General features: G+C 38.7%; 6 protein-coding genes and 1 long non-coding RNA gene across 18 annotated transcripts; 3 read left to right on the top strand and 4 right to left on the bottom strand.

The window, feature by feature from the left end:
- Nucleotides 1–2,934: 2,934 nt before the first annotated feature.
- On the bottom strand, nt 2,935–5,131 carry LOC111271300 (uncharacterized). Its single transcript, XM_022852020.2, has 3 exons — nt 4,771–5,131; nt 3,852–3,980; nt 2,935–3,172 (listed from the first exon to the last, which is right to left on the bottom strand). Exons 1-3 carry the CDS (start codon nt 4,903–4,905, stop codon nt 3,065–3,067), a joined length of 372 nt encoding a protein of 123 aa, XP_022707755.1. The 5' UTR covers nt 4,906–5,131; the 3' UTR covers nt 2,935–3,064.
- A 7,954-nt stretch (nt 5,132–13,085) lies between these two features.
- LOC111271303 (uncharacterized) lies at nt 13,086–14,270 on the bottom strand. The gene is made up of 2 exons (XR_002686797.2): nt 13,979–14,270; nt 13,086–13,325 (listed from the first exon to the last, which is right to left on the bottom strand). It is a non-coding gene; the product is annotated as an uncharacterized LOC111271303 (long non-coding RNA).
- Nucleotides 14,271–22,847: 8,577 nt separating this feature from the next.
- LOC111271305 (oxysterol-binding protein-related protein 1) lies at nt 22,848–34,423 on the bottom strand. 4 transcript variants are annotated; one of them, XM_022852024.2, is made up of 13 exons: nt 33,923–34,423; nt 28,612–28,795; nt 28,094–28,216; nt 27,376–27,515; nt 26,888–26,995; nt 26,345–26,455; nt 26,043–26,212; nt 25,438–25,618; nt 25,010–25,147; nt 24,411–24,632; nt 23,949–24,170; nt 23,607–23,759; nt 22,848–23,482 (listed from the first exon to the last, which is right to left on the bottom strand). In XM_022852024.2, the coding sequence occupies exons 2-13, from the start codon at nt 28,709–28,711 to the stop codon at nt 23,450–23,452; spliced, it is 1,701 nt and encodes a 566-aa protein (XP_022707759.1). In that variant the 5' UTR covers nt 28,712–28,795; nt 33,923–34,423; the 3' UTR covers nt 22,848–23,449. The 4 variants fall into 4 exon arrangements, with proteins under 4 accessions (XP_022707759.1, XP_022707761.1, XP_022707760.1 ...); XM_022852026.2 differs by having other exon boundaries at nt 25,010–25,123; XM_022852025.2 differs by lacking the exon at nt 33,923–34,423 and adding an exon at nt 32,172–32,474.
- Nucleotides 34,424–34,636: 213 nt separating this feature from the next.
- Nucleotides 34,637–37,382, top strand: LOC111271306 (uncharacterized). The gene is made up of 5 exons (XM_022852028.2): nt 34,637–35,019; nt 35,559–35,764; nt 36,373–36,442; nt 36,889–37,013; nt 37,256–37,382. Exons 1-5 carry the CDS (start codon nt 34,795–34,797, stop codon nt 37,320–37,322), a joined length of 693 nt encoding a protein of 230 aa, XP_022707763.1. The 5' UTR covers nt 34,637–34,794; the 3' UTR covers nt 37,323–37,382.
- On the bottom strand, nt 36,436–41,349 carry LOC111271307 (uncharacterized). 4 transcript variants are annotated; one of them, XM_022852029.2, is made up of 6 exons: nt 41,198–41,349; nt 40,387–40,551; nt 39,480–39,686; nt 38,235–38,403; nt 37,728–37,793; nt 36,436–36,901 (listed from the first exon to the last, which is right to left on the bottom strand). In XM_022852029.2, exons 2-5 carry the CDS (start codon nt 40,511–40,513, stop codon nt 37,778–37,780), a joined length of 519 nt encoding a protein of 172 aa, XP_022707764.1. In that variant the 5' UTR covers nt 40,514–40,551; nt 41,198–41,349; the 3' UTR covers nt 36,436–36,901; nt 37,728–37,777. The 4 variants fall into 4 exon arrangements, with proteins under 4 accessions (XP_022707764.1, XP_022707767.1, XP_022707765.1 ...); XM_022852032.2 differs by having other exon boundaries at nt 40,390–40,551; XM_022852030.2 differs by having other exon boundaries at nt 40,387–40,543; nt 41,198–41,344.
- A 189-nt stretch (nt 41,350–41,538) lies between these two features.
- On the top strand, nt 41,539–43,878 carry ND-B14 (NADH dehydrogenase (ubiquinone) B14 subunit). The gene is made up of 3 exons (XM_022852033.2): nt 41,539–41,759; nt 42,969–43,084; nt 43,612–43,878. Exons 1-3 carry the CDS (start codon nt 41,636–41,638, stop codon nt 43,735–43,737), a joined length of 366 nt encoding a protein of 121 aa, XP_022707768.1. The 5' UTR covers nt 41,539–41,635; the 3' UTR covers nt 43,738–43,878.
- A 155-nt stretch (nt 43,879–44,033) lies between these two features.
- Nucleotides 44,034–70,339, top strand: Hsl (hormone-sensitive lipase). Of its 6 annotated transcripts, XM_022852023.2 has the most exons (15): nt 44,943–44,964; nt 45,657–45,723; nt 49,259–53,171; nt 60,387–60,564; nt 64,393–64,493; nt 64,784–64,894; nt 65,040–65,342; nt 65,637–65,813; nt 66,288–66,546; nt 66,690–66,908; nt 67,468–67,583; nt 67,915–68,022; nt 68,182–68,391; nt 68,620–68,750; nt 68,959–70,339. In XM_022852023.2, exons 3-15 carry the CDS (start codon nt 53,094–53,096, stop codon nt 69,062–69,064), a joined length of 2,097 nt encoding a protein of 698 aa, XP_022707758.1. In that variant the 5' UTR covers nt 44,943–44,964; nt 45,657–45,723; nt 49,259–53,093; the 3' UTR covers nt 69,065–70,339. The 6 variants fall into 6 exon arrangements, with proteins under 6 accessions (XP_086828988.1, XP_022707758.1, XP_086828986.1 ...); XM_086972862.1 differs by lacking the exon at nt 49,259–53,171 and having other exon boundaries at nt 44,034–44,964; XM_086972860.1 differs by lacking the exons at nt 44,943–44,964; nt 45,657–45,723 and adding an exon at nt 56,610–56,697 and having other exon boundaries at nt 46,401–53,171.
- The last annotated feature ends 200 nt before the right edge of the window (nt 70,340–70,539 follow it).

Raw genomic sequence — 70,539 nt, 5'->3', positions numbered from 1 at the left:
GTAGGTTCCTCCAACACGACCACGATTGCAAGCGACTCGGATTAATATAAGCTGTCCCATTTGGCGAGATGGAAGTTGCACCAGCTTCTAAAGGTCTCACGAATGGCATCTTGCGTGATATATCTTTCGTCGCCAGCCGAAAACCATCTCCTCTCCTAGCGTCGCCGCTTTCTCTGTGCTTGAACGTTCTCTTTGGCGGTTTCCCCCCAGGCAGATTATTTGCGATCGAGGACTGCCTTTCTAAAAGCCATACATATCATGAAGTAGGCTGCGTAGCTTTTGACAAAGCCCAGATGGCAGTTATTTGTGTTATGCCCTATCCGGTCGCACCTGTGGCAACGGCGGCTTTTGTCAATACGCTCCCTGACAAAGGGGTTGACCTTCTGGTGACTATGGCATGCGGGCAGAAAAACTCACCCTTTAACCTACGGCTAGAGTTTCCAGATTGCGTTCTTTTTGAGAAGAAGGATTTCCATTATTCTTGGGGAGGATGATGAAGCTTTGGCATCGTTACCTATGAAAGGACCCTCTAATCGGAGCTTTGTGTGTTGAGAATTTAATACTACCTTCAATTCGTTTGGGCACTTAAAAACGGCCTTAGGCCATTTCCTTGAAAATAGATTTACTCAGCCATCCATGATTTGCACCTTCAGAAAAGCTTTTTCGATTTGTCTTGCTAATACTGCAATCTGGAATTCTTAAGTTGCTCTTTCTTCATTTACTTATTTAGTTTACCATTGTCTATGACGTCCATGCTAATGTCATACGATCGCTTCTGTCTCTCTTCCTCCAGTTCTCTTTGTTTTTGAAGAAGGCCTTCGTTTTGTTTAAGGCACCTCCCTGATCGCCTTCAGTGCTTAAGATTGGATCTTTAAGGTCGTTAGCCTGTAGTGCCTCAGCGCTTCTATTACTCCTCAAGGCTTTCGTCTTGATATAAGATTTTGGGTGGTCCTACTGTCATTTCCTTCTCCAAAGTAGTCGTGGCCTAGCCTGAGTAGCTGCGCTTATTTGGAGCTTTTTCGGCTCCGTACGAATCGTTCATTTGTTGCCTTTTCAGCAATCATCTACTGCGTAACCTTTACAGCCTATGGTCCTTTGCTGTGGGAACCTTAATACTTTCTCTCTGCTACCAAATGTGTCCATATATCCAAGACCTATCGACAGATTGGATCGCGAAGCAGAATGGTTTTGACTAGGAGATACTACTGGATCACTACAGTGTGAGCTTAAACCATACACTTGTACACTGTTATGATACATTAAGTACTTACCCGTCATAAGACTTATTTTCCCACAATTTGCCTCAATCTCCAGTTTGAAGGCAAAGAATTTTACTTGAAAATTAAGCCAGTATATTCTAAAAATCGAATGTGAAACTTTCAAGATATAATCATTAGGATGATTCATTCTTCAGCACACGATCGTCAACTTCCAAGATCTCTAATAGTAATAATTGTGCTAATTCCTTGTATTAACGTTGTTTACAAGAATCCTGCTAATGGCATAGGGATGCCACGTTACACCGATTAGAATGGGGCATACTATTAAACCGTATGGTATTCAAAAGCTTAGATTACAAAAACACCTTTTTCGACAAAGCAAAGCTTCATGGTCCAATTTCCAGGCCGCAGTGATCCCTTTTTTGGGCGGAGATTCATAAAATGTATTAATGATATATATATTTTTTGACATGCTTGATAACGTCGATGCGTTCTTCTAACATTACATCGATTGGCTTTATTGAAATGTATTTAAACCATAAGGCTCAACTGAAATTGCAGGCACTTGAATATTCATGCCAGCGAGACGTCTTCTACAGTTTTAATTTTGACAAAGTTTATGGCGAACCCTCGGCTATGGTTTATGTCGATCTTCAAATGCGCTATCGACATCTCCTCTACGACGGAAATTGTTCCAAATCGACTGAACCACTTCCACCGTCACTGTTAGCACATCTTACTTAGTAAAAGGGGATATCTGAGAAATTTTTTGCACTCGTGAATTTCAAGAGCTTGTTATTGTAACCAGAACAATGGAGAGATACGAATGAAGTATAGTCAATGTAAAAGTCTCGAAAAGGCCCGGGCAGTTTTTCACAAACCCAAATATATTTCCAAATCGACACGGATTACCAACAGTCTGTTTTACAATCAGTTGGCCTTGCAGCGGGACATAGCACTCCAAGGTGACCAGCAATGGGTACACATAGGCTCGGTAGCTATCGAATGCTTCCTTTTTACTGGCGCGCGAGGAATTTTGGAACACCACTGTAAGGTAAAACTACACTAAAATACGATAATTATTGGCTCTCCTCATGAGCGTCTATCGCCACTGTATGTGTTTAAAAATGAGTGATAATTCTTCTGGATTTGATAGGATAAATATAATTCAACAGAACTGGCGGCCAGTTTCAACCGGAGTATAGGCAGTTGCTTCTCAATAAACAACTGAGCACGAAGCTCTTGTAGTAAGTCTTATAAAAAAATTATAAGTTCTAATTTAAAATGAGTGATTTGATTTCTATGCACCTCAGCAGAAATAATACATATATAGATTCCTCTACGATTTGAAGGCGTTACTCGTGCTTTCGCCGTATACTGAATTTTCCGGAAATACTATCAAAAATAGGCAGGGTGGCAAAGTGATTCCAGAAGCTGTTTCCTAACGAAACTAACCCCTATCCTATGTGATGTGCCTTGTACTTACCACCAATGATAGTACTATGTGTTTTAACAAGACTAGCATTGTGTTGGTGATGGATCGCTACGGTTCCTCTGAAGATTAAGCTGTGCCAACTGTTGTTTTGAAGCTTTATAAGCTCAAGGAATAAATAACAATACGGCAGAAGAATCCTTCTAAAAAGGTGCAATTATTTTGTAGAAGGTGTTTCAGAATAGGCAAAAAAAAATGCTCAGGAGTTTAAAAAAATCACGATTTTTGCTTTTCAAAACTCGATTGTATTTTAATTCGAGCCTGGTAAGGCTCAAGCTCTGTATTATTAGAAAGATCTGCAATCCCGAATAGACATACACGAATGACTCGGACTCTGGAAACTGCTAGCAGTTTACCTACTCTTAGCCAGTAGGTTTATAGCGGACAGTATGCACTTTTCGAACTCAGCGTATTTCTCCTCTCCCAGCGCTGCCTTCATCTCGATCTCAACCTTCTTTGCCTGAAAATGTTTAAAATATAAAGTAGAAAAAAGAAAGGAAAACAGCGGAACGAAGCAAGCAGAACGCAACACAACAGAAAAAAAAAGTCTATAGTTCCATTTTCATCGTCACTGTACCATTATTCTATTCCCAACTAATTTTTTCTGTTTCTTTAATCACGTTCTGTATAGATATCAACAATTAAGCTTATTGAACTGTTTCAGCTCATCTTCCGACCCGTTGCGTCCGACGACGTTACGGGGCATCTGCTATTGGTCAAACCATTCTGAATCGTTAGACCCTCAACGACCAATAGAGCCTCAGCATTTTCATATTAGCTCTCCGTATTTTGAGTTTTACGTCCGGTATCGCCATTAGACGTCTGTTCGGACGACTGGCGTGACCTATAAGTAAGCGATATGCCTGTGGCCAATGTGAATGCATTTTGTTTCCTACCGCTCGTTAGATAAAGGCAATCCACTCTAGGGACTACCACAGTGTCCTTTTCAGCCTGATGACCGATAATACTAGGTAAGAAAAAATTAATCAATCTATTAATAATATTTCTAAAGCCTTATCCGCACAATGATAAACTAAGCAACTGTGATTTTCCGTGCAAGCGTCATTACTGAAGATATTCTAGATTGCCAAGTTGACATAACGACCGTATTAGCAAGATGCTACATGCGTTAACTTTACCTTTTTCTCTATCAATTCTCTTTGTTTTTCAGGTGTTGCTTCCTTTAACTCAGCTAGCTCTGCTTCGCTGGCCCTATTTTGATTTTCGATATCTTTTATCGCTTTCCTTTCCTCATTAGATAATTTAACCTGAAAATATTGTAGTTTTAGAAATGATGTCAGCAGTTTGTTCCTATACCTTGGTCAAATGTTCGAAAGAACGATCTTCGCCTGAAACTCCTCTCTTGATCTGTAAAATCCGCCTGAGAAATTATCAATTAATGAAGTCATGATGTTAACAGCTTAGCGGTATTCAAAAATAGAATTTATTTATTGTAAGCATGAAGTTACGCTGGAAACATACGGTGCGTCCGATACCCTATGCTACGTTTCCCCATTTCGAAGGGTGAAGGATTCTAATCAGTGCCATGAAGACAGCCGACGGAAATTAGAACGGAAAATTCTATGATTTGTAACTAAAGACCGCTTCGGGAAGATAAAATTTACGGTCTACTACCTTAGATTTTAAAAGATGAGGTTATGAAGCAGTAATGATTTTGCGGACAGCATTGCGTGCCAGCTCCCAAATGATTTGAATTTCAGAAGAGCAGATGATTTACTCGGCATTGAGAAGGCAGGCGTTGAGTGGCCTTTGACGTTTATTGCGTGAATGTTTCGTCTTTTAACTTGACAACTTTTACTTTCTCTTAAATAATGCATAATCTATTATACCAAAAAAGAACTATGCCAGCTTAACAGCCATATTGCTGTTCATCCCGTAACCTGTCATTTGTCGTCTGATTTCTATGCAGTCTGAGTTGATCATCTACGACTGGCGTGTCGAAATCTGAGAAAAAGACTTGAGCCTACCGCCGACGCTACTCCACGCAATACCAGTTTCAGACACGTTTCTCAATCGGTCGGATCCCTATTTACGCACCTCTACGGCGCATTTCTGGGCCTGCTCCTCCAGCTTTTTCATTTGGTCATCTTCGGCAGAGACGATAGTTGCTGTAAGAGACACAGTGATCACTGCAACAAAGCATAGAAGATTCACTGAACACTTCACGTTCATATTTAAGCGACCGCTTTTACGAGTTACTGAAATTAGCACGGATTTCCCGATGGATAAAGTTTGAACTAATCTATGAGTTCACAGTCTTCTGCTCAGGTTCTAATCGAGCAACTAAATGACATTTCTTAGTTGACAGTTTCGAAATTGCGCGTGGCAAAGACAGAAACTGATTTTGCTATTTGTTATTCAAACCAAATAGGTCTAGTCACGAAAGTTGAGGACCATGTGTTTTTACGCCTTTTTATACATGGCTTGGTTTCCCTTTCCGCGGTTCCTCCCTGCAGATCATTTAACGTTGTCACTGAGTCCATCGTCGGACAAGTTGGCTAACCGCGATATATTGAATGTTTACAGATTAGCTCGTCGTGCCGTCAATAGGTGGTTACGCGTTTCGACAAAACATACAACTCTGATGTCAGTGGACCATATAACAGCACTGCCAATCAGAAAGCAACTTTAGGCGAAAAGCTAACATGATAAACCCGCCGTCAATGTGAGATGAAGCTATATTACTAACATAGAGGTGTACAAGCAGGTCGCGACAAGTCAAGCCAATCACATCGTACTCGTCGGTCAATCAATTGAATTAAAAAACTTCAGTCGCCAGTGGCTGTTTGGCGAAATAAAGGACTCCTAGCAGATCGACAGGCTTGTCAATAGATTGGTATAACCTTGAGAGTGAACAATTGATAGGAATTGGGGCTGGGGCGGGCCATATTGACATACTGGAGGGGAAGTGTCGCATGGAAACGCAGACGACAATGAGTTCAGGTATCGAAAGCGTTAAGAGTGTATAAACAGAGGTGGGTAATACTATATTGAAAGCGACGAATTTTAGGCGGAAGCCTGGTATAAACAGTCTAAACAGGGTCTATTTGAAGAAAGAGATCGGTAAATGACCCACAAAGCCAGGCGTGGCTATTACGTTCGGGTGTGCAACAGGGCGACGTCAACGCTTGCGGTATTTCTTCAGCATTTGCCGTTTCGAGTTTTTTAAAGGACGCCGCGCCCAGTGTGTTCTTTGAACGGAAGCGTCTCTCGTGTCGCATCTGTCGTGTCAGTCTACCCCTACTCGTGATTAGAAAACCATATTTAGGTCGAACGATTTGGAACCTGAGAAAGAGCTCAAGTGAGTAAACGACAGGTAGATTAGGGGTTCAGAGGCAATGCGAAGCACCAACCGCGAAATCTCCTTTTGGAGAATAAAAGTGAAGGCTCCCCGCAATTTGCCCTACTGGCGATATCTGCAACTGCAGATATCGCCAGTAATGGCAAAAATCGTCTCATTTGAAAGACACAATCGATGTTTTTTTATACGAATACTAGATACATAATTGTAAATCAGAAGTGCATAAAACTAATCCGGCTCTGGACATCGGCAGTTTACCTATTTCATTTCATGAATCTATTGGTATATTTTACCTTGATACTTTATGTGCCTTTAATTGTATGATGATGTAAATTATCCGCCCACAAAGTTTAACTTAAACGCCAAATTCTCTGTTTGACAGGAATACTTCTGAACAGAGCGTTTCCTTTCATAAATTTCATTCATTCATTCTACTAAACAGGTCAGGTAAACACGTCAATATCCAGAGGCAACCAGGCCTTGCATGATTACCTTGCCCTGAAAAGATACTTTGTCCAATTGCTGCCGATAACCGAGTTCTATCACTCTCCGGGGCATTAAGCGACCTATTCAATTCAAAGTGACATTAAAAGTAAATAAAGTACTTGAATAAAACGCCCATTACTTGACGATTGTACGACTGACCATTGTAGGCACGAACAGCGATGACAGACTGCGAAGAACTCTGAGGTGGTCTCCCCGTAATGCTATTTTACAGTCAGTAGAACAGGTTCCACCGGCAGAAATTAATAATTAGCCTATTCTGTGGAAAATTCTAGCAACGAAATAGTAAAAATGTGGAATAAACGCTCATAACGTAAATTAGAGGAGAAAGCCAATTGCTAAAATGAGTTATTATAGAACAATAAACACTTAAAAATCTATATATATTTAGTAAAATATTTGAATACTTGAACATTTGAACCATAGATATCTAGCCCTTTAGCAAACCTTATAATATTTTAGGTGTGTTTCAAAAAACGTACAACACAAAACAGTATTTAACTAGATGATTCCCACGAAACAAACACATGAAATGTTTGCTCGTCACCTTTTTTATGAGCCTGTTGCTTTCGTTAACGATTAGTGCTCACATCAAATACAAACGTCCTCAATTTTTTTAAGAAAATATGTTTTACGCTATAGGGAATTTCAATCGAACGGGTAGATAAAAATGTTCATCTTGTCTCAGTTAATAATGAAAAATTTATGTCCAATCAGAATCGTCAATGAAAACACAACTCAATTAAACACGTGTATAGAGATACATTCACAGGACACTGATATCACAAGCGATGATAACGTCCATAATTTTTTTCCTATCACAATTTCATATCAGTTACCATAAACTTACTATTAATAAAATATCACTTTGTCAATCAAGCTTTAGAATATTAATTATCATTCACTCGATCTAACCCACTCTCTTAAATCATACTTCGCGCCTACAAAAAAGGCGTCTACATTTTAGAACAAAAGTTATTTAAAGCAGTTATCGATGTCTAATTTTGTGTCTCGCACAACTCGTTAATAGCCAGGAGTGGAACGCACTTCGACAAGTTGAGAGGAGCAGCACTTCAAGAATTGTTGGCATGCTCTGCATTTCACCCCGGAACTAATGTCCCTCACAAATAACGTATGGACCTGCTCATCCCTCAATCCCCATGGTGCCTATTTGTATATATTTGGGTAGGGCCGCATGGTTGACTATCACAATGTCGTATGTTACCGCTGCTGCCGCCGCCCCTGAAAGCACGAAAAAACAAATCCAACTTAAATTTAATGGGGTTTTGTCTTTGCTAAACTTTCAGAGCCATCCATTTTGTGGATGGACTACGCGCAAATATATGACACGATGGTTACACCTCAGAGCACTGTCGATATTCTTAGATACCCAGAGAACGTCGAGTCTGAAGACGGCGGCTCTAGACGATAAATAAGCGACGGGTTCAGTCCCAGCGACATAAACGGAAACGCGTCTAGAGCGACGCAGCTGTTAAGGCGTATTAATGTTAGGGCAACGGGAGTATTTCGAGAAGAAAGCATATTGCGCTGTGGAGTGCTCGTACGCGCCCTCCATTCTAGGCGATTTCGTGGCCTTCTACTTGTTCACGGACGACAAAAGTTTGGATTTCTAAAAAATTCGATTCGAGCATAGAGCCGAAGCATGCCAAAAGAGCAGCGCATTTTCCGAACGACGTCCCTTTCAGCTTTCCTGGATTGTCTGTGTAGATCAGAATGCCACATCCATCCTCTGTAGGGGCCTCACTTACTCCCAGGGCATCAAAAATGAGGGCATTGGCAAGCTTAGGGTTATGAAAACCTACTCGTAAAGAAACAAAATAAGAGCTGTCTTGTTTGTGAATATATAGTTATTAGCCAATATCCACTCAAAAGTTAGTAACTTAATTACGATTTGCAAAAAGCAGGCCATTGTAGTTCAATAGTAAATCGCTTGCAGGGTTCGTTACTACCTACAATAAAGTTAATGATGGCTTTTTGATATGCTCTGTGTTCACGTAGTTGAAGGACTTTAAATAAGTAAGTGAGTTGGTCCGCAAACGTTCCTAGGTACAACGATATACTTGCGTTATCCCTTTAGCTGTCCTATTTAATAAAAGAATGACAAAGGCAAGCCAGAATAAATGATGCAACCCAGTAAGAATGTTCTAATCCGGTCAACTCGATTGTTTCCAAGGTGTCTGTACTGCAATTGCCCAGATTATTGGCAGAAGTTCTACTATTATTTGCATTGTCTAACCGTTGTTCGTTTTAAACGTACCGGTTTATATTTTTCCCGAAACCATGCTAAAGTTTCGACATCACTCAGTGGAAAATATTTATATATTATGAATCATGCCGGTTATTGATATTTTTCAAACAGTTACATGAATTCTACAGTTACTCAAGTCGAGTTTATGTGTATTTAAATAAGTACCCTTATATACCCTTATCACTCGTTAGCAAGACAAACACTTCATAGTCCCTAAATGAGCTGAGATTTTATCTGAAATCCTGTTGTTAAAAGGAATCCTTAAAAGTCGTGAATCAAAATACTTTTGGAGTAACCCTGGTTTTGTCTTGATATATATTTGCACTATTTCAATATAATATTGTTGTTCAAGTTACTTGTATACAACAAATTTAAGAAGTGCTTAAGGGATCTTTCTGGCACTGAACAACGAAGCAGATGAAAATCCGTTACTCTTTCTGTTTATAACAGTAAATCGGCACTTTACAGTCCCGTATAAGACTATTGTTGGGCCTACGTTTGTACGTATTTTTCTAGTTCTTATTGTTGGCTAACTAAAATATCACCATTTGAAAGAGGCCATGCGCTGACGCCGACTGAGTGTAGCACAAGAAAACAAAACAGGGAAGAAAACGCCTACACGGGAATATAGAATTCGTCAACGTAAGTATCCTTTTTAGATTTCGCTTTGAATATAGCCTAGCATTATTGAGTTTTCACAGGAAGAGTGAAGCTTTAGTTTTCGAAATTATTCTGCGCTGTTCTACAAATAAATATATACATGTGTGATCGACACTCATGTTTGTTTGTATATAGCAGCGGTATTCGACCGTCTTCGCTCAGCTGGAATAGAAATCTTCTCATCGCCTCTCCAGTCCATCGATTCAGCGCCGTCCCTGCTTGGTTTCAGCGTCGTTTTTAGTGTAATTTGTGGTCATTGCAGATTATGACATAGTTACTTTGGCGACCAAAACAAGCTGAATAGCATACATAACGTGCACTAGTTACAACAGTCAACAAAAGTCAGGAGCATATATATATATATATATATATATATATATATACGTACATAGGGTGTCTCAGAAATAGATACGCAGCTTTGCTCGCGCACGCCAAATGTCAGCGTTGTCTAAACAGAAAGAACGACTGCAGAGTGAATTGTTAGACATTTGTGTATTGTTCGATAAAGTAATATTATGCCCTTTTCGTCTGCGCGTCTCGTAGACGTTGAGCCGGGCAGGAAGTGTGATGTCGTGCTTTTACTAGTCGCATCGCGATAAATGTCTTCTTGTGCGAGCTTTTGTTGTGTACGAGAATAAACATAGGGGTTAGTTGATTAGGTGCAGCTGACAAGGGCATTTTTTCAGCCGTCCGTCTATTTGGAGTACGCAAGATTACGGAGTCGAGCGAACGAGTCAGTGCAGAATTTTCCGCCCTAGACAGTCCTGATTAGCTATTAAGTAACAGGCTGTTCGGCAAAATAAGATACTATTAAAAGAGGAATAAGTTTTGACCGCGGGACCATGTCGAGATGCTAAAATTTGTGTCGAACCGTGGCATTACCATCGAGCCTCATCTTCCCTAGATTCCCTAGCCCCAAGCCTATACGTATCTTTTAATTCGAATAATGACAATATTATATACGCATAGTGTATACATCCCGGGTCGCATAGTTGTATTCATGTTAACTGGGCATCTTTTTTCGTTGAGAATGCATGATCAATGTATCATAGGCTTACATATGAAAGGTGGAAGACTGGATTTCAGAGGAGTGTTAAACACGCCAATAAAACCTGTGGATCAAAACTCTCATTTGCATATCTAAAACCGTTTGTATATGTTTGTACTGTTGCCAATACATGCCGATAAAAAGAATGCTAATGACAAAAATCTTAATGTATACTATAATGGCGCAATAAAACTATCAGCGCTATATATTTCTAACTATATTGAGAGTACCTAAAAAGTTCCTAGATGGAAAACTTCACGCATGAGATGCATATTGTTTACAGAATAAACGTTATATCACGGTTACGAAGACCACCGACATATATTTCGCTGTACATGTATAATAAGCGTAAATTAAAAAAAGGTTAGATTCACTGCTAAACCCCGTGTCTGCCTACCAAAACAACGCTAATTTACCCATTGAGTTATAATATCTTAACCTATCCTACAGGATAAGCCCCATCTCTCGTTACTAGCTCGTCTAGCGACGTCCTCACATAGCACAGTCGATACACCCGTATCGCGAAAAACATTGACTTAACTTGCGCTGCCGCGTTTTCGTTAATTGGCTTGCACAGTGCCGATTACATAGAAGCCCTAGCTACGTAGAGCCTTGAGGGAAGTCCTACCACTGGGATCAAACACTGTCCTTGTAATCTACCTTCTGAACTTATCGGCTCTCTAGCATCAAACCTGTATCCTCGTCTGCGCTATTCTGGTCATGTCAGTCCTGGTCGACCCGGCAGTCCGAATAGATCGCACACTGAAGCCAGTCATTAAAGTTCTCTCGAATCTAACTCTTTTAAGCCACAGGCCAAGCTCACTGCTGTCAGCCGGCGTGTCGTTGACGTCGAGCTGAACCTGATTCGTCGACCAGCTAGCCAGAGTCAGTCATTTATCTCCGACTGTACTTTAGTCGAGAAGGAAAAACGCGATAAATGTAGGCTTGATGGTTATAAGATTACTCAAATGAATTATGCCGATGTTCAGGTTACTGCAACTTCATCAGATCTGACTGGCCGGCTGCAATTATCGTGTTGAATGAGCGGATCTCATTTATAGTAAACGTAAATTAAATGCTACGTCTTAGAAGCTGCCGTGCGATACAATAAGGTCAAGTGACTTTCTTTTTCTAGACGCCTTTTTTCAAATGAAAGCATTCAGCATTTTTCATTAGCAAATTGTGATCGGACTTGTTCTAATAGATCTGTGCCGTTATGGATTTTCAAGTAATGACGAGTTCTGCACTTGGAACTACAGACTTCAAATGAATAATACTAGATGCTGCAATCAAAGTAACTACGACATCAGAGGCAGCTAGACATGAGAGAAACAGTGTACCTAGTCAGACAACTGGTCAGCCAGCGCTCTCGATGAAGTGGCCGCCAAAGGCCGTAACTGATGTGTTTGTTCGTTTTCTCTGTCCATCTGTTTAGCTTTAGGGATCCTAAACCGAAAACTAACTTTCTCACTAGCCGGCTATCTACAACTTCTACAAGACGACGTTACCATCGCGATCCCAAGTAGAAGAAACACATGATCAAAACGAAGCTGCTGGTATCATAGAACAAACAGACCCCCGACGAGCGCCGTACTCTGTAACGTAATCCGTAACATGAGGGTTCGAAGAAATAAGAAGACAACAATGCGTAAATTGGCTAAGAGGGGTTCTCCTGCTTTCACCCTGCTCGGCTCAATAAAAGCCACCCTGTCGAATCGCACCGAGTATATCCTTTTCAAATGTATTATGTGCATCGTGCTATCTTGGCTTGGACGATGTCATGGCGTAAATTACACCAAACACGCGCAGCATCTGTGAGTTTTTCAAGGGATGCATGAAAATATATAGTGTTCAGATACGCACACAGCTGTATAACTCTCCCTTTTTATGGCTCTGGTACTGACTAAACGGGCAGCATCCGACACCTAGTATACAATTATATGGAAAACGAATAGTGACTTATTTTGAAATGAAAATGAGCGTAAAATGTACGTTAAAGGCAGTCAAACGCTGGCTGAAGTCGTACCAGTCCATTGACATTCTAAGAAAATTTGGATATTTTTCAATCAATTTTTTAGATCCCTTCCCTTCTCTAACATTTTTTGCATACATAATTTAAGTGCTTAGAAGGCTCTATTTGAATTAGGTAAATCTATATAAGTTGCGCTTATATAGATTTACCTAATTCAAATTCAGCGCTGCATTACGTTTTGAACGTCTGTGTGTATGTATATATACATCTATTGACTACATATGGATGTGTAACACACACAAGATGACTAGATTGGACAAAAATCCATTTCAGGTCTTCGCCGACTTTTTGAATTAGCGCTGTTTTACTCAGCAGTATCGATTAAATGATGAGTTTGGCATTATTTTGGGTGGCCTCCTATGGGTTGCAAACCCGTAGCAAAGACGTCGTGCACGGCTTCGTTATATTGGCCTTTGCGAATCTTTATAGTGTTTGAAAACTTGGATATTTTTTGCCATTAGGTAACTTTTGTGGAAAGTAAGCCAAATGATGGTCTGATGGAGCAAGCTCGATGTTACATAAGTGACGACACGGAAGCTCTCGGCAAAAAATTAAGTAATTTCATGTACGTTTATATAGCTACAATTCGAAATTACGACTATATTCAGTTCTTTTTTTTTATTTATAATAGCGCTCTCAGTTACTTTTTCCATGTAGGTAGGCCTTTAGAATCTCCTTTCTTTAGCTGAAGGATCCAAAACCTGCACCCACTAGAACTCTTGCCAAGGCAGGTCTTGCTGGGCTTCCAGCCCAGTTCCAGACAACTTCTCCAACGGACCTATGAAACAGCATGGCGACCATAACTTCTTATTCTTATTTATTTTTTAAATGTTATCTATTTATATGTTTTATTTGTTATTTTATTTTTTAATATTATTTGGTATTATATAAATATATTATTAATATATTTATTATAATATGTATATAAATATTTCTATATTACTATATAAATTTATGTATATGATTTTTTCCTGACTATTGATTTTTAGTAATAATTCTTCTTAACGCTAAAATTGAAGCTAGTATGGCGGGATGCTTTTTAAATAATAGTTATCATAGTAATACGTTCAAAAAGATGCGCCTTAGGCGTTTTCGGCCGGGACACTCAAAAAGATGAATCTTTCGAGTGAGGCTATGCTATCAAAGGCTCTATTATAGAGGCTTCAGCAATAGAGATGCACAAATATATCCCCTAAAGAAATGACGTATATTTGAAATGGTCGTGCATCACCAACGGAGTTACAGTTATCGAATCATCGTCATAATGATTGCAACCTATTTTTCTCAATATATATATATATATATATATATATAATATTATATATATATTATATATCTTCTTCTGGCAACAGGAGAAGAAAAACGTCTTCTCCTGTTGCCAACTCGATCTGCTCGCCAATCTGCAGACTGGTTAAATCTGTCTAGTTTTACCTCCAATATTGTTGTTGAGCATTGCGTCAAACCGCTGGCGCCTTCCAAAACTCAGATGACCACGTATCCTTAAATTTAATAAACAAACACGCTATCCACTACGTTATTACGCGGACCACAATTTTAAGTCTGATTGTATTTCACCTTACTCCATACGAAAAATTCTAAGGAAACCCTGTCCTACGTCTAATGGAAAATTATTACACTCAATTCCAAAACTGATACTCATAAACAGTGATATACATACTTAGTACTTATACATAAGTAGTAATCACTCTTGCAAGTCTCATTATTGTCTGGCCATATCGAGTGCGTTACCATTTTGCTCCTGAAGTGTGCTTGATCACCAGAATTAAGCAATACAAATTTGGTATTGTGATCTGCTCTAGGATGCTAATCAGATATAAATAGAACCGAAAAAACTTCCTTAACCCGCTCCAGTCAAATACCCATCGATAGATACTGACTTACACCTACATATGTTGTTCCCTTCACTTAAGACCTTATGCTTCTGAAGAGGAGGAATATACTAGTATGATCGTCGGCTTCCTGGTTGTACAAAATAATATTGTTTGAAAGCCAAAAGACATTATCTGTAGATGTTAGAGTGAAATATTTATTCGTATACCTATGTGGTCCGAACGCGGGTATTTTCAAATGTTAAATAAAACATCGACTATATTGGTGATAGGCGTACAAATTGTAACTTTGCAACGTCCGAAAACGATCTGTGTTTCATCAAAGGTACAGATCGTTAAATCTGCAACAACACTGATGATACAAACATCTGCCAAAAATCAAGCGCTGTTTTGTAACCCGTTGTCTTGTTGCTGTATAAATGACGAAAAAAAAATCGATCTGCTTCGTATTAATTGTCATAGTAGGCTTGGCTGTATACATACAATCCAAAAAACCTAGCGAGGGGTAATTTAGCGAAACAGACTCCATACAGTGAACAAACGAAGACCTATTTGGGATTTGATCTTGGTATTTTCCATTGCATTAACGGGCCGTCAACAATGCAACGAAATAGGTGATTCAGCCGCTCATTGCCAAGCTAAATCATTAGGAGATAATCTATCGCGCAAAGCTTGTCTGCCTCGACAGAAACGACCTATTAGGTAGTTTCTGTTTCTGTCCTCTAGCTGGTCGCCTAATGCCATTTTAAAGGTCGAAAAAAATTAAACGTGAGCTTTACTGAAGGCAAGCTATCTACTATATGGCTACAGCCCGTGAGAATAAAACGAGACGAGAAAAGAAGATGATAGGGAACGAAGACAGATCAACCACTGTCAGACAAACTGAAGTTCTAAGTAAAAGCTTTTTTCGGAGCTGTCCAAACCAGAAGTGCTCAGAGCTGGTTAAAACTTGCACCAAAACGCACGCGCAAACACGCTCTTCGCAGGACTTTAAAATAATGTCCTTATTTCCTCTCCCTTTACTAAAACCTGTAATAGTTCCAGTACAGCTGTATGAATCAGCTGCGCTATACGTGATCACTGCCGATAAAAATCAGACTGATGCATTCAAAAATAGCTTCATATTTAATTTTATTCACAAGAAAAATAAATGATAGCTCCTTTTGAAGGTGCGAACATGATAAATATACTTCATTTCTGACATTAAAATATGGAGCTTTGGAAAAACAATGGACAAGAATGTAACTTTCAGATATCTTATCTGCTACACACGACAAACTCCCGATCATAATATAGACATGGTACTCTCAGATATTTCGATAAGCTAGCAATGTTCACAGTTCAGCTTGTTTTTTTCGCAAATCGTTGGTAATATATGTATATGAGAACGTCGATTCTTAGAACACGAATGAAATTTTCCAGGGTATCAATGTTGAAAATAGGCTTAAGGTCTTGCGAAGCGTTAAGGAGACGGCAACGTTTCTCAAGACAATGGCTTCTGAATTCTATGCATACGAATGGAACTGTCTCGGGTTAGCTGTAAATACAGATCAATAAATTGATGAAGCCAATTATCAAAGAATATTCTGGATGAAAAAAACGTCAATAAAAAGTATTGACTTACGCGTCAGGTAAACCAGCCAAATCAAAAAGGGAATTTAGTCTTCTATTCAGAAGAGGTAGAGCTTCTAGGACAAGTTGTGCACTAGATACTAGGAAAAGCAGTTAACACATAACAGTGGTTATTTAGTCTAATTTTAGCAAGTCAATAAAGTGAACAGTGGATATACTTCGTATTATCACCTTGATAGATAATAAATATTTTGAAATTACAACTCTACGTACTTTTTAGTTCGTGCAGATTTTTCGAAGCTGTCGTTTTCTTGAACGTAAATCAAATACGCCTATATAATATAATAATCTTAGCAATACCCGAAAACCATTCCCAGAGCGTGTTACTTTAAGCTTTAAGTTTTTTTTTTTTGTTATGGCTGTAGAAAGGGTTCTCGTTTGTTAAAAAAAAAAGTTACTGTTGAACAGCGCCTACCGCGACCAATTTGATTTTGGTCCCTTGCCGACTTTAAAGCTGGAGTGCCTCCGAATTTCCGGCTTTCAAGTCTCTCCGGACATTACTGCGAACGCCATTAGATTAGCTGCTCAGACTCTTTATATGTCCCTCGAGCATGATTGCCAAGCTCGTAGCGCTGCTCGATCATAGAAGACATAACGCGCTTTTCCTAGACTGGTTCAGAAACTATTCGCGACATTCGCCTTGCCAACTTCAATGTATATTACGCCAAAGGGTTCGCGACCCTCACTCACGTTTCGCTTCATCGCTGTACAGATATCTTCTGTAGAAATAAATGCGCAAAAATATTTAGCTTGTATTTGTTGGTCGGAACATAAGATTAATTACCAGCTTCGCTATCGTGTTAACCATCGTAGAGGCACCATATGCACACACCGCATTAACTCTGACATCTTGCTGTTATATATGTATCTGAAAATAAGCTATCTCCAAGCACAAACATATGATCTTCGACTACACTAAAATAGTTGTTTGATACATGTACATTTGGAGACGTCCAATCTTCATTGGGATCGACAGGATTATCAAAGGTTCGCACTAGTAATCGCCGTTGCAAAATCGGTCGTTTTGCCTCGTCCATTCTTGTTCTGGCAACACCTATTTTTCTAACATCCCGTCTATACTCCTAAGTATTCGTCTTGCCAACAGCTTCAGCCTAGTTCAGTTTTTCCTATTACTGAACTTTTCTGGCTGATTTTTATTCATGCATGATAAGAACAGGAACGACGGTAACCCTATTCGTTCTTATCTCAGCAGAATCCTAAACATGCAGCTTTCATTCTTTCTTCTTCACCCATCCTGCATTTTGGCCGATCTTGTCAATCTTGCAGGGACCAGCAGATGTGACCCTTCGAATAGCATCCCTATCAGCAGGTCCACAGCTGTTCTGTCTGCCAAGTTCTTCAGAGTGAACGAGAACAAGCAAACTGAAGAACGTTCTTTTCGTCCTCATTAGCCTAGCTCCTCCATTATCCCGAACCCAATCCTCGACTCTGACCGGAACCGTTGCTTAGTTTCCAGCAAAAACAGCCTGCCATGGCTACCTCGATGGGTAGCCGCAAGCAAGTAAAGGCGCACCCCGAATCGCAGTCTTGGTATTACTATTCCGTTGTCCGTTGTGGCTGGTAGTATTATGTTTATTGACCACGTTTCATAAGCAGAGGCGGGGGGGGGAAGGAGATCGTTCGTCGATGGCTTCGACGTCCAGTACGAGGGATAAGAAAAGATAAAAATGGGGATTGAGTGCACATCATCAGGCCCGGCTTACGCTACTTAGGATCTTTCACATGTGAAAAACGGCAGACCGCAAGGCAGCAACAGACGTTTTCTACGCCGTCATCTTTGGAAAAAGGTAGGTTCACAATGGGCGCAGAACGTTTGTAGCAAATTACGCCACTAGTATTATGAATTTTGATATAGTTAGAATCATTTGAAAAGTCTAAATACTAGTTACGTATCTTATATTTGTAAGATGCTTTTGAAAAGCATTGCGCCTTTACCAGAAAGCCCAGAAGGGATTTCAAGTAGAAATATTTTGATACGAGATTACACCTGCAAGCTTGTTCGGTAATGGTATTGATAACAGTATTATTACAGCTCCAGGTCGAGGTATTCAAAGAATCAACATACTTGCGGTGCGGTTTGATGCAAAGCTGGGCAAATAGGATATTTTTTTATCGCTGCACAAGCGTAGCCTTAATCGACATGTTACTTATGTGGCTATCTGTTTAAGCCACTGCAGCTACACCAATCCTTAACATAGTTGACCACCACATGATTCAATTAGGTTAGATATTCATGTTCTCAGTATCCTATCATATACTTGAATTTCAAGATATCCAGACTTTTATCCACTTTGTACGTATGATTTCAAATAAAAATCATTATGAACTAGAGTTCTGTAAGAATAAAGTAAGACACAATGACATCATTCAGAAACGCTTTTTGTGACGTGCTAAAAAAAAAAAAGTCTAAGAATCCTCGCCTATAGGCTGAACTCTCGATTCTAATATTGACTTGACATAGGCAGTAGCTCTACAAGAGCTACCGTTCAAGCATATAAACTAAGATTTGTTGTTGCGTTTGCATTTGTTTCTTTTTGGTTAGTATAATACATAGCCCAAACCAAATAAGCCAAGCGCCCAAACCGATAAGAGAGGTAATACTGGGCTAAAAGAGAAAAATAATCGTTGCGTACATTGAGCCGCAATGTTTACTTCCCGAAACTTTTATGAGCCCCTTCCCTAAAATTTGAGTTGTACATCATAACAGCCAGCACCGGTCTATACGTTTGTATGAGATATATACGTATATATCACAAAGAATACAGTAACTGAATGTTAAGTAAACGTTAGAATCAACAAATATGACAATGGGCGAAAAATACCTTTGGCAGGCTTAAAAAACAGTACTTTTTAATTTTATTCTCTATCTCAAATAAATATAGTTGCTAGTTATATGTTTGCCAAAATTATAATGCTTCGTTTTTCTCTAATTTTAATCCATTATTTCCTGGATTATCGTTCAGGGATATATTTAACACGAATAGTGGGGAGTCGTATGCTTTAGAAAAAAAACTGTCCGTATATATTGCGACTATTCGAACTTCCATGCCTTTAGTTATTTTTACAGCTTTTTATGCGTAGACTTAACGGACTAAAAAAGTTCGAGAAAGATCAATTGTATGCTAAAATACCTGCAAAGTTTCCCCGTGTAGGCTAGCGCAGAGATTGATGAATGGCTTCTTTTAGTTGTTACCTTAATGATAGACGAGAATTTGTAAAAACCTCAAACCCTACGTTTTTCAAGTTCATAAGAGTAAAATTTATATATAAGATATATATTTTTTTCTTTCTGCCGGAAGGTCGAATCTAGCTAATTTTCAAGTTTTAAAAACTAGTTTACATTACTTCCTCGCCTGGAGATTTAGGTAGCCTAATATTTTTTTTTTTTTTCAATTTGAAATCCTACAAATAGCAGGATGACAATAAAAGGCAACTAGTTGGCACCACTACATCAACAAATGCAGTTATAAGTAACTATTTTTAAATATCTTTCTAAAGAAGTTATCTTAAAGATTTTAGTAGAGAATGTATTATTTCCTTTGCCCCTGTACGCAAATGACGCAAGACGCCGGCCCTACAGAATCCTTTTTCAAAACCGCTCCCAATTTTTATTCCGTGAGCAGCCATCGAGAACGCGACGTACTTTCAGTCTATCAGCCCTTTGGCAAGAAAATATACGTAGGCTGACCTAAAGAAGGCGTGCATCAGGGCAAAGGATAGCAATAGGATAGCAAAGGCTGTTCTACCGATGAAGTGGCAACCGATGAAGTAGTCTTTGCAGTAGACCACAGCAACTAAATAAGCTTAGAGTAGCTCCCAGAACGATATTCCGTAACTACGATTCGCGTAAAAAAGCCGGTTAGGTGAATGAACAAAAGTAAGCGAAATCATTTGAGTAACTAAGAGAATTTGCTTAGGCCTCTAGAGCCGATACCTGCTAGATATGTACCGTCTTGGTCAAATGGTAATGAAAGCAATACCATTTGACCAAGCAACTAAAAACAATAATAATCTAGTGGTATAAAATATGAAATCGTATTGATTAGAAAAATTGGGGCATTTTTGCAATCTGCGTTCGCTCTTCGTCGCTGTGTTGCGCAGTCATATCTTTCTATACCGTCGTCCCATTGATTCGAACACTGATTCTCGCTAGATTCCAAAGTGAATTACATAACTCCAGTTCGAAGGCAATAAGCTTAAGGCTTAAGCTAATTTTGGGGCAAAAACTCCCACAAAGCACTTCAACAATGGGAGCCATATTTGGACTTAACTTTAATTTGCTCCCACGCTGAAACATCTAGCAATGCGGAAACAGTTTGACGTCTGATAACCACACCTTGCTTATTCTAATGCAATGCGCTATTTTTTAAACGCGCATTTCCCTGGTAAAGCCATAATGTCATCACTGCAGATCTGTGCGAAAAATTGTGACGAATTATGTTTGCATCCCTCTAGTGAAGGTATCCTTACGCCCTCAAAGGAGTTCTGCGGAAACCAGATCAGACGAAAGTTCAACGGCGCAAGATGCAGACTATACGGCAAATGGATTAGGAGTTCTCGCAGTGTTTGTCGGCTAGCTAAAAATATAATTATTATGATCGATTTTCCTAATAGCTTGTTGTAATCTTGCTTGTTGTTGACAGTAGAGATATAAATTCATCGTTCTGCCAAGAGGCAGGAACGTATAATGCACGATTTTTCACCAATTCCACCAGATGTATAGCATCACCCCCTTGGTGTCACTTTGCCACAATTTATAAAGCGAATTTCTTCTATGTTTTTTTCTGTTTGTACATTATTGGTGCATGGAATCTATATTTCATTACGAGTGACCAACTACAACAAAAATTGCGTGATCTCGTTATATCCCTGCAGAATTTCGCAGCTGAAAATCGGGAAGATGCTTTTTTTAATCCGCGTGGCACCCAAATATCGAGTTTTTTTCTGTACCTAGTTTTCTTCAGATTGTTCAAGACTATATAATAGATGTTTAGTTCTTTGACAATGTCATGGCTACTCACGTGTCGGTCCTGCCCTACTTTTGCAACGATTCCATCAACTTTTCATGTAATTGGTCGACGACTACGGAGATCATTTTTTACATAGTAATTTCGAGGACCAAAGCGACAGAACCATCTTTGGGCTACAGTGTACCATGATTATGAAAAGTACAATTTTTTTTTATAGGCCCAGGCAGTATTTGTGCCTTTATCGCAATAAAATTGTAAAATCTAATGATTTTTTTCAGAAATTTCACTCATCTTCTCTATATCAAATCTGAATAAAGATAATCCAACAATATTAGCACACCCATTGTCTAATAGCAATTTTCAAACAATACCAACGCCAACGCAACACGAGTCACATTGTTTGAATTAGGTGACTCCAAGGACATCCAACTAATAAAACCGGTTAGTTTTTTTGCGGCGACCAAATATAGTAATGTTAGAGTTTTATTGAAGGTGTGTAAACAGTAGACCTTATTGTGTCCCTTCAATTAGTGGGCAAACAACGCAAGCAGAAATCCACTACTGGCCAGGTAGCAACTGTGACACGGCCGTCACTAGCGTAATAACGGCACAAAGATGTCAGTTTTTACCGCACTTATGACTGGTTATGTCGGATTTCATCCACCTAAACGTCATTCACCCTAGAAATATTCCTAAATCAATTATTAATTTACGTTTGATAAGAGCGTTACCTTCGTTAGGACTGATAATCCTTTATTTGCCCAAATGACGGTACTGTCTATAGCAACAATAGCATCTCTCCTGTATAGATTTATTAATAATCATAGTACTATGAAATAAACCTAATGACTTGTGCGCTGGAACAGTCATCATAAGTTTTCAGATCTATAATATCATTTTCTGCTTCGTCAGCTTGTGATATATCGTAGCTATGGTCGCGTTGTGATTAACTTGTATTTTTGAGGGGGAAATCATAGTGCTTGGTCATAGTATCAGAGTGCTAACATCCGTGTTTTTAGCACACCAGGCGTCCGCGGCACTAATGGAGTTCAAAGATTATCTGGATTAATTCTTACCAAAATTATCAATATTGTCAAGGTATAATTTAGATTATTTCATAGTTTGATAAATGAGATCAATATACTTCAATATACCTTTATTTTTTTATAAGGTCTTATGAACTCACCATTCTGCGGCGCGCATTTCGTGTGACCCACTAAGCAACTGCGTTCACATTTTTTATCCTAACAAGAACGCTTCAGCGCTAAAACAGCTCCAGTTATACGATGGATAGTCCACGTTCTTTGCCACATTATAAACTTAGTATTTCTTCATATGATTCACAAGTTACCGAAAATGACGACGCGCAGACCTTTTATCCACTTTGTAGACAGAGAACCTCACCGTTGAAGGTAAATGCAATGCAAGGATTAAAGTCGTAATGTCGCAGATAAAGGCTATATTGAACTTATTTCTATGCGTTCTTATATCGTTCGCTATATATAGATTTTATCTTTTATTTAGATTTTTTCTCAACTAATCGAAAGACAAGTTGCTCTATACATCAGGCTGATCTTGCTTAACGCTTCTGAAAAGTGTATCATAAACCTCAAAAACGTTCCTATTTTCCAAGTTAAAAGAGGTGAAGCCTTTCGAGTCTCAAGAATACTATCCATTGCAACGACAACACGGCGTTCGACCGCTATTTCGATGTAGTGAGCCTAATGCATGCCTATATATGCGTATTATCAAGAAAATCAAATCTATACTAAATCGCTTTCACATTTACAACTTGATTCTAATGCAGAAAAAAAATAATGAGAAAAATCACACAAATGATTAGAAATCGTTTATTAATCTTAGGTACATTTACGAAACTACGAAATTCTCTTAGCAGAACGGTGACTATGAAATCGAAAAAAGGTTTTGTCATACATTGTTAAAACATATTTTTTACGTTTTTTTTTTTGCTCTTTACGTACAATTCCCCTCTATTCATATTTCGACTAAGGGAACCAGCACTAAAATTATGGGTACAAGGTTGGCTAATGATCAACTCAAAGAAAGGTTACTTTAAATATGAGCGACTTGTTTATATATTAGGCGCGGAACAATACCTGTATCCACCTGTATACTAAATCAGAAACTACATAATTTCGATGCGGAAATAAGTGTACATATCATATTTTTAAAACTCTTCTGCTCCATTTTAATTGCATATATAACCAGTAATAAATGAAATTCGAGAAATGGTTATTTCACAAAAATATATTTTATGAGAGAGTTTCCTGTGCACCTTATGTACGGAACTAACGGTCCAACGGTTCTGCTCTCGTGAATCCTGTTTTTGGCCTTTGCTTTTTTTTGTGAACCTGCTGTCATGCACTACGAGTGTGCTATAATGCTCCTACGCTATCGGTCACAGGTGCCTATTGCTGTTCCGATTTCTGAATATAAAGCTTCTGAAAGCAGCAAATCGAAGATGCGTGTGTAAATTAATTGCTAAAATTAGCTTAAAATTGGGTTAGATAAAAGAGATATTTTGTAGAAGTGAAACTAATTATTTTAGTTTATTACTTGTCGTACCTTTTCTTCGTTTAAAGTTCCATCAGCAGAAATGTCCTGCTGTTCTTCTGACTTAAGAGAGGATGGCTCATACGCGTCGTCAACAAACGCTGCTAGAGTTTCTCGTAATATACGATTTTTTTCAATTTCTTGAGCAAAAAGTATAGTTTTTGTCTGCAACGGAACACATCAGAAAATGGGTTTTATGTTTAATTGCGACAGTCAAAGCATTACGCTTTAATCAAACAAATAATTCAAGATCAAAGAAAAATAGTGAGAAATTAACTCCCAGACCTAACTCAAGCTACAGGTTCTATCTAATATATGAGCATCAACGAATTGTATCTTTTACAAAATGCAAACCTCCTCATGCTGCTTCATAAGTAATAGGCAGGTTTCGAGGCACGACAGAAAATTGTGGCCAGATTCAGATACTCGAGCCAATTGGGCTCGAAGGAGGAGAGAGACGTTCTGTGCACGAACACTGAATTCTCCTTCTTTCGAGGACGTGGCCAGGAATGATGTATGTAATCGGGCGGCCTCCGCCACTTCACTGGCTAAGATGCTTTGCTGGGCCTGAGCCGTCTGGATCATCACAGTAACAGTGAATATAAAAATAGAACAACATTTGTTACACTGAATTATAACATGGCGAGCGCAAATAGACACACAATGAAGTTTGCAAACTACTGCAAGCTATTTAGTGCCAATAGTATCAATGCCTGCGTATCTTCTTTTATATCAGTGGTCAGCGTCTATTGGCTACCTTAATCATTAAAACACACTTATTCGAATTTATGCTAATTTATTAAATCGTATAATTACCATAAGGGCGTTCTGTACATATCCTAGGAGTGGAATTTGATCATTATTATCCAAAAAAGTTAATCCATTTCGGTCGTTTACAGCATGCATCGGTCCGAAGGTGGCGTGCTCCTTGAGAGCGCGGACCCAACGACCTCTCTCTAACGCCGTCGCTGCCGATAGGTTTTCCGAGGAGCCATTCGCACTCACCACAGTCAAGCAACGTTCATCACGAGAATCCGCCTGATAACAGACATTCGAAACTTTCGAATTCTTCCCAACCTTTATGTTTAATTTCTAGATAAGATTATCCTATAGACGATATAGCCTTTATTGTATTTTTCGATTTCAACGAGCTACACTGGTATTTCGTATATATATATATATATATATATATACGCATGTGCTCATTCTGATCTTGATGTTTATGTATTTACTATTAACCAAATTAGAAAAAGTATACCGGGAATCAATATTTGCTAAATAAACTAGAATCGGTAGGACCTAATAAGCTACAAAAAATACCCTAGACCATTTTAGCACCTAGAATTCACAACAAGTAAATAGCCACTTTATCGAAATGGGTGGTCTGCCAAAACGTTTCGAAGTAATCGACTAACCAAAACGACAGCACCTTCCAAATAATGAAATCTCTTTCGACGCGAGCCAATTGATGCGTCGGCACGATTCCGGAAGAATGAAAGAACTCCACGATCGACAACTGCCCAAACTGCCTGTGTCCCAAAAAAACGTTTCTTCTAAAAGAATTAGATTTATCAACGAGAAAAGCAATGACAGTTAACATGTTGCAGAGTGAACTAAACAATATATCGGATCATATAAGTTTTGCATAAAATCGAGATTTTACAGATTTACCAAATTGGCAGATCACATTAAAAACATATCCTAAAAAATTTGGAAATATAACAACATTAGATTTAAATGCGTGAGTATACTGCACGTTTACACCTACACGTGTTTAATTATAGGTATCAATTTTCGATCGATTTTTTTTTAACAAGATGACGATTGCGCAAATATATCTCACTCGAATGATGGGTCCTTCAAAACGAGACACTGAGTTCTTAATTTCACGGATAGGAGCCACTTTGAGTATTCTGGCCATCTGCTCAGACCGAGCTAAATCCGCGGGTATCAACCCTCGTCGATTTTGCAAATTGGGGTTAGCTCCGCACTGCAGAAGTAGAACTGCTACAGCCTGAAGATCTCTGAGTAAACAAAAGAGAAACATTGCCACAACGCAACACACTGTAATAATCATATAAATTCTACATCGTGAAATTGCATAAGCTACAGTAGACAAAGCCTAATTAGTGAAGAAGACATGTTGTAACTTATCAAGGCGATGTTGAATAGCTCATTTTTCTAGTCTATGATGGTTGTTTTAAATACATTGTAACACACCGTGTATCTACGGTGTTTCCAATCTGGAATAAAACGGGATAACATTATATGTTGGTAACAGCTAGAACTGACACGGGCATTTACTTACTATTATTAGTAAATTCTATTCTCGTGGACACCAGAGCTCATCATACATAGTAGATGAATTTTCATAAATTAAAAAAATCTCTGCACATAATCAGCTGTAGCGTGTTCTATTATACGTTAAGCTTATAATATGTGTATTACCTGTGAGCAGAGACATGCAGTGCGGAATTGCCAACGGCGTCAACGCAATTGACATCAGGTACATTAGTTTTCGAAAGCCGTGCGCGACGACTTCTGGGGCTCGACGTACTTAAATCGTAGCCAAGCATTCCAGAAGATGGCAGCACGGATCTCTTGCTACCACTGTTCAACTGTGAAGTAGCAAAAGAAAAAACTTAAGTTCAGTTTTTTGTCTTTTTCTTGTGTATTTTATGTGTTTATCAGTCTACCAAGGTAAAAAGTCATACATATAATAAACATTTGAGATAATTATTAAGACATACTAATTTTTGGATACCAGCAACATCTCCATCCTTTACTGCCTGGAAAAACTTTTCTTCTCTACGTTTCCTATCCGCGAGTTCCGCTGCCGTTAGCACGTTTTTAATGTAGAGCTAGAAAAAAAAAAAAAAACAGATTAATTAATCTCTAACAAAAAGTGAGTCCACTTCATTTGCTGTGTTGTTTACTCTACTATACGGATTTCGAATACTGTTCAGAATTGCAATCTATGGAAGATACACCTAAGCACTAATAGATGAGCATTAGCAATTTTTAGACGTAGAGGATACATTCAATATTAGCTAAACGATAAACCTCATGCATATATATATACACATTGGAGACTAGTCTCGAATCTCTTTCCACGTCCAAAATAGGGAAAGTTCAAAAATTGTCAAAAGTTAACAGCTCAAAGTAAAAAGAACGTAGTACGTGTTTGTCAGTTGCTTAATCAAAGTCATACCATTAGTTGTTACTCAGAAATAAACAATAGACTGGACGAGTGGGTACTAAGAGCATAATCTTTTAACAACAGGTCCACTTACTTCAGAGGCTACATCGTAGGCCGAATTTCCCTCAGCATTCACGACGAACACATCAGCACCGTAAGTCAAAAGCAACATCACTAACGGCTCTCTCCCCGTCAAAGCAGCCTAGAATATAGTCATATACACGAAACATTTTATCGAAGAAAACGCATAGTGACGACTTCAACTACCAGCGATCCTCATTACGTAATTGGCTGTTTCGTTTAGTGTTACATTCAATTCAACTTCAGTTACAAATAAGCAAGTTCGTTGTATTCAAATTTAGTTTATAGGCAATTGTGACTCTACCAGCCATGTCTATATAACGTTGTGTGTTACTAATAATAGATCTAGAACATTTATCTTATGTGTATTTCTTCTAGGCAGAAACCTCTAGAAACTAGATTGTTTTTAAATAGGTCTGTTATTCAGAAACAACAATTACTTCATTATTAGCAATGAATTAAAGCATACAACGATCGAAAGCCTAAAATGGTAAAATATACCTTGTGTAACGGCGTATCCCCTTCACCGTTAGAAGCCGACGGAGTGGCCCCCTTTTGTAGAAGGATCCTGGTGGCTTCAAGGTGGCCAAAATAGGCTGCAAGATGCAGTGGTGTCCATTGGTAATTCCATTTGTGTCGCCCTGTGCATAATAACAAGAACAGAAAAATCGGTCGATATACACACTGAAAAAAGTCAACAACCTTAATTCACTGCATCGCAGCTGCACGATCAACTCATCTTCAACCTTTTACTTAGAATATACAGATCTGAATAGCACGCTTGCCCGTTACTAGATACAGTGATCTTACAAGTGAAAATATGGCTGCGGACTCCAAACTATGTTTAAAAAAATATACAAATTTAAAAATCGTATCTTTATTGCCCGTTTAATCCCTTTCTTCTGTATAGTTACATATATATTTTTGCTATGTTCTTTGTATGTTGTACTTATGTACTTTTGTTATGTTATATGTGCTTCGAACTGTTATAAAAAACAACATTATACTTTTTACAAAACGTCTTTTTTAGCATTTAGCAACTTCTCCATACGATTTTAATGCTTTTAGTATTTTGTTCTTGTAAATCAACTATTTCAAAAGCAAAGGCAAGGCCAAGGCGTAGAAACCAGTAGTTATAACATTAAAATCATCTGTTCAAGTATCAAAAATATACGCGTAACGAAAATAAGTACAGTTTAGTTGCTCCTAAACGACCGACCTTTGCAGTTCAAATCTATGGACGAATGCTGCTCGGTAATTTTTTGAATGCGATACACATCTCCGGCTCTTGCAGCCTGGAGCAATTCTTCTTCTATGTCACTCAAGTCTCCACCATCGCTCTCTTGAAATGTTAAACAAACCAAAAATTTACAATACAATGTAGGCAATGAGCCGAGATGCGACGTTCGCTCATGTCAAATGACATCGCCTGGTGATGTCATTTGGCACGAACACCTATAAGGTTTCGGACATTTAGTATCTTATTCTTATTTCAAAGCGTATATATATACATAATCAAATGGCAAAGTTTTTTTTGGTTTTAGATCAAAGCATATACAAATTAGCCGACCCCAGAAAATATTTTGAAACGAAGATTCGGAAAACATCCACTAAGCCAAAGCTATTTTTTGCGTAAACACCTTACGGTAATTCTATCAATGAAACAATTAGCAGAATTATTAATTAATTAATAACTAAGAAAAACATCTGTCACGAACGGCACGATAACGTCCTAACCTGCAGTATCGAATTCAGCTCCATCTGAAAAATGTGGATCTTCGCCTGTCGTTTCGACCTCTGTACTGCTCGACGACTTGTCACTTCCCGTATCCGTCATCGCGAACTTTGTATAACGCTATACAATCGTTAATTTGACTTGGCGGAAGTATCGCCGACCGTAGCGCCAGCAAGCTCGTAACACCTAAAGCGAATAACGAACACAGACGATCTTGGTTATAGGTTGACAAAATATGCGCTATACTTATTAGTTAACAGTTATTCTATTGCCACAGTAAAAATCTAGTGCCATAAAGTCAAAATCTGACACATCAAAACGATTCCCCCAAATTCCATAGATGTTTTTACAAGGCTTATGGAACGGCCACATCTTTATAATGACTTTATGATAACTTTTCTAAATTAGTCTCGCGTCCTTCACACAAAATTAGTTTCATTTCAGAACCGATACTAAATAACTATCCTAGCATCAATTAGAAAAGTCTGCCGAATGCCGTCACACTATGCGATTGAGCACGGTCAAAAAAGAGTTCAAGTTGTAGCCATCACTGTATGGCATATTTAATGGGTTATTTAAATTTCTTGCTTCGCTGGGTTATATTCGACACGTTACGTATTGTTTTCTACGTGTATATCATATTATTTAGCCTTATTTAGTGTGCACTACATTTCGTCAGCCCGTACAACCGTAACGCCCAACGACCCTTATTTGCGTAGCAAATGTGTTAACAAGTTGTGTCCTTTGATTTCTTTCCTCAGAAAAATTGAGCCAGCAATAGAGATGATCGAATTTGAGAATTATATTTAATCAGTATATAATATCGCAGAGAAGACGCTAATCGTTTATGAATATCGTTATAAAATGTTCGTCTCACGGAACTGTAAGTTGCCGACAAAACTCAAGGATTTAGTTATATATATTAGATTAGTTTCACCTGATAATAGGTTTATTCACCCTGAGGTCTAGATCGCAGCTGGGATTTATATTATCTGGAATGATGACAAGCAATTATATCCTACCGATTGCCTACTGCATACGCGCCTTGCTAAATGTTAATTTTAAATTACCCATAGGTCATTTTCTATTAAATAATAGAATCCACTGAAAACTCACAAATTATATGTTGATAGTTACATTTTCATAAACGAACGCTTCACTTTTGTTAAATGTATTAATACGACCGATTTCGAAAATGCTTAGACTATAAATTGTCTAAACAACAATCGTGGTTCACCATACAGTTGAGGTTCAAGCTCCTACCCAACCATCTGCGGAGCGCACCAATTGTCAGAAGCTCTTATTATTACCATTATATTCGCGTTTATGTTCAGCCATCCTTGAGTTATATGTATGGTAGTTCCGCCACATGGAGTATGATCAATCAAAATGCTCATAATAAACAAAAGCAGCTTGTACATATAGTTGAAGATCATATTAAGTTCTCCTTTCTGGAACCATCCTTACTCGTACTTATTTTTCAGACGTCGTAATTTATCTATGCGCAATAATGCTAATTTTCCTATTGCGAGGTTCCGCGCTCTGTTATACTGGAATGGAACACACGTTACTTCAAAACACAATTATATAAAATCATTCCTTACACACGAATGCACACCTTTTTTAATCCTGTCTGGTCACAGAACCATATATAATCGTTTGAAGCGGACATCAGGAATCTTATCAGCAGGTCATTCAAATACAAATCTCCACCTGGGCAAAAGCTCAAGCTAAAATTTCACTTTCGTATGACAGAATGTGGTAGTTCTTGTTCATCGCTCTCAAAAGTCTTTCATCATCACTTCGACAAGCGGTATACATCCTAAAATCCAGCTTCAAATGAGCAGGTATTCGAAACCGAATAGACGTAACCGTCTGTGCTTTACAATTCTCCTGAAATCTTGACAATTACGTCATCGTTGAGTGTGTCACGCCCTACGCCCAGTCACTTCTGCGGCGACAACTGAAATTCATCATCTCTACTACCCATCGGCTACGGACGCTATTGCCCACGAAGTATCCGTTGCATGATCTATGCATATCATACGCTTTCTAACTGTATTACGTCGAGCTTCACAACTGCGATAAACATAATAATAACAACGGATCATGCGCGGACGATAAAATTTGCTGCATTACGTTAACTTTACACATTACAAATTTCGAATTGCTGCGTGAAGACATTTTTTTTTTACCAAAAATCATGTTATTACTTATATTACAAGTACGTATAATATGGCTAGGGGCATTTTGATGTTATCAAATCTGGTCACGCAATCATTGGAAATACTGTATGCATAGGCAAGCTGCATTTTTGGTTATTTAACACCCTGCTTCAGCATCCACCAATGTCAATATATCATTGGATTATACCGCTACCTTAATAACAACAATGATGATCGGATCTAGGCTAAAGTGATCCTCTTTTCAGTACGATGCTTTTTCATTGGTGTTGGTGAGTTTGGTACTGGGAAATGCAGAGTGAGCTCAATCAGCTGGCTTCAATTTCTATTAACGCCCTACTTTGCTCTATCCCTTGTAAAATTACAATTACAATATTGCTGTTATTTTCGATGATGATGATGTGACGAATGTAACATAGTAGTTAAGTCTCGTAAGGTATACAAAGAAAAGCCTGTAAAGGTCAGCCACGCTTTTGCTACAGATCCCGTCTAATTATGATCACGACGTATCAGAGTTCAGATCAAACCGTCCCAGTCATAGCTGTTGTTGATCCCGCAAAAACAATACCGCCGCTAGCGGATCGGACGCCGATTGCTATCGACCGTTTCGCAATCAAATATGGTTACTGACAAACACGAAGTTCGAAGCATAGAGGTCGACCTCAACAGGGCCAAAAAAAGAACTCCGTGGGAACAAAATTCGTTTATCGACTTATTCTTTTGGCTATAGGTACCTCAGGGCTGAAGGATGCTCGACTCTGTCGTTTACTCGCTCGTCGAAGCAAAACACCTATACATATATACATACACTCGAGCGGAGCAGGCAGCGAATGTTCTTTAGAGAATAGTGACATCACCGCTGCCGTCCTCGTTACCTTTATTATCACGGTGACTCTCACACGTGAAATGATGCGGCTAGCAACAACACCCCAATGACGTGATGCTATCGGCTCGTACGTTTTCAATGGCGTACCAGGTGCAAATACAAAGAAAACAACAATCAAGCAAATCAGATTTGCCAACCAGTCGATAGATATGCGCATAGGCTGGTAGATGTACTCTTTCCGCACAGATACGTGTGGTTATTTGTCGATTATCTGTACACTATACCGACCAATTCGTTTTAATGGCTCGAACACGCACCCATCCAGCCACGAATGTTCGTTTGCTCTGATTATAATAATCCATTTACATCGTATTTCGTATGTAAGTATAATCGAACTTAATCAGCTGTTTCTTCAGAATAAAAGTATGAAATTTTGCAACGTTAGGAGTCACTACATGCGTCTCTTATAGTAAATGTCAATGATATTATTTGAATTTATAATCACATGCGCATCTTGATCGATTGAGACCAAAAATTTCGCTGTAAGACATACCTTATCAAAAAGGTGGCAGACTCATCTCTGATAAATCCGATAGGGCGGTTACTAAGGAAATTTCACTTTACTACTCGCAGTACTTTCTTATGCATAGAGATATTTCTTTGCAAGGTGAGCAGCTTCGACATAAGTCGGACATCGTTGAGTCGTTTGAATGCTGTGACGTGGTTGTATTTTTGGTTAAAAAAGACGAATATCCTCAACACTTAAATCGACGTAATCGTATTATGCTCTATATGCATTTACGTGCTGTAGTTTATTGAATGGTGATAATGGGGCACCACCTGTTATACCACAGATTTCTAATGCTACAGACATATACATGCGTTCACTGTCTATTCTCCACGTCATGTCTTCATTACGATATGCTGTCGTACATTTACTCCTAAAAATCTTGAACACTGTTGGCACAAAGTCTAGAATAAGTCTCAGCAATGTAATATTTAAAGAAAACTTAACTATCCAATACAGTCCGTCACTTATTAGTCTTCAAGCTTTCAGGCCCAACCTTATGCAGAGGATTAACGTCCGTCTAAAATAACGAGTTCTTTTTAACTAACACCTGCACCTGACTGCGCTATGATAAATTAAAAAAGAAAAATTTTTATACTATCGTCGCCTGCCAGCAGGTCCTAACAGTCGCACCCACATCACCTCAGCGTTAATGACATTAAATCCTTTTAACTAATCTCCAAATACTATCTATTTATATTTTTGCACTCAACTCTTCCAAACAAGCAAAATCCAAGAAAACTCCCACCAAACTCATGCAGTATCCTTTTACGTAAGCCAGGTGGAATAATGACAAGAAATACAAACGATAGATAAAGACCTTTTTGGTAGGCCCCGACCTATTTTGGCAGGCCGATCATAATCATGCTCCGATGGAAAAGGTGAAATAAGACTTTAGTATACAATAAACAAAGAATATAAGCATAAGGTAGATATTATTTACCACGTCACAGCTTCGCTACAAGACTAGCCGCGCTTTTTCAACCTGACAGTTGATTAGGTCATATGAGCGAGACTGGAATATACAAATGGACGCTTGATTTACTTACACATAATTATTTATTTATATATAATTAAAATCACTGTATAAAAATAGTTGACGTTTGCGTGCTACTATAAAGACTCATTTAAAACGACATCAGCTCCATACCGCTGAGAAATAGATATTTCGTTGCAGATAGGAGTAGAATGCAGCCTGTAGACTGAAAATGAAGAACTACAGTTTTAGGTGCTTCTCTTGTGGTTTTCATCAACAAAAAAAAAAAGTGACAAAAGCGCTAATAACTTTTAGCTAAACTTCTTGACCGTCTCATATCTTTAACGAAAGCTATGAATGTCAAAATTGTTAGAGAGCAATTATTTATAATTGGTGTCGTGCAGCTGCTATTGGCGTCTTCTTACTTTTATCTCCTGGGCATAAACGTTGCCATATTCTGCTAACTATCAAAACTTGTTACACGCTTTACCAGAAGCGTTTCTTTTCAAAAGAGACTTATCATATTTGTAATAGCTTACAACGCGAGACATACTTTACTGTGTTTAATTTTAACTCTTTAATTCTTTCGTTCTGACTCCATAATGAAAAATCGTTCTGCATCTCTATGCATTTACTTCTGTGGTGTTGCCTGAGTTAGAACTCTATTTAGAGCTGTTTTACAATAAATGACTTATCTCTACTATTTCAACACTGTTTTTGTACTACACGCTGCATTGCACATATCTGTAACACGATTTACCTTGTACACGTAGATGTGACCGGCTGTTGTCTCGATCGTCTTGGTCCGATAACATCCTTTCACAGAAACAAACTTCGTCTTGGCACTTCATAGATCACTTTGCCGTCCATTCACATTTTATTAGTGTAAACAAACTGAACGAACGTTTTATATAATGTATATCTCTTAATGTATCTCTAAATTTTATCATTATTTAATTCAAAAATGCTCTGTCACCTTCGACTACAGTAAGAAACTGAACTGGAACTGTCTATCGAATCGCCCGCTCTGTCTTAATGAAAAAAAAAAAAGAAATTTTCATCGATTTGAAGACGGTGCATCTATGCACTGCCCACACAATTGCCTCATTCGACATCTGGTGGAAGATACTGGTGGTCGTCTTATGAGTTACAAAGCTACAAAGAGTTAAAAATCAAATGAATCACCGCACTAGCGAATAGAGCGAGAGGCAACGAAACAGAAGATCGAGGTGTGTGCCTTTTCCTGCACGAAAAAATGAAAAATGCATTATTTCGTCCACCTGCGTTGGAGCACATGGACTAACTGCATGATCTAACTGAAAGGCCAATACGTATTTGGCTCCCAAAGTCACTATAATAGTTGTATGGGCCACTGAGTAGCTTGATGGACTGTTTCTAGATGACCGAAATCGTCTGCCAGTTGCCCGTTCCATCAAGCGTCCTCGTTCTGGTAAGAAGTCAACAGGGCTCAAATATGCAGAGCGTAGAGGCATGCGCAGCGAGCAGCAATTTTCTTGTTGGCAGTAATCGGAATATTAAGGAAGAAGCTGTGAAGTTCATATAAACGGCTCTGATCACTTAACTGAGTGTATACCTAGTGGGTCGCTGACGGGTGCGGCGAGGACCTTCGCTATGTTGCGTCGCTCGCTAATGCAGGTGACGGGTGGCGTCTCGCGAAGTTTTCACTGTTGTACAAGCGCAAATATCGGACTGAAGTCATCTTCTGCCCAAACTATCATTGCGACCGCTGTCTCCACGGCTGAGAGAAACTCCGTCTTGTCGTCGCTCCCTCCTCTGGCGCTCCCATCGACCCCGTTCATAACACTTATCAAGGCTCCGCGCATTTCGCCTTTTGTGGTAAGTGATTATCAACAGGTTTGCTTCTTCTATTTGCGATCAGTTAATTTTCTTGCGATTCAATAATACTACATAAAAAATATTCTCTTGTCTTAATTTTTTTGAAATGATAATTTCTTTTTTCTATACGTCATAACAGTAATATTATATTAGCGTGTTACATCGTTGGGAATATTATTCGCTATGTTCGTTAAACAAAGAGTTTCTGTACTTGTGATTATGAGTAAGAATTAAATGGGGTTTAAAACCGGATTATAAACTGTAAGGTCATAGAAATAAGATCAAATATGAGACAGTGTCATCGTACACATTATTCTATATACTATTGTTGGATTGCTGATACAGAACATTTATTGGAAATATTTTTAATTAGAATAACTATATTATGGGGTAATAGACGAAGAAGATTACGTAGAAGATTTCGCATCAACATAATATACTCGTGCATTGTGAGAAATAACATGAATAATATTATTCACAAATATATAAAATGAATATGGTTAACATATAATGCTCTGTTCTTCATCTAATTACTTCAGATTAACCCTGCTCGAATTCTTCCATCGGCCATCAAGCCTGAAGTGGAGATACCGTATTTGCATTACAAAGGAGTGACTTTGCCCAACCTGGGCAACGTTAAAACCCCTATAAAAGAACCAAAGACTACTAGCAACGAAATGCGCTGCGCGGTTCTCGTACAAATCCGCAAGAAGAAAATGAAAAAGCATCAAAGGCGAAAGTTGAGGTGACTAGTATAGCGAAAGTTTGATTCCGTTAGAAGTTAAAATTCATCATTGGGAACCAGCGTAATAAGTCAGCAAGCATCTTTTGTGTTAGAACTCGCTAAGGGGTTAATCAGCCAGCAAATGCGTCGGGTTCACGTCCGGAGCCGCGTTAGCAGTGCGTTAAAAAGGCTCAACTTTAGCACAAAATAAACTTATTATTATAACCTACTTAAAACTCGGGAAGTTCATCTCGTAATGGGCAGGTATTTTGCCATTACACTAGCAGAAGGTTGAACAGTTTACCAGCATTCGCGTTACGTAATGATGCGATGCTTTAAATTGCAGGATGACACTAATTTGTACGGGTGTAGCCAGCCGGTCCAAAAGAGCCATTGGTTTTTTTTATCAAATGTTTAACACAGTTCAGTTGCTCGCACTTTGGCCAGATAGTGTCAAATAGTGTTGACTCTTAAAAATAAATATCGGTAACCACAACAGCTGGTTCGTCTACCGGAATGCCTTTCCTGAATAACTAACTATCTGCCTACAATGGATTCGACAATAATATATATATATATAGGTTTTTTCAACTTGTTCTTTTTTTTTCTCATTCTCTTCCCCCGATCAGAAAACGAATGCGTTTCCTAATCCAAAAGACTGAAATGCGTCGTTTGAAGAAGAAAGAAGCTGATTTCAAGGTAATTTTTACACTACCAAAATTGCTTTTTATTTGTACGTGTATTTGTTTTGTGTTTTGTATAAGTTGTTGAAGCCATGCGCAAGTGTACTGAGGAATCAAAGTATACTGTTTACGTGAATCGGGATTTATTTCTATGAATATTTAAACGCTACTATACGCAATACTACTGAAATTGCTTTTGTCAAGCTATAATATTTGTTGCAACTCACTAAATCACTGAAGACAAATCTCATATGTGATGTAAACAGCTTGCTTTAAAATAGAAGCAAAGCTAGAGTATATTTCGCTTGTAAATTTCAAGTTAGTTAGGTACTATTAATAAGATTCGTCGTGTGCATTGGTTTTTGGCCATGAAAATAAATTTTGCCAGTGTGATTGGCCTGAAGATGAGATTGAATTTTAAACAAAAGTTAATCATATCTTTTGCTACGTTAATCGATGCAGGCGGAACTGTTGGCTAAACTCGATGAAGCGAAGCAGTTCGATGCGGAGGCATTTATCAAGGAAGCGTTGCAGAAGATCCGTCACAAACACGAGCATATTGAGACCCCAGAACAGCGAAAAGAGAGGTACACATTAGAATACATTATAATGATTAATGCGAGTTTGCTAGTCATGGTCAGTGCAAAGTTTCACTAGGGTTATACATATTCCATGGGATGTTTTCGTAGACCACCCTAACCAGCATTTTGCCATACAGTTTTCGATAACATTGGGCTATTGTAGTAGGTCTAACCTCCTATTATAAATGCGTTATTATACCAAAAATATAATAGTAATTTCGTTCATTTTTTTTGCGTTTATTTTATAGGATCAAGGAACTTTACAGGAAGTATCGTAGTAATGTGAGGTGGATTAGGCCCAAACTCGACGATTAAATATACATTTAAAGCATTATAACTGTCATGTTGAATAAATTTAGATCATTTTTAAAGTAACTTGCTGGTGATTTTTTGCATTACCTTAAACATCATATAAATATTATGTTAATGTTTTTTTGATTTAAATATGTGTTCGATAAGATAGAAAAAAATTTCTGTACAAGCACCAGTCTTGCTAAAGATTACATTTTTATTTGGTAGGAGACATATAGAAAGACTATTTAGTTAATGACAAATATTTAATTTTTTTCGTTTTACTTTGAATCTTTAAACATAATCTTGAATAACGTTTCTTATTGCTTACTATGTTATTTTATTATTATGTTTTTTTTCTCATTTTCTCAAAACTTCTGACGGATACCTTTTGAATGCCTCAGTTTACCTTATGAGACGATTTCTTACCATTTACTATTTGGTAATTTTTACAACAACATGTGGCTGTTGGGTATCTTCTATTCACTTAAAAACCTGAAAAAAATATTCAAGATAAATAGCGGAGGCTTGAGCAAAGCTGCCTACACGATTCAGATATCACCTAATGCATCTTAGGCACTTTTCTCTAACGAAAGAGTCACGCGTAGCTTGGAATTTTAACCTTATATATTTTTGATAACTTAATAATTTCAAGTTATATATTCTTAATAATAAACAAAGTCTTTTTGGAGCTAGTACTAAAAGTATTTGTTAAGTAATTACGCAGACCAGAGCCAAAATATAAGCAGCCACGTTTCAGATATGCCAACTCAGCGATCTTTATTCGCACATCAGTGAGTCTTCTGCATAATGTATTAGTCCATGGTTAGTCATACCGTTAGCATAATCTGCTTTGCTGCTAACAAAATAGATTCCATTGCTATATTGATAGCGCTGTTTATACAGATCACTCTAAATGGTTTTACTGGATGCTACCTTGTTGCACTGTTTTCCGTGCCATTCGACTGTGTTCTCCTAAAGCGTGCTAGTAGCTCTTGAAGTCGGTTGTTCCATTCTTCTTCGGAAATTTGCGTAGCCCATGATGGGCGAGCCGCAACTGGAAGACTAATCTTTTCCATCACACTTTTGATTTTGGCGATTTGTTCTGGAACGAAAACGTACATCAAAAAATATTGTTTTTTTTTCTTTTCGATAAGAATTGGCGTAACCAGTTTATATTTTTTTCGTTGTGTTTTAGGCACTGTCTTAAAAATTACTTTATATTTACTGTAGCTTGGGCTAGCTTGACACTTTAAGACAAAAAAAATTAGCAAAACATATTAATTGTATTGCTTGGCAGGTTTGTATGGAAATGTATCGTTACTGCTAGAATGGCCTCCTATTACATTAACCTAGCTGCTTTGTATTTTGTGCTGTGCTATCTAAGATAGAACGTTATGTTTAATATCATCTGTTTGTAGCTGGTTAAATATGTGAAGACCTCGCTTGTTAATACTTCCCTTTACCTATTTCTTGTTTTCTGATGATCATATGTTATACACTGCTAGGAAGTCTTTCTTCGCTCTACATGGCTGTTGGAATTACTTTGTTCGAATGGAATTATTTCATACGAACTTCACATTTTGGCACTAGACACATTTATAGGTATGCGTTGCGCTAAAAGTTAACGCTTTCAACACGCTTTATTCGTCAAGCTTTCGAAATGAACAATGTCAAATGCGATACGCACGACAAGTACTTTGTCATCATGTATCTTTTTCACCGAAAAGCACCCTGTTTTCCCTAGTTACTATGTTTTATTTCTGATTTATCTCTCTATAGGGTTCTTTCCATACGCTGAATAGATTCGCTAGGTCTCTGCCGCAGCTTTTTCACACTGCAAAAAGTCGACGTTGCAAATTTCACGAATGTACATACTTATTTTTATAGAACAAAACGACGACAGCATTAGCGGATTATTGTAGAGCGAGAAAAAGAACTTCTTGGCACTTAGCAATCAAAGTAAACAAAAAATGCAATCAAAAAACAAAAATAAACATTGAATATTTATTATTGAATATTTTTGCTTATTATCTTTATATTAGCTATTATCTTAATCTTTAGCTATGAACGACATAATGTATTGTAGATTATTTGTTTTGAATCATGGTCTTGTACATACATATTCTTAGGCTAAATACGAGTAGACCGGATTAAACGGAAATCGGAATTTGATTATACCATCGTCCAGATGAAGATCTCGGTTATGGTCTAGCTTCAAATCATGCTCTGAGGGTTGCCACTCGTGTGGAGGTTGCGTGAAATCCATAAGATATCCGCCACCCCCGAACTGAGGAAAGGCATCATCTTCGTCCTCGCCAAAATCTGATTCTGTGCCAGATCCAACACTCTGGGGTAGTAAACTATACCCACCGTTGGCTGCACTCACTATAACACTCAAAATAATTAAAATGAATCAATTTTATTCTATTATATATACATATGTATTTTATAGATTATTTTATATATGTATATATATAAAATGAACAGAGTTAGCCTGATGTGACAAGGAATACCTATATTCTCCTACTCGTTAGCTAAACGTTGCAATGAGGATTTATCTTTATGCATATTTTGTATCTATTTATCGGCTATTTCTATCAGGTGCTGTTAATAAGATTTTTCGAATACTACTCTTGAATTATCAAGGCGACTAACAGGTCGTTGATAGAAAATACTATACAAAACTTGAAATTAATTATGCCACGCAATCACGTAATGCTAAAGTGTTTGCTTAACGACGTTAGAACCACAAAGTGTTTTCCGGAGTAAAAATCTAAGACATAAAAAGCGATAAGCGGTACAGTAGTTCTTTTCTTTATTCAGTTTCTACAAATTGCCCCTACTGAGCTTTCTGTCCTGAGAAATCCTTGCTAATCAGCGGTATCATGCTAAACAGAGGTACTGAGATCTGTCATAAATGTGATACCTGAGAGTCAACTGTGGAAACTGTTATAGAATAGAATGCACATAAGTAGGCTCTGCAATCCTTGAATACCGGATAATATTAGAGTAGATACATCTTTGCAAGATCGATGTGTAATATGTCATTGTAGTAAAAGGTCACAAATAATGCATTTACGCCTACCACCTAAAGGATCATCAGGGTCAGGTTCGCTGTCACTATCCTGAAGGGCCTGAACAGCATGTGGTCTCCGGTCCAGCGCCGCCTCATCATTCGGGTTGTTTTCGTCTGTACAAGACATCAACACCATTGTCACGCACCATTCGATGGAAGGAATGACCTAATAAACTAGAACAGACGTTAGAAGTTACTTTGCATACATGCATTTGAATTTATAGCACGTAACAGTTTTGAAAGGATGGAACTCTTCGCTAAAGCACTAAGACGTTTGAATGTGTTATGTTAAGTAGTTTGATATACTATTTTTCCTACTTGCTCTTTCTATAAGTGCACATACGGTTAACTTAACAGATGTTTGTTTTTACTAACTCGTAGCGGTAAGAGGATAACGAAGCAAGCTGTACATTGCTTGGAAACAGTTTTCTCGGCTGGTAATAGAGTTATTTGATTTATTACATAACAGTACAAATAATACACAACTAGAAAATATTCCATATAATGAACTGATGCATACAAATTACGTCTATGGTTCGTTTTATATATTGTTATGATTTGCGAGTTGAAAGCTCTCGTAAAAAATCTTTTGGTGTTTGTAGTTCGTTACCTCAACATGCCACAAAACTTCTGACAGGCAAATCATACCAATAGTTTAAACAGAAAAGCCAAACTGCGGTCATAAGTGGATATACTCAAATCAATAGCTTCTGGGGAAATGTTAATTTAGGTGGATTAAAAGACTCATGCATTAGCAAAATGAAGAATGCGTAATGCTTTCACTTATTTGCAGCTAATGCGATGTCAGCACCGAAGATACCTTTGCAGAAGAGTATTTGTGGCTGATTGGAACTGAGAATAACCAAATGTCAAAAACGTTTTACAAATAATCAATATACATGTTGATCATACACAGTGGCCGTGAATCAGCTGGAGACAATAGAAATCGTTGTGATGCTAATGCGTCATGTAGGCAGAGCTCGTTTTTTTTTTGGGTTACAAGAAGTGATATTTTTCAAGAAAGGCCTACGCACACTGGATTAGTCGTACATATTTAGAGCTGTATCGTAATAACACTATATCATTGTTAGTAACCGCGTATCGAGCGTAATAACACTGCACGCTAATGAGCTCGTCCTCCGGCGATCTGGCCCATCTAGCCAGTGGAAAATGCTATTGCTTGACTTTGGCGAAGAACATCGGTAGTACGTTGCAGCTAGGTTTTCGACAGTGAAAAACATTTCTGAACGACAGTAACATGTCGAGTGTCGTTAAACAAACAGTCGTGAAGGTTAAGCCGATAATGAGCACATCGATGCAGGAAGCTCGTCAAAGGGTCATACAGCTTTACAAGTCGTGGTATCGCGAGATGCCATCCATCGGTACGAGACGAGCTAACCTATATAGCGCTAGTCAAGGATTCCCCTAACAAAAAAAACCCTAAATTCATTAATTGCAATCAGATAAATATCTCCGAATGCCATTAAACAGAAAGTGAAATATACGTTGGCGAAGCTGCACGAAAAAGCATGTATATATTGAACATATGTACATTTCATACTACAAATGACTATTTGTACGTAGTGCTTCTCGAAAAAAGTCGTTAAAATATGATCTATATTTCTCTGTGCGGCGATTAACTCATTCTTCGGATACGAACGCTGGAGTGGTTGAATTTAGAAAGTCAAAGCTAACGCTTTATAAAGCTGGTCTTTTGTATCGCAAAGTAACCCAATTGCGCGCCGTTTTTCTCTGGGTCCGATCACCACTTAGAATATGTATTTACTTATAGCATTCATTTTATGTATCGAATTAAACATAGCAGATTAAACCCTTCATAGCCTTTATGGCGCAACCTTTTCATCATTATTTATTAGTTGGTGCTTTTACAATTTAATTCTCTATCTGAGAAAAAGGTGACAGGTCATTATCGAAGAAAATTCGTTTCGAAGGTATCTCTTAAGTTAGCCATCATTTATTCTGTCATAATTCGTCGAACAGCGCGGGCTATCTATAACCAATTTGTAGTAGAAAGAGCTTAAGTGAAGTGGTACTTTATTTTCCTTCAATTCGTGGGACCTTTTTATTCGTAATATTCTCGATATAAAGAAAATGGGCATGAAAGGTCTTAGTGTTTTACTTACGCGTGATAAACCGAGCTGAACATTGCAAAAAGTAAAACTCCATCATGACAACAGCACGCGGCACATTCAAAAGGAAAATATCTTAGGGGATAACCAATCGCCTTGTAAATAATTGTAACAGCCGAGTAGAACTATGCGATTTAGTAGATCCATCCATGCGGTAGGTGACATATTCAATACAAACACAAGGATTAGTCAACGAAAAAGTTACAGTTGCGTCAATAACGAGGTAAAGTGTGGCGAAATCGGCGGAGAGTACTAATACAGTTAAACAGGAACGCTGGCTTGGGTCTCATGGCACTTACATGCTATTTGTAGGGGAGATTTACATGTTAATCTCTTTAAAGAACCCGCGGTAAAAGCATGAATTATCGATAGAAGGTTTTGAAGCCTGTATCTGAATCCAAAATTTGGCCTAACCTTATACTTTTTATATCTCGGTTGCAGTTAACATATATGATGTTCCGATAACGGTACAGCAGGGCCGAGTAAAGCTGCGGCAGAAGTTCCTCCAAAATCGAAACGTTAAGGACATCCGCACCATTGATTTGCTCGTTATTAAGGTACAACTTTGATATGTTAATGATAAGTTTAATACAATAAATTACTGCTTTCGGTCAATTGGATTGCATACGTTTTGGTTGAATGATGCATTTAAAACAATTTACTCAATCAACCCGGGAGATGCGAAACGCTTTCTGTAACCGAATTGATCCATATTTTTTACGTCGCGTGGTGACCCCTCCCTTCAAGTTGCAGAATATACAATATCTTGTCGATCTAAGAATTATTTGACCTCAGTGGCGCATATCAGTATAATAGTTATACCGGGGTACGACTTTGTTCCTTTATAAGTGATTTAAAAGATCAATAGCTGTGTTAGAGGCCGATCTATATCAGTACCGTTGCATAACATTTTTATAAGTAAAATCGTGACGTTAGATATCGAACGATATGTTGTGATGCTACTTATGAAAAATGTTGATCTTAGAACTATTTATTTATGTTCAGAATTACCGAATACGCGTCAGAATCACTGAATTTGCATTCTTCACTACCAACGCGAACTTCCTATGATTGAATTAAACAGGGTCAGATGGAACTAATGGAAACACTCAGTCACTTCAAACAGAAGGGTCACGTAATGGCATTTTTTCAAGATACCGTTCCAGAGAAGCCTAAGGATTTCCTTTCGAAGTTTCTGGATGGACACTGAATAGACAGGGGTGTTCTCCGACTGGAATAACACGGCTTAGAATCAGCGAATTTACTTTGCATAGGCGAAAATACAATGTTGTGGACTGGGAAATTACGGGAATCAAATGAAGGTAATAACAATAAAGGATTTTAGTCAATAGATGTCTGCTCAGTTATTTCCTGATTAGAATATATATAAATAAACTAGAGTAAACTTTCATTAAGTTTGGGCAACCACGATCTTCGTGCATTTCAAAGTCGAATGTAAATATGATAAAAGCTTGTGGAGAAAAAAGCATTTTACAAGGAGAGTTCATCAGTCGCTACAAATAATAATACTTACGGTAGCACATTTGCTACGTAAGATCGAATTTTGTTTTTTTTTTCTGTTTGTGAAGCATGTAGGACAATCAGTGTTTTTTCTTTCGTCCATCATTATGATTACCATTTTCTTTTGTACAGTTTTGGTTGCTTAGCTTTGCAAATGAAATCAACGTTAAGTTTGAGGGTAGGTGAAAGTCATTGTTCCGCGTATCGTAGAGATAGTTCATTATGAGTACAACTAGTCAAAACGATAACAAGAAATAGTACTATTCAGATGAAAAATTTGTGCCGCTATTTACTATTTAGAATATTCGATAAAGTCATCCACGATATGCTTGTACATTCACAATTTGTCCTGATATTTTGAGTACACTTCCCGTGTCACTCGTGAACAGAAATCAATTATGGCCGATTGAACACCGTATACCGGGTATGTGATTCCTATGTATCTAGAGAATGGGTTATTCATGATAACCCGGATCTTTATCAACTATAATGGAACTTTTGAGCATGTTGAAAACCTTTAATGAGTAATTTCGGTTCGAAATATCATTAAGCTAATAAAAATACCGTTGATATGAAAAAAAACATTCAAGCACTCATTACATAGATTCAAAACGTCTGCAAGTTATTGTAGTGTTAGGCAAACGAATATAAAGAAAGATATCATAAGCAAAGCAGTAATACTTCCCGCCGAAATTCAAATAGCCCTCCGCCTTCCCTCTCTCCGATAAGCGCGACGCACGCCTTGTGTATAAACTTGCTGAATTGGCTCGTGGATATCCTTTTTGCTTACGATAATTGAACGTAGCGGAAGCAAGTTCCGTGTTTCCGTAGTAGTATGAAATTTTTTATAGTTAGTATTTCTTTAGGGACCTGTGAAACTTCGCTATGGAGTCCCGGTTAGTGTTTAATATGTCAGGTATGTACGTTACGCTACAGTTCTTGTTAGAAGGTACTATTGTATTGTTTTGTTGATTTAATGGCGTCGCCACGTGTGAATTTCAAAGACTTCTGTTATCAATCACTGTATCTAAAATCGTAGTGAATTAAGGCAATATAGCTATCTGCAGCTTATGTGCCTGTTGGATTGTCTTTGCGACGCTTTTTGGCGAGAATCACGTTTATTGGAAGCTGCTGGTACGAAACAGTCGCTGGCTACGTGATACAGTGAAAACTGCTGTCTTTTTACTGGAACGACATGTGATGATGTCCACATAAGGGAGTGGCTTTGATGGTATCTGCCGTCGGCCATATCCTGGGATCAAATGTGAGCAGCGGTTTCAAGCTGTTCAGATACCCGGTGTGGAATAGCAAGGATTGGGCCCTCGTCCTATTCATGTTTGCTCGTGGCAACGGAAGACTTGTGAGCCTAATTTTGTAAGCATATTCCTAATCGTCTCCGAGCCCCAAAAAGGGCTGTGAAGGTGGGGAAAAACAATGCTAGCTACATGTTTTAACAGCGCTTATTTGCAAGACTTATACAAATAAAAAAATCAAAATAAAATTGCATCATATGAACGAATGCATACAAATTTATTATTAGTGAAACAGCAGTTCTGTGTTTTTACCAGAAGTTTAGATACTAAATGTTGTGTTACTATCTTATTACAGGTTTTGTTTTTAGCTAGTGTTTATTCAACCGGATGGAAGAAAACGCAGGATCCACGACACCGACTAAGTACGAGTGTTTCCGACACGGCTGTAATTTTTTTTTCGTTAATCCCCTATCGCACCTCTAAACAGTGTTTTGGGGGTGGGATGGCGGATCGTATTGTCAAATGTTACATGAACAAATAATTAATCGTATATTTAAGTAATGGCACTTTATATATTAAAGTGCCATAACATTATATTAATGTTATTGCTGGCAATGTAAACGGCGCTGTATTAGCGAGATCAGTTCGTGCGTATCAAACAGTTCATCTGCTGGCATATGCAACCTGTAGAGCGCGGATTGTACGTACTTTTCGCGCCTGAAAATGACACAGCTACATCAGATTTTGGGCAGTTCAGGACCTGAACTGGCCGATGCCGAGCTCAGGGTAAAAGACTGCTACAGAAATCTTTTTATTGATAGACATCGCAATCATGCACGTAGGCACCGACATGCACACACCTGAATGTCACTCCAGGCAACAATCGTCAATATCTGTTAGTAGTTTTGAATTGGTCGCTTGCTTAAACATGTGCCATTCGTATGTCATGCATAGGCCTGGCAAATGACTGGCGCCCTTCCGGCAAGCAACATAATTACCGATTAGGTGAGGTATAGGAGTTTCTTGGTACTGCTTTTTTTGACGGCTGTCTCAAGTTCTCGGATTCCACAGTGACCGTTAAATCAGGATTGTCGATCGAGGTGTTACTGAAAAATACATATATACTATAAAAGCTGCTTGTGACTCAACCTTTCCGCATCGCTGCATCTAGTTTCGGAGAGACAAAAGTCAAGCAAAAATACATTTGAGTCGATTTATTCATATTCGGATTCTTTTTTGACGAATCGGAATTAAGCTGTTGGCTCACAGCAATAACAAAAATGTGACACATTCAAAAATACGTTCTGCTTGACACAAATACAGATATTGGCTACTTCTTGCCAAGTCTGCCTATACCAAGCAAAAATAAAGATTTACTGGGCGTTGTCTAAATTTCTAGACATTGCTCAACAAAGCTTTCCTTACTGCTAAAACTATTTCGCAAACTTCATTCACTCATGACCAGCATGTACGCACGCCATACAGCGAACTACGAAGAGCACGTCTTTCCTCGCACTCCAAGCCGGGCGTTAGCGACTGATTGGCTCGCTCGAACAAAACGTGAGGCACAAGAAAGTGGGTCGTAATGTCACCGTTCATCGGTTTACCGCTGTTCGGATATACAGCGCATCCACATTTAAGCTAAAAACGATCTTTTTCTGACCTGTAGCATGTAGTTGTGTATCTTGGCTTGTACCGGCATGAGCCGACTGACTTCATGGGTTGGCTTTTAAACAGAACAAGCGAAACGACAACAAGTGGCAAATAGGCCTCGATGAGTCTTAAACAAGCTCACGGGGGTCAACAACTCCTTGAACAATTAACTAAACATTTCTAGTGGACTTTATCCTATATAGGATAGCTGCCCTTACAACTGCTGTAATGGCCTGTAAACGCTTTTACTGCCTATCAAAAGGGCTCACAACGAGTCACTGAAGCTCTAACCTCTTAGTGTTAACTTTATTGATACACGTATGGACTACCTTGACATGTCGTAGAGAAATCTCAACGCAATGTTTTTTGGTTTTTCTGCAAATATCAGATAGTGCTGTAAGAGTACAACGACGTGTAGAAATCTTAATTATAGAATGATTTCTCGATCCGCGGTTCTGAAAGTTTGTTTTGCTAAATCAGAATCGCTGATTAAGCAGAGCTTATTAACTGGCTTAGTGTATAGTGTACGTTATGTTGTTTTAGCGTGCATCTGAAACCTAAGCGAAAATGAGGGCTTGTAGTAAAATCAACGATGCCGTCTCACAATCGTTGTAGTTGCTTTGGCAAGCTACACATATTCTACGTTTGCTTCTTCAGGTTGATCCTTTTTTACTTAGTTACTGACGTGTACGTTTTTCTAGCAGAACGTATACGTCCAAATGCTAAGTTAGATGAATTCTACTGCATTTTTATGCTCAACGTTCATTTCTCTAAACGTGGGGTCTGATTGTGCTGTTACAACAAACATTAGTTTAAGGATGTTCCACTCAAAAACCGCATGAAGGGACAAGTCTTGATGGCTCTGTCGTCGACTATGTTCCGAGGCTCGAGTGTGAGCAGTCATGCCGTAAGCTGTTCAACTTCTCAGTGCGGTATAACAAGAATTGGGCCCTTGTTCGAATTGGGGCGTGTACATAAGCTACCAGTTGACCTGCGAGCCCAATTCAGTAAGCATATTCCTAATCGTCGCCGAGCCCCACAAAGGGCCGTGAAGGTGGGGAAAGACAATGCTAGCTAAAATATTTCCACTGTTTATGATAGCATAATAAGTAATGTGCTCTCGTTCACACACGTGCTATGGGCAGTTCTAGTTCTGGCCACGTCTTCGCAACGAGTTATATTAAGTGTTGCCGTTATAAAAAAGCCGTTGTCTTGTTTATTTTTACCTACTCAACGGTCCCGTATGGAGGCACATAACTGTCAGCTTCTGTTGTTTGGCTTACTTACCTCTCGACTTTCCATTTTATTTGTAATGAAACCGAGATCACAGATGTAAGCCATAAAAAATGCCGTTTAGTGGTACCCTCTTTGTGGAGATTCGCATGGGGTGTTAGGTTTGGACGGTCACAAAGCCAACACGCAAAGAAGCGGCATTTTTAAAGTGAAATAGAAACGTTAATTTCTGTCGATTACGGTTAAAGGTTCTAGTTGATAGTATAGAACGTAGCTTAATTAGTGCTTAGTTCAAAGTGATCGCAGGCCCTTCTAAAGCTTGCGGGCATCTTTCCTAAGCAATACGGAGTAGAAGCCTACTCAGTGTTTCCTTACGATTGTTACAAGGTAAAAAAGTGGGTTTCTAAACACGTTAACTTCAATCATTTTTATATAAAATGCACAAAATTTGCACGAACTACATGTATGGACTAAACCTGGATAATGACGCCGCACCCGGTAGCGGCTCGGGGCTTTAGTAAAAGTAGTATTTAATGAAGGTTGTTTTTCGCTTTGATGTCGAATATCGAGAATAGGCCATCGTCCAAACTATTCGCACGTGGCGACTAAGAATTTGCGTGCCTGATCGAGAAGCACATTCCTAAATGCCACCAAACCCCAAAGGAGCTGTGGAGATAGGGAAAGATAATGTTAGTTTTTGTACATATCGACGCTTAGATTCTGTATCAAGGTCTTCGCGGTGGTTCCTTTTTCATTTGTCTAGTACCTTTATAGGGAGATAATTATCTCTTTATGGAGGTACCTATCTGTCAGGTTTGGCGTTCGGCTTACTTACAACCTCTCGACTTTCTGTGATTTTTATTGAAACCGAGACCACAGACGTAAGCCATAAAAATGCCGTCTAATGGTACCCTCCTTGTGGAAATTCGCACGTGGGGTTAGGTTTCGACGGTCACAAGGCAGACACAAAAAAACTACATAATCTGTACAGTATGCAACGAAATATTTTATCCTTATGTTTACAAGTTCTGATAAACCCATAGCACATACTCTGATTAATTCTTCATTCAGAGTGATTGCAGGCCCTTCTACCGATCGCGCCTTTTTTCCTAAGCAATGCAAAACTCGTCCAAACTGTTCACACGTTGCAACGAAAGACTTACGTGCTCGATCCAGTGAGCATATCGTCAGCCGTCACCAAGTACCACAAAGCAAAAAGTAGAGAAAACAATGCTACCTTTAGAGTTATTACAGATATCGATGTTCGAATAGTGTGCCGAAGCCAAGGCCTCCGCGGTTATCTGAAATATCCGTGGGGTTTTTCATCTTCGGAATAAAAAAACTTCCAGTTAAAATTCTGAATCGCTTATTAAATAGCGATTTCGACGAAGCCCTGGAATACATAATAATAGAAGTTTCTGATAACATCAAACACCTTCCACTTCGCACAATAGATTTAGTGTGGGCATCATCAAAGCGTGGTACTATGTATATTTATACCATAAATATACATAGTACCACGCCAGGACACGGTCTGCATCAAAACGCTTGGTATAGGTTCGGATACCTACCATGCATAAAACTGTAGGTTTATTTCAGCTCACTGATGTGCTCCTAAAAAAGCAGAAACATTGTCGGGGTTACTTGGGTCTCGTACTGATGCTTAAGGGACTAACATTGTGTCGAAATGAAGGTTTTCGGACGTTAATGTAGTTAGGTCGTTTGCAGCCGTTCAGGACCAGCGTTTCACGAAGTACGCCTAGATTTCTGGTCATACCTTGAAGCATTGCAGGGATTAATCTAAAAAACTAGTCTTAGAAAAATAAGATCTAGGTACTTAGAATAAGAAGAGCACTAGGGCTAAAAATGATGGGCTAAAAATGATGAGATTTTCGAAACAAAACTAATGGGCACGCATTTAATCTCCAGTTAAACATAATTGAAACGCTGAAGGCTATGGTATACGATGCGATTAGCCGTCGAAGAAATCTAAGTGGCTGAAATAAACAAGGCTGCTGAAATAGTCCTAGCGCTGATATTACAGATTTCCTTCACTAAGGAAGCGCGTATCGCTCCGTCTCACATATTTATATAACAGCAGAGCGCGAATCCCACAGCACCTGGGAGCATTGGTGACACGACTATCTAAAAGCCTATATGCCCTGTGCGGCAGATAGGTGTACGTAAAAAGAATTTCCTCCTCGATAAAGTAAAACAAATCAAACACAAATTTTTATAACACGGAACATCCAATGGCCTTGGATACTACAAGCGTAAGTGAGCTTCAATAGGAAATTCTCCTGACAGAAAAAGCTTAAGCATAATTCTCCTCCACGAACGGAAATCTGAACGCCGGCTTGGATCAGTGTGGTAACTACAGGTGATATAACGGAATATAAAACGAACGTCAAAGCAAACCGCTTTGCTATAAATAACACGTCATTACTTTGGGTGATCACAGATTTTATCATAAAACTGTATAAAAGCCAAATAATGCTACTGATATATAAAAATGAATTAAGTACAGCGTTTTACGCGGAAACCTTCGTAAACCAATGTCTTACAGGTAAATTTCGCATCTACCTATGTAGAACACAACAGAAGTGCGTTGTACGTATTTCAAGATCCTGCGTAATATTGAGAGGGTACTCCCAATACCGTGAAACTGTGGGTAACGGCTCGTTATAATTTTAATATATAGATTTATTTGGTCGGGCACGCATATTGTAAGAAATACTTATATTTGTGGCAGAGCTCAGGCAAACTATTCCGGCCGGCGGCCAACCACACCAAGCAAAGGCGTACGTTAGAAATGTTAGTTTTATTGTAAACAGTAAGACTTCGCATAATCTGAAGCAGTTGACAACTCTGCACTTCGTAGAGATGGAGAAGATAACTACATTTCTTCTACCATAAGTTATGACAATGTTGCTTCTTGATGATGCTTCTTAATGCGTCTATCAACTGCATGATGACTATCTAAGTGTAAAGAATCGAATTCTAACTAGCCCGAAATGCGCTTCTCTCATGTTTCACTTGGTACGTTAATTTAAAAGTGCGCGAAGTTAGCGAACAGATGATTTGCAGAGAAAAAAACAAGCCATGCAAGAATAATAATGACTAATCAAGAACATTAGCTATAGTGGACTTTAAAAAATCTATTGTCTGACCTAACTTTATTGTCTCTCGGTTCTCCAACTAATTAACTATGCAATCTAAACATTACCATTTACATCTTGCAGCGAGATTTCTAGAAATAAGACAAACCTAAAAACGCCTAGCTTAAGGAAGTTACCAAGCATGCATTTGCATGTTTTCTTCACGTTACGACGGGTTGCTCGCGTTGTCACAAAAGCTTCTGCAGTTTTTAGTTTCCTTTGCTACCCACACCGACAGCCTACTGATCATTGAAAGGCCAAGCTGAACATCGTAAAGGCAGAAATTCGAAAGAATTTTGCTAGAGCGCACTGAGTGCCGTTACGACGTTGTGGTACATTTCGTAATCTACAACTCGATAACTAAACCGCACAAAGCTAATCAAGGTTCACGATTTTGGCACATCGGTCAATGGTTCTGAACTAAAGGCCCTCGAAGCTCAATATCTCCGATGGAGGCTAGTGCAAAAAGAACGGCAGCGTCGTATTTGTAACAGCCTACCTCACACCGAAATCGGTGTAAATAAGCCCATATAAACGTTATTAATTTATACTGATAACAGACTATTTCTCCTCCTAATAAAATGTAAATTAATTGTATAATACAGTTTGCGAATGTGGTGTTGCTGAGTACAAACAATCTTCTCTGAATAAAAAACTGACTTAACGACAAGTAAACGATTTCAAAAAAAAAAAATCTATAAACTGTTTTCGTAGCAAAACGCTATGCTGAAAGAACTACACCACCCCCAGCACACAAAGCAACTACGGCCACTCAGTTCTTCGCCAATCGGCAAATTATTCGAAATTGAACTTCCTACGCGCCTTCGCTTCTTCCTTACCCTCTCCTATCGTAAGTCTTTCTCTCTCCTTCTGCCTTGTTCGCTGCGAATACGCAGTCAGCAAAGTAAATGAAAGGTACAGGGCAAAAACGGAAAGGACGACGGTTCGCCGTATACAAACAATGGGAAAGAGTGAGTCTGAGAAAGATAGCAAGCCGTCAGCAACGTACGACGGACCGACAGCGTTGACAGCCGAGGAGCAACCGAGGACTGTCTTGACGACAGATTGTTGCCAGTTGCCAGATGCGCAAGGCAATGCAAACCAAAATGCTGCCGACCTGTTGCAATACGACGAGCGTAAGACCCTACTAGAACCTAGCGCTGATGAGTCCAGGCGATGCTGATTAGAGGTCGCTGATATTACGGTTGGAAATAGTCACGCGAATGACTTACGAGTTGAGGCTATCTCGATTATGTTTTTCGCCATCATTCTTGTGTTGTCAGAGCCTTCTCGCTAGCCGCAATATTGCGGTTTGACAGCTCTAACGCACTGCGAGTATCGAGAGTGCTCTGTGTTTTGTAAATGGAAGGAAGAAAAAAAGCAAATTATTGAGTCCGTACACCTGTGTGGATTTGAGTTGTGGTGGGGTGACCCCGGGGTGAGTCGTGGGGCTTGGGGACAGGAGTAGTGCGACTAGCCTCTTGCTTCAGTCTGATAAAAAAATAGTGGTATTTAGAAGCCGAACTGGATGTGAGCGAGCGGCTACCGGAAACTTGTTAAAGAATTCGTAATTTTTCTAAGCAGCATATCAAACGACAACTGTTGCGATTCTAAGGAATTTGTCGTTCTTCTTGTAAAAGTACTTTGTTTTTTATCCTAGAAAAAAACTGACCTATATTTGAGTTGTCGTTATCGAAAATCAGCGTTACTGTAAAACCAAACTGTAACTAGCGCGTGAAGAAGAAGCAATGCAGAAAGAAACTACACAAAGCCCGGATCCGCCTTTGGATTCGTACATGTTTGGGATTCTACAGCAAACCTTACAGGTGAGTCAGGTTGGAATTGCTTCGATATCTTGTTAACGAGCCTGTAGTTAATTAGAAATCCTTTCGGTTATTTTGGGTGCAGGCCTCATTTGCATATAGCCTTAACAGGTTCACTTCTAAAATTAAAACTGCCTAGAGCCCGAATATAGTTAGTGCTCTATTTTTTCTACATTACGATTTAAAACTATAATTTTCTGTTTTGCCAGTGTAGTTTGTTCGTTATGAAAAAGACCTGCTCGTCTTTTGGCTTCGCCGATGGCTCGACTCTTTCCTCATAATAATAATAATCGGTTTACTAGTGCCAAGACTACTGTTAGGTCTGCCCAGTTTTTTAACATCAAATAGTCCGTGTCAAATAGTTCGTCATAACCAAAATAGCTACAGCTTTTAGATCATCAACTGGTTCGCTCCATATTTGCAGCCACATTGCAGAAGACAGCTGTAAACGAGTGTCTAAGTATTTCACTATTCGAGTTTAAAAATCTAATCATAGACGATAACCATCTAATAGTAAAGCATATAGCGATGAACGAAACTGATGATGTTAAACTCTAGAAACGTATAAAAGAACAACGTACGACGCTTTGAGGATGGTTGGAGAAAACGTCATACGCAAAATTCTATTACTTTATTGAGCAGTTTGCATGTTTCAAATATTAAAGCGCAGATGATAGCACCTGCGAGCCAACGGAACGTAAGTATCAATGGAATTCGATGATCGCTATAGGCTATTGTATTTTAAAATGAACAGCCCGATAGTGAAATAGGCCCAATAAGTTTGCGCCGGATATAAATTTGTACAGCCATGTTAGCCGAAGCAACAATAGACTTTAAGATAGAGAGAGTTGTGTCTTACAAAATTATTTTTCTCGTAACGTATGAGTTGCTCCAGAGTTCGCTGCCGAAGAGAAGTACTGATTCACATTGACCTGTTACGTGGGCTCGGGACACACTCAACAAGTGTGAAGCACGAGCATTGCTTTCCATTGCGCAATAACGTTGTTCGTTAGCTGCCGACAAAACAAAGATGATCGAGGTGTCGATCAAACTTTGTTTGAAATATCGTGTTCTGTATTTCACCCAGAGCACCGTTAACGGGATGCGAACGTGTGCGCGGTACGAAGCAGTACACAGTGTACAGTGAACAAGATTCTAAGCTGTTTCTTAATTCATATTCTTCTGTACGTATACTCTATTATGCCAAGGAACGTGAGTGATTATTGCTTGGCTTGAAATTCGTTCTTGACTATTTTTCTAGGCTAAATTAATCGAACTAGATCGAACTCATCGAATAGATGAATTTTCGTTTGCATTAAGTATTTAATACTCTACGTAATATAATAATATTTCCACAGCAAATTGGGAGCAAACCATATCAGGTTATACCAAAGAATATCCTTTCACTGTTTCGTGTAGTTGGTATAATAATCATAATAATTTAGTAACACTGTTTCATATTAAACATAATTAAATACTAACATATTAGTTTTGTCGGTCTCGATCTAGATTTTGTTGTACAAGTTTTTTTTAGCCTAGCCCTAATGCTGGTAGCTGCACTACAACGAAAAATCCATATACGTTCACTAGACACAGGTATATGTGACGCTCTAAAGGACATAAACATATTAATTTTTTTGACATTACCGCCCGTACATATACAATTATATTTCATGTTGTTGTATAGTCGTGTGCTGACGCGGATGGTTGGCTTTTACGCGCCAAAGTGACTATACTAGAATAGTCATCGTTGTCGTCATAGCAATAGTAGCGCCACCAATGTCGTCATCATCATCTTAAGGTAATGAGCATTCAAATGTTGGACAGCTGCCATTTATCGCGTCAATAGTGGTCCTTTAAGCAGTAAAAAGTCCAGCAATGCCACGAACAACATAGCAGTAACCTGGTACAGCACCACAAGGCCTTACCCGGTACCCAGTGGCTTCACAGCGAGACAACCAAATTATTTGCCGTTGACCTAGCTGGACTGGAATGCTAGAAGCTCATCATTCTTATCCGCTCTCAACAAAACAGGATGGTGTTAGCACAGGACTAGGATTAGCTTCGCTACGCCAGACTCAACTTCGCTGAAAATTGGTGCCATTGCTGATATCTAATACGGGCTCACAGCTAGGGGCCCGTGAGCTACGTGTTACTGTTACCGGGCTATCGTTCAAATCGTGGTCAGAATCGTGTCGGTTCATGATCCTCATTCGAAATGCAACAAGCACCTAGTACTTCTACTTATGATGTATTACTACCTGCAGCCATAACTCACAGACTTTCAGTACTGGTTTCTTTATTTATAGCAAACAGAATGTCTGATAATAACAACACACGTTAAATGATTAATGACGATGTCGCCCGTCATGCTAGTTGCTATTATAGCTACGATATTTTAATACAATATAGCCATCAATATCAGCAGCGGGCCTATGTTGGCAAATAAGATTCGAAAACGTTACATGACGTTGCTTGTATGTAGTAATGTATAGATCGAGAAGAAAAGTGTGTGTATCTCTAGCCGTGAGGAAAAGGGGGCGTCGTACTAGAGCCTGTTTAAGCAATAAGGTCATTATGGGGCAGCTTTTGCATAGTTAGCAAGAGAAAAAAAAAAAAAAAAACTCTAAAGCCCGCGCTTGTTATTTCTCATATCTTAAATCCTGTTCTGTCTGTGATTAGAAGCGACTGTCGGGTTCGAGGTCAACGCTGAGCTTGAGAAAGCGAATCCGTATGAGAGCAAAACCACTGGTTAGCTTAGTTGTATCGATTTTCTAGTGTCACCAGTAATGTGATGAAGACGCAGTAATGGCCACGTAAGAGCTTAAGCGGATTTGCACTAAAAACAACAGGATTCAATATTAGTGACAAACTAACGAGAAGCTGTCGGCAATTCCTGGGATGTGTCACAGCAGCAGACGTGCGACGATATATTCATTCATAATGCTATTTTTTCAAACAGTAGTGGAAAATGCAGATCTTTATACTTATTTACCGAACCAGCAGAAGCAAACAGCGAATTCATGACGAATATCTATCTCATCCGGTAACTGAATTTTATTAGGTGTCATTTTAATCAGCAGCACTTTCAGCTTTGGTTGATTCGCGGACGTCGATGCAAGATGGCCTGCAGCTTGTCCCAGCTGAATATCCGCGAAGCTACTAAATCTATTTTAAGGGGAGATGCGAACCACATAACATGCTCCAATTGAGATAATATAAGCTCACCCTGATTCTTAAATAAGTACACATGTGCGTTTTATGGACGACTAGAGATACGGTTGAACTATTCATTTGACATCGACGGACACTACTGCTACAAAAATCGGACTCTAAAGCTAATTTGCTATGTAATTCCCCCTGTTGGGTCATCTCTACTAATGCAGAAACCACAGCGCCTATACAAAACTAACTGATCGTGTCGGGTCTGTCTATACATAGGATATCCTTGCAACTTTGCCTAATTCACGTAATCGTGTGGGCGTAATCGCAGCGCAATCGATCGGGAATTGGGTAGAAGAAGCAACGCGTAAGTTTAAACTAAAGCTCTCATTAATTCGGCAACATTGTATGTATATATATAAATTAACAATAGCCTTATCGATATTACGCGTCCGGTTTTCTTCAAGCCGTTCTTCTGCTACTACTAACATTTGTGTACTTCCTTAGTGTGCGCACCGGTCTACGTCTGTGTTGCTGAGTAAGAATATACAGACAAATTTATTTCGAAATTTGTTTATTGAACATTTCTTAGTTCGTATTATCTTGTAAATACGTTCATTTCTATAGGTCGCGATTTTAATCGCGACTCGTTAGTTAGCTGAGCCAGCCAAAAAAAGGCAAGGGTATAAAAGTTCGGAATAGCTAAATGGTAAAATAAAAAAAATAAAGTGTTAGTTGTTAATTGTTGTCTATACTCGTATCTTAATGTAACATTTCAGCGAAATAATACAAACATCATTTGAATTTGTGGGTGCTACGCGCGTATCGACCTAAATTTGAGTATCTACATCCATATGCATACTATATTAGGTACTATATAGCACGTTTATGATACCTCATAAGATATTTTACTCAAAATGTTGATTACACTATAGAATGAAAATATCGTCGTCAATAATAACTTTTGGCTGAGTATTAATAGCAGCGCTCGGAATCACAGGCCAGCAGCTTTGCTTACTTTCCAGCCTTCCTCCTATTTGGCAGTTGTTTCTGTCTATGTCCAGAGTTATAAGGTCTGTTCATAACTGGCACATCGGTAATGGTGCAGCAATGAAATCTGTGTGTTTGAAGATATCGTTATCCTACAGGTTTATGCCACACTGTTTGTTATTTTTCTCAGAAAATCTGGCTTCGTCGAAAGCAACAGAAGCTAGAGGACCATCGACAGCATGCCGCTTCGAAAAGCGTTCACAGCTGATTTTGAATTCATCTGGCTGGCACAGTCACCGTTGCTGTAGTAGCCGGTGCTACCGCTTTTCGGCGGAGTAAACGGTGTCGATGTTAATTTGAAGCGACTTTTTTGGACAATAATGGTTAGACAACAGCGACAATGAAAACAGTGGTTTTTTTTTACCATACGTCTTGTACGTGGTCGTACAAGAATAGCGACTACAAGTTAAACGACGGCGAGTCAACGATAGCCATACAGCAATGAGCGTATTCCGGGATATATTATTGATATAAATAAGGGAGATAATGTAGGCCTTCTTAAATTCTGCTGCTGAAAAAGTATTACCTATTTTCTTAGCTAGATAGCTTGAAGTTCCATATGGTCGTGTCGAGACGGTGCTATACGAAAGCCGAAATTCGACAGTAGATGTGTGAGCCTGTTAGAGTCCTTTTGACTTACGACAAAGCCTGTGGTAGAAGCGCCTTTATCGTCATGATCACAAATAGCGAATTCCTGCAGAAATGTCTGCAATTTTATTACGGTAAAGGCACAAATGCTGCCCCGGTCCGTGAAAAAGTTAGTACTATTTACGGATGCGTCACCCGAAGAGACGACCTGAAAATGGCTATGTCACTTTGCTTCATAATATCACTTGCTTCGGAGTGAAAAATTCTTCTCGTAGTAGTCGACAAGTGACGGTGAAAGTTGATGAAATAATTGTGAAAATCTGATGAAATCATTGCAAGAGCTAAAAACGGTCGACACGTGCACCCATATGTTATATAATTAAAATCATCCACCACTAATAGCACCATGAACTGCAAACACTCACTAAACGTTCTTAAGCCATTTGAAGATAGCTGACTACAAAAAAAGAGCTCGATGTTTGAGTGCCGCACGAATTGACGCAAAAAACATTTGGCTGCTACACGAATCCTCTCGAAGGAATTTACTAACAAATAGACGAAACGTCGATCTTTTTTGACAGTGTCGGAGCGCGTACATTTTTAGCGTTACAATAAACTGAATAATAAATAGACAGCCTATTCTGTCGGCAATTAAAAAAAATTGCCGATTAAAAATAAGTGCCAAATTCCCTGTAGCGAGGTCGTCTAGTCCTCTACAGCATTTTCCGTCTTTTTCCTATCCTGAGACCTCCCCTTGAGTTTTGTGCGTACGCACCTCAGCATATTCAATAATTGATAGCCTCTCTAGGTACTGGTTTTCTCGAACAGGGCCAGAAAATCCGAGAATGCGTGTTTGACTCCCTAGAATTTAAAGTTCGGCAACCTTCACACCGAGCCACCTGAGGATATTGTGAAAGCGTTTAAGCACCCGCTGCGCAATTAACTAATTAGACGTTCATCCGTTTTCTCGGAATGGCAAAGCATGATTGCAATTTACATGTAACACTATGGTGTTCCCTTTGATCTAGTGCAGGAGCCTGTTGAAAGCCCGTACTTGAAATCTGCCCACTGTATTCTTTCAATATTGAGCTAAAGTACTTTCATCTCCCTCAAGGGCTGTGCATCCAAGGCGAGTCATTCTTTCAATGCCATGGAAACGCTGCGGGTCTGGCTGCTGTTAGTCGCGAAATTTTACCTTGAAAACGGCTCTGTACACTGCTGATTGACTCTAACAACGACTCGGCTTGCCTATATCTTGGTCCATTCGGTAATCACGTGCGTGCTTCACAAGGACCATGGAATGAGTCTGCGACCCTACAGTAAGGTAGTTCACGAGATCGTCACACAGGCATAATCCTTTGATGCTTTTTAGGAGCGCCTAGATCTCGAATGCCAACTTGACGCTCCAGAAGGAACCACTTGGCCTGAATAATCACGAACAGACCTTCATTCCCTCCTCGTTTTCTATGGAAACGGCTCAGATAGACGAGTCTTCAACTTATTCTACGAAGGTTTGCTGTTGACAGCGGATTCGAACCAGTAGTAACCTATACCTGGCGGAAGTCTATAAACAAACGCTTATGCGACCAACCGTAGACATCTGCTATTTTCGAGGTACTGATCCATTGCTCAGGCATCAATTAGACAAAAAATGTAGGTTCGGCGAAAGTGTGCCTTTCTTCATAATTTCGATCAACACTTAGCGTATTTAGAGCAATAGCGACGGACATGCCCAACAATGCATATTGTAGTGCTGATATACGTATATAATTGTTGCTGGAACAGCCATACACACATGTTTGGTAATAAAAGTTCGTTCGTTTATAAATGGTATATATTTAAATTTAATTATTTATGCAGGCAGTGTAGAACGTACAAGAGAGGATCCAATTGAGACACATTAGAGAAAATTGGAATAAGACAAAAGACACTTGGCTTGACTAATTAGTAATTAGTAAACTAACTAATTGCATTTGTACTTACCTGCGTTTGCCCGTGAGTAAGACAGAAATAAAGAGTTGTGATCTTTAAACACCATTAATTAGTTTGTTACAATATTACTGGAGTTCATATGGTTTGATAGAAAGGCAATATTATACAATTAACTTGTTGACGTAATAACATGGGATACCAAAACTTCGAAGCGTTTTTGTCAATAGGCTTTTATAATCGTATTACTAGCCGGGAGTAAACATTGTATTGACTGTTAAATTGGCTGTTTGTTGTTTACTTTAGTGTGTTTGCTATGCTATTATTGTCTTTTGTCGTATTGGCTTATGATGTCTGTTCGAGGTATAAATGATATAAAAACAGTACATAGTTTGCCCTGTGGAGCGTATGATTTTCTTTTCATGTTCATCTTATACATGCGCACGTGGTACGTAAACAATAATAGTTGTCTGCTTGCATTATTTACAGAACAATATCGACTACTTCGCGTGCACGTGTCAGGATGATTTTACGCAAAATTTCGTAGAGCTTCTGGGGGCGGTAAGCGAATTGGAAAAAAAATCATCGCAAATTCACGACATAGCATTTAAGTTTGACGCAGACGCCAATACGAAAGCAAACGGATATCGAAGCTATTCTATAATCGGTAAGGAGGAATAGTTGGATTAGGACCAACAGGTTAACTACAAGTAAGAAAAAACTAATAATAATAAATAAAATAGTTGTGTATATGTAAGTTATCAAGCTTCTCCTTGTACTCGACCGTTAGTTAAGATTAATATAAAATATAAGTACATCCCAAAGTAATATTCGCTAGGAGGGACAATTCAGCCTCGGAATAATAGTATTGCCCGGAGCAGTTCCGATTAACTTTCAGCGTCTATTAAGAGAACAGAAAAATCCGAAAGTTGTCCATTCTGATCCCTGCGTCAATTATAGCTAATAGGCAAATACATCTTGGCTTTTAAGGATACGAATTATTTATGCAGGCAGCTTGTCTGGCCCTAACATTTGCTTAGTTGAATAGTGTGAACAAACGATCTAACCATAGACTGTGAATCCTGCCCTAATGTTCGCAACTTAAAAACAATTAGCAAAAAAATACATTAATCTGACCTCTGTACAACATGTTGCTGTTGCTTTACGACCTATAGCCACTATTATTACTACGACACGCAAGGACAAACTGATGCCACTCTGGATTGAAATGTTTACTTAAGGCCCGAAGAGACTTCCGCTATGACAAAACCGAATTTCATCTCTCTCTGCGTTATTTCAAATTTACATATTGCGCTAATAATTGCTTATTGGTGCATTAATTGACTAGTACTGATCTTAATTATATTTATGGACTTGGGTACACGTTATGTGGTTAAATGTCTGATTAAGCGCTGATCCGATGTTAATTATTTTTGCAAAGATATTCATCAAATTGTGCGTGGTCGAAAACTTCAACTATAAGAAGGGAGCGGCTTTTTTCCTCGGTTGCTCTTGGGAGACAGATGTCGATTCTATAATAGTTCCGATATTCCTAAACAAACTCGACAGTTTATACTCATTTAACTTTCTGAAGGACGCATATACAAACTGTAATAGCTATAGTTCACCATAGCATAATAATACTAATAGTATTGCGCTTGTCTAGGGTATAAATCATAACAAATAGACTGGGAAACTGTTTAACTAAATATTTTCGAGACGTCCCTATGGTTCCAAAGTTAATCACTCAATGTACATCTTAATTGCACCAGACAGACAGTATATTTTCTAGGATGGCTATTGAGGGCCTCAGCTTATTTCGTTCGAAAAAAATTTATTCGACGAGAACCCCAGCGAAAGGCCGTCAGTTCATGATTCAGCCCTTCCAATCGAGAAAGAAAAAGTACTTGAGCTATGTGCTTGAGCGGTGTATACACTTTTAAACACGAGATTGAGGTTCCTCGACGAGTCCTGTATACGATTTTCAGACAGTTCGATTGACAGAGCCCATGACCGTACGCGACATGACAAAACTGCGCGCGACGAAAAGTCAACTATCTCAAAAAAGTCCACGATGTATTTTCAAATGCTCCATCTCGGACGTAGACACAGTTCGATGTGTGTTGAAAAGCAACCATCTTAAATTCTGCTTAATGGCTTAAGTACTGGACATAAAGTATGAGAAATGTATAAGCTTTTGTCAAGACCCACGATCATCAAGGCGCGGACGCCAGGAAATGGTTTTCTTTGCATCTTTTAACAAGAAGACCGGAGCTGAGATTGGGACAGCCCAGTCGAACAATAACGATTCTGTATATTTATTAGCAGGATCGTATTAGTTAGATACCGTTTTCTACACTGACTTCTTTTCATTCTCTGCAAAAAAACCCATCGACATAAAAATGTAATTTTAAATTCAGATTTCGCATCCGTTTAATATTGATACATTTATTTTTGTGTGAAACGACACTTCAAACAAGAACGGTAATTTCAAGCTTTCCATAATTGTTTCACTGATTTTTTTAACACTTCCGATGAATAAAACCAGGATTGTTGCCTTTAACTCAGCTTGTCCCTATATTAAAGTAGGTCAGCGGCGATTTCAACCTTTAGTATCTTACTTGTCCTTTATTCATACCCCAGGGATCCTGGGGGTGTTTTTAATAGGGTGGCTTATTTTATCGTAATTTGTCAAAGGACTTTAAGAATAGTCATGTAGAGAGACCACTTGATTTTAAACTATTACAATATTGAAGCGTGCATCAAGGTCGCTAGCGAATCTAGAACATTTAGAGCCAATGACCTGCTGAAGAACAAAATGGTGTAACATAGCTCCGAAAAAGCGAATAAACCACAATTAGGCGAAGCTTTGTACACAAGATTGTTTAGAAGTCTACCTTTAAATGTGCCCTATTTTTTGTTACGCGGGGCCGTCGTAATCAATCCAATAAACCTGACAATCATAGGCATAGAAACAAAGCATATCTATGAAAGTGCATAAACAATTCCTCTGTGCACTAAACGGATTAGACATTTTTAAGAAAGTAGAAATTCATAACTTCAAACGCAACCAAATTAAATACACGCATTAATAACACGAATGTGGCTATCAATATAAAGGTTTTCTATAGATTGTACAACCCTAACAACGGGATGCTTGAATGCAGGAATGACAAATGCAGGATATCTTCCAGCTTGATCTAATCGAGCGGAAAAGTAAGCATCAGTTTTTCGATAGTGAGATAACTGTTGGTTTTAAAAAAAAAACATCATCAGGGCTTTGAATATATAGTATCCTAGAAAGAAATATGTAGCCAGCCAGATAAATTTTTCTTCCCCAGCAGTCAATTTATAATGTTCAAATAATAGCTTGATTTATATACCTGCTGTCTTACGCGGACTATCGCGGTGATCTTAACAGTTATAGAGCAAAAGTCAAAAGTTGCCCACTTGGTTGCTTTAGATACCCTCGTATAGGCTTATATTGTGCGCGAAGACTTTCTCAGCCCGGCGACAGCCTAGGTCAAAGAAGCACAAACCATCATGAATCGGATTGCTCTTTACACACCACAATTTGTTAACTAACTAAAGACTAACTAACAGACCTGCTCAAAATACCTGTTTTTTTTACCTGCTTCGTATGTAGGTATGGGATAGTTCGATTTTTCCAAGATAATAGAATAGATAGGGTTAGGCCTCAGTGGAAAGTCCTATCATACATTTCAGCGGGTCTTTATAATTACGTTTAACTCTGGTTTAGTTGTACAAAATATTATATTTTGTGTAAGTTCAAGCGAGAAGTCTAGCCGCCCATGAATGTTACAATTTTTCACAAGGCATGGCCTTTAGAAGGTACAATAATATGACCTACTACGCCTAAGCTTATAAACTTCTGTAAAACGTATAGCGTCTTTTTGAGAAACTCTATAATCAATTCGTTAGAAAATTCATCAATATCTCGCTTACGATATAAGCGGATCTAAATATATCAAACACTTGTGATAGAATATTCATCGGCATGGGGATTCACTAATATCTGTCTCAATTATATCCCAGTTGGAATAACGTTTTGCCTATAGATGAAAGGTTGTCGCGTGTTTTGCCGTTATACTAACTAAACTGGATATTACCCATTGAGTAAATGACCCATAACGAACCGCAACGCAAACTGAAAAAGATTTAGTGTGCGATCCATTTTTTACAATAATTTTGACGCACCTTGTTATGAACTTGGTTTTGGCGGTAAGCATTTACTGAGCCATATTGATGTCCAAATAAAGCGCATTCATCGTATGGGTCGAAATGTATTTTTTTTACTATAGCACATTTGACGTTCACTTATTCTAACTTCGAATGTCGACTGAGGCTGTAAGATTAGCGCTTTATTTACTTGCTAATAACGTCATCACTGACAATAAACGAGAAGGTGAGTGTATAATCAAATAAATACGTGATGAGATATGAGTAACTGTGTTAACTTTGTTTTTTTTTTCAGTTGACCGCTTTGTATCGAATACGTTGGACCTCTGTCGGCAAATTGTTGAAAAACGAGACTCAATGTTTTTCAGAGCGGGAAAATTCGCTAAAGATGTTGAGGTAACAATCCGTGTAAAGAAGCTGTAGTATAAGTAACTAAATAAAATTTCCCGTACTGTCCCAAGATCTAATTCTTTATTTAAAAACTTTGGCCCCGTATAGGTATGAACCACAGTTTTGTGTTCTGCATAAATAGTGTGAATTATTTCTAAATCGTGCGTGCATTTCTTAAAAGCACGCAACACAACCGTATTTTATTATACAAATACAATTGTAAAACCGGAAAATGTAAACTATAATGCTCGTAACGGCAAATATCTGTAACCCTTCTTCTTTTAAATTCTATACAGGTTCGCGTAATCGCATCCAAGGAAATTCGCAAAGCTGGAGCCATGCTAATTAGTATGGCAAAGCATGCCGATGACGGGGAACTGTTTCTCAGAGACAAAATGGACTTTAAGGTGTGTGGCTAAAACTTTTTCTTGCACTCCCTAAATTGTAAGTCCTCAAGTAATTCATATTAACTCAAATTATGTTTATCCCATAACTAAAAAACCTGACAAATAACGTCGAAGTCAATGGCCCTGTTTTAATTATTTCCTACAGGCACTAATGAAAGACTACACTTCGTTCGACATGAGACCGTTTTTCGGTCGTCTTCTGGGCTTCACAATGTGTGAATCGTTGCAAAATTGCCTAAGCGCAGTCAGTATTGCAATGGCCACGTTTTCGGAGCAGTACCGGAATGAATCATCATATGTGGCTTCCCTAGCTGCCACGCTATTCAATTCGACACGTTATGGAGTCGATATCGACGAGCGAGCTGAACGCAATGCTTCCCTCGTACGAAATGTCAGCGTAGACTTTCTCAAGAGCTTTTGGACTCTTAATGAACTACCGGTCACAAAGGTTCACAAAAAATATACTTGTTTCTAAGTTCATATTGACTTATGCTCTAAAGAGAACATAGGTAAAATTAATAGGTTATAAAGATAATGCGATAACAATTAATAAGAAATCGTCTATCATTTCATGCTTTTCTTCTTTTTCTCTAAAGGAGGACTTGATTACTCGTTTTTTTCTTAATCTAAATACATGTGTAATAAAATCGGTATACTCAATATTCAAGTGTGAATACACAGTGCAAGGTTCGGACAATACCTGTGCATACTATTATGACCATCCTCCTTTTCCGATATTCAGCGTATTCCGGGTTGGATATGTCCATCGCTTGAAGTGTGCGAACGTGTCACTCTCCCATTGGAGCCCCTCAAACTCAATCGCGAGGGGGAGCATCTTGACGTCCCTTACCCAATGTCGCACGTGCCAACCCAGCCCGTTAGGGGACGCTTATTCTCGCACGTCCGGCGTCAGGGTCAGGTAAGCTATAATAGGGCTATTTGGACTATATTATTTTTAGTATGCTCATAGAATGTGCAAGCTTAATGAGTTGATTGGTTGACTATTCTATATCAAGTTATTTGTGTTATAAATACCAGCAAATTTGACCCGCGTAGATATAATTACAGTTATTTATTGTTATATTTCATATATTTACGTTACATTTCGCTCATTTGAAATTGTTCTCAATGTGCCGCCGGAAATAAATCTAAGAAACTCTAGTCCTGAGCAAAAAAAAATATGCCGTTCTGCGTTGCAGATAAAAATAGACGTGATTTTTCCGGTCTAATGGGCCAGTCTCACTATCAGTAACAATTACCGGTATATAATATGTGTTTATCTATTGGCAAAATGAGCTCCGATCCGTTCGATATTAGATGAGCGTTTCCATTGTGCGATAACACCTGTAAACATTTATATGACTAACATAAGATTATTGTATCTCTATATCAGGACGCTCTTGTGGGTGCGGCCCCAACGTCTGCGTACGAGTATCCCCCGACGAGTACGATGTTTCTCCACCTGCACGGCGGCGGATTTATCGCGCAGTCGCCCGACTCGCACGAAATCTATCTACGCCAATGGGCTGCTGATCTTGAAATGCCATTGCTATCTTTGGACTACACGCTGGCACCACAAGCACCGTTTCCTCGTGCTTTAGAAGAACTCTTTTATGCGTATGCATGGCTTGTGAATAATCCCTTTGCTGTCGGTTAGTATAACTGTAGTGTTAGAAAAGAATGGATTGTGAGTCAATTATTTGAAATCCATATAAATGACTTGAGTATAGATACGTCCACGTTATGCTGTATATTCGATTCTGAGTCAACGCGTTTAACGTTTAACATTAATCAGGTTGGAGCGGAGAAAAAATTGTGGTGGGTGGTGACAGCGGCGGGGGCAACTTATCAGTGGCTCTCGCTCTCAAATGCCTCCATCTCGGTGTTCGGCCACCAGATGGGCTGTTCGCAGCGTATACGCCGCTTAATCTGCAACTTACTCCATCCCCCTCCCGACTTTTGTGCGCCATGGACTCGCTGATACCCCTCGAGTTTTTGCTACATTGCCTTCACAGTGAGTACTGCACTCGATTGCGCTTGATTTCTGCATGCGTTCAAATGCAAAACTAGTCAATCGAAAGACCTATTAGAAGACAATGCGATGTCGACAGCGAGTTCCTATTGGATTGTGTGAACCACACCTTGAATTCAGTAAGTACATTAAGAGAGACCGGGTATGTAACATAAAAGAGAAATGGGTATGTAACAGATTAAGATGCAAATACGTGAAAATAGTTAGGCTCAGAGCTTAGAAAAAAGCTGCTTTTTAGTCTAAATAGTATCCGTGTCTGCAATAAAGGCAACTTCTTTCCAGCTAAAGGCAATGCTTTTTAAGGCTGTGCAGTGCTATTTTACACAATTCTAACTTTTCCGTTCCAGCTATATCACAAGGCTTCGGCGTTTTTACCAATGGATTTAGTATTATTTGTTGCTGAAACCAGTTGCGCAACAACATAGTATAACCTAATCAGCCCCAGAACTTCAAATCGGTCTGGGTCTCTGTCTATGGTGATCATCAAATTCAATTCTATGCAATTTTGCTGAAAGAATTTGAAAAATATTTCTTTACTCAGGTTATGCCGGAGTTGACATGGAGGCGAGTCCTGATTCTGGTAGTCCAGTCAAAGTCCCTATTGAACACCTCGAACAAGTAAAAATCATTAACAACAAAAATGAAGAAAATCAACAGGTATATTTTCCCTTGTTTTGCGACATTCCGGCATAACTATTTTCATAAATGTTTTTTCTTTAGAGTGTGTACTTAATTTAGCGGATATCAAAAAATTTCTCGTACTCGATGTCGGATATTAATTGATACACCTTTAAGTAGCGATATTCAAAATGAACTTTTATGTTGATAACCTTATAAATCTGTCAAAAACAATAGACTAAGAAAATAATATCCTAAATTTGGAATATTTACTACAAAATTAGGGATATTTATTATAACATGAGACATATTTACTACACAATTTTGAGGTTATCTTGAAAAATATTTTCTTTCACCTCACCCCCTCCAGGAGCGTCGTTCCAACGCGAGCAGTGGCGAAAGCAGCAGTCAAAAAGAGAAAGACACCCTTCAGGAAATTGGCGACGCCGTCTACGATACCACTTCAAGGCTATATCAGGTGAATTCAGCAAACTTGCAAATAACTTATAGAGAAAAATCGGGTAAAACGTTTAAAGGACTAGTCCTTACAACATATCATTGCCATATTATAATAAAAAGTAACGAAAGCATGCTAGACTGCCATAATAAAGTCAAAAATTGATATCTGCCAATACAGGCGCACATCGCCAAGCCCTTAGAGATGTTTACGGGCACAAATCAAGCATGGCAGAACCCGGGCCGCCCGTGGTTCTCTCCACAGTCGTCTGATCCGGAGCGGGCTGAACGAACGTTTGCCCGAATTGACTCACTAGCGGCGTCACCCTTCATTTCACCACTCCTCGCGGACGATCACCTACTTTCGCGTTTACCACCTACATATTTGCTGGTATGTATAATACAGGTGATGATACATAACAACGTCGCGGTACAGAAGCATATCAACCTTGAACGTTACGATATTAGCAGTCGTAGTCAATGTCGAATCATCTTTCATGTCTCCGATGTGAACAAATGCTAGCTGGTGTTTTCTTCGAAACATTTTTCAAACTGTATGCTTTCGTACAGAATCGAATTCCAACGCCTTTTTTGTTGTTATTGATACTGACTGTTGTAGGGCCTTCACCTTGATCCCACCCTTGATGATATGGTGTCGTTCGCCCGTCGACTTCACAGATTAGGCCGTCCTTGCGAGCTAGTCGTGCTCGATCAGTTGCCGCATGGATTCCTGAACTTCCTCCCCTTTAGGTAACCTGCTATAGAAACCTTTACTATTGTTGTTACTAGGTTAAGCCTTACGTACAGATGATTAGAACTCAAGAACATTTAAGCGCAAGAGATGAGTTTATTACTTCTTTAAATTTATTTTCACACGATGACTGACAACCAATTTCAGATAACAATAAACTCAATGCACTTCCATAATAAACCTACTCCCTAATTTTTTTATTCACAGTTCAGAGGCAGCGGATGGTTCAAAGGTGTGCTGCGACATGTTGCGGGACGCGTTTGCCTTTGTGCCTGCCAACCCGATCAACCCCCTTGAAGAGGTCCCTCTATAAACTCGCTTCTTCTTTCGAGTGCAGTGTGCGACAAGCAGACATTGGAATCGATCATTTTATTCATCGCGTTATTAGTCGCCGTCGTAGTAATGCCGATAGTGTTATTACGCCAACATCGAGAAAACCAACCAAAAAGGGCACCAATCAATTTCTTGTTTTTTTTTTCCATATTCTGCCTTTTTTGTATGGCTTCGCATCCACGCCGATAAATCCTCTTAGAATGCAACTATTACTGAGGACACCCGCGTGAACGACAATTGCTATACTGCAGGCTATCGTAGATGCATATTATTAACTGCACGTAGTTTCCACCAAAACAGGCTTAACCAACTTCGAGGAACTTCAAAACGTACGTTCATAAATGTACTCACGGCCTGACTGATCCTGATTACTGGATTAAAGGCTACAGGCCCACCTACTCTTAACAGCAATATCAGTAGTAATGAATCGTAACGCATAGAGCAGATTTTTCTATGGTGAACTAGACGTGAGTCAGCATTTGCAAAGTGGGCAAAGTGTCTACTTTAGCATAACTTCCATTTGACAGAAGTTTACATATTAGGTTGGACGGAACCGGCAGCATGAGTAGTGAATAGAGGATGCCTGGCAGCAGGGTATGGCTATAACAAACCAACAAAAAATGGAAAGGTGGAAGTTGCAAGTAAACGGGATGGGCCGAGGCCAAAAAAACACAGGAAGAGATAAACTAATGTAGAAAAAAACCGAAAGACATACATCTCACACAAGTATTGAGAACACAAGGGGTCGGTAGTATTGCCGACGTGTCACCGTTCAGTTTTCATTATTATTATTAATTTTCATAAAAATGACAGAGTTACAGAAGCACGAGCGAAAGATGAGTGATTAAATGTTGTGAGTAGTGCTATATTCTATGTATTAATTTACAATTGGTCTTGTAGAGATAATGCAGCATGCAAATGCTTACAAAGAAAAACAAGTATTAAAAGCAATCGCTGCAGTATGATCGAAAATACGAGCGAAAAGGTAGAAATCAATGAGAAAACAATAAATAGTATTAGCGCGAAATACCGAGATAAGGAAGCTGCGGTAGAATCCTAATAACAAAGAATACCAAGGAAAGCATTTAGAATTAATCCTCAGATCAACTCCAAATATCTTCTCTGATTACCCGGGATTGACGAGGAAACCAAGGCGCCGTTTGTGCAGAACGCGCTTAAATCTAATCTTCTTCGGTGTTTAGATAAAATATTGTATAGGACGTTTTTTTCTCATTTTATAAAGTTCTAACCAACATCTTTCCGCGTCCTGTGTATATACGATATCAATATCCATTTAGGTACAAATTCTACGGTTAGTTTTCACTGCGGAAATGTTATTCTTCCCGGGAATCCGATAGGATACGAAAGAAAGTAACTTTTTGAAATGGACGGCAAGTCATAACCACTACTGTTATAATCATAGTTTTAAATTGTGCTCGCTTGTGAATGCAGTTC

The sequence above is a fragment of the Varroa jacobsoni genome, unplaced genomic scaffold (genome assembly GCF_002532875.2).
Source record: "Varroa jacobsoni isolate VJ856 unplaced genomic scaffold, vjacob_1.0 contig00520, whole genome shotgun sequence".
Lineage (NCBI taxonomy): Eukaryota > Metazoa > Arthropoda > Arachnida > Mesostigmata > Varroidae > Varroa > Varroa jacobsoni.
This window is presented reverse-complemented; position numbering and strand designations above follow the sequence as displayed.

Excerpts from the sequence above, each read along its gene's own strand:
- LOC111271307 (XM_022852029.2), bottom strand. The coding sequence starts at position 40,513 with ATGGTGTTGATGTCTTGTACAGACGAAAACAACCCGAATGATGAGGCG. Across the intron at positions 39,687-40,386 it reads CCCTGATGATCCTTTAGGTG|TGAGTGCAGCCAACGGTGGG; the intron begins GTAGGCGTAAAT and ends TGAGTGTTATAG. Across the intron at positions 38,404-39,479 it reads AGATCTTCATCTGGACGATG|AACAAATCGCCAAAATCAAA; the intron begins GTATAATCAAAT and ends TTTTCGTTCCAG.
- LOC111271300 (XM_022852020.2), bottom strand. The coding sequence starts at position 4,905 with ATGAACGTGAAGTGTTCAGTGAATCTTCTATGCTTTGTTGCAGTGATC. Across the intron at positions 3,981-4,770 it reads CCCAGAAATGCGCCGTAGAG|GTTAAATTATCTAATGAGGA; the intron begins GTGCGTAAATAG and ends CAATATTTTCAG. Across the intron at positions 3,173-3,851 it reads GAGAATTGATAGAGAAAAAG|GCAAAGAAGGTTGAGATCGA; the intron begins GTAAAGTTAACG and ends AAACATTTTCAG.
- Hsl (XM_022852023.2), top strand. The coding sequence starts at position 53,094 with ATGCAGAAAGAAACTACACAAAGCCCGGATCCGCCTTTGGATTCGTAC. Across the intron at positions 64,895-65,039 it reads GAGACAAAATGGACTTTAAG|GCACTAATGAAAGACTACAC; the intron begins GTGTGTGGCTAA and ends TATTTCCTACAG. Across the intron at positions 65,343-65,636 it reads ATGAACTACCGGTCACAAAG|CGTATTCCGGGTTGGATATG; the intron begins GTTCACAAAAAA and ends TCCGATATTCAG.
- LOC111271305 (XM_022852024.2), bottom strand. The coding sequence starts at position 28,711 with ATGACGGATACGGGAAGTGACAAGTCGTCGAGCAGTACAGAGGTCGAA. Across the intron at positions 25,619-26,042 it reads CTGCATGTCTCTGCTCACAG|AGATCTTCAGGCTGTAGCAG; the intron begins GTAATACACATA and ends TTGTTTACTCAG. Across the intron at positions 23,760-23,948 it reads TTATGAAGCAGCATGAGGAG|ACAAAAACTATACTTTTTGC; the intron begins GTTTGCATTTTG and ends GTTCCGTTGCAG.
- ND-B14 (XM_022852033.2), top strand. The coding sequence starts at position 41,636 with ATGTCGAGTGTCGTTAAACAAACAGTCGTGAAGGTTAAGCCGATAATG. Across the intron at positions 41,760-42,968 it reads TCGCGAGATGCCATCCATCG|TTAACATATATGATGTTCCG; the intron begins GTACGAGACGAG and ends TCTCGGTTGCAG. Across the intron at positions 43,085-43,611 it reads TTGATTTGCTCGTTATTAAG|GGTCAGATGGAACTAATGGA; the intron begins GTACAACTTTGA and ends TGAATTAAACAG.
- LOC111271306 (XM_022852028.2), top strand. The coding sequence starts at position 34,795 with ATGTTGCGTCGCTCGCTAATGCAGGTGACGGGTGGCGTCTCGCGAAGT. Across the intron at positions 36,443-36,888 it reads AGAAAGAAGCTGATTTCAAG|GCGGAACTGTTGGCTAAACT; the intron begins GTAATTTTTACA and ends TAATCGATGCAG. Across the intron at positions 37,014-37,255 it reads CCAGAACAGCGAAAAGAGAG|GATCAAGGAACTTTACAGGA; the intron begins GTACACATTAGA and ends TTTATTTTATAG.